The 60,948-nt window shown below is 35.5% G+C and overlaps 2 protein-coding genes across 3 annotated transcripts; one reads left to right on the top strand and one right to left on the bottom strand.

Annotated features, from left to right (window-relative positions):
- The first annotated feature begins 738 nt into the window (after positions 1-738).
- On the top strand, positions 739-16,398 carry LOC135154158 (angiopoietin-1 receptor-like). Its single transcript, XM_064099444.1, has 12 exons — positions 739-1,078; positions 1,998-2,285; positions 3,214-3,357; positions 3,817-3,936; positions 4,581-4,718; positions 12,377-12,412; positions 13,015-13,218; positions 13,363-13,677; positions 14,009-14,082; positions 14,587-14,827; positions 15,123-15,228; positions 16,101-16,398. Exons 1-12 carry the CDS (start codon positions 739-741, stop codon positions 16,396-16,398), a joined length of 2,304 nt encoding a protein of 767 aa, XP_063955514.1.
- Positions 15,396-37,803, bottom strand: LOC129260414 (degenerin deg-1-like). Of its 2 annotated transcripts, XM_064099967.1 has the most exons (12): positions 37,401-37,803; positions 36,874-37,074; positions 36,051-36,261; positions 34,256-34,368; positions 32,520-32,683; positions 28,701-28,899; positions 27,240-27,312; positions 26,411-26,468; positions 25,305-25,378; positions 18,904-18,979; positions 18,188-18,334; positions 15,396-16,595 (listed from the first exon to the last, which is right to left on the bottom strand). In XM_064099967.1, the coding sequence occupies exons 1-12, from the start codon at positions 37,777-37,779 to the stop codon at positions 16,584-16,586; spliced, it is 1,707 nt and encodes a 568-aa protein (XP_063956037.1). In that variant the 5' UTR covers positions 37,780-37,803; the 3' UTR covers positions 15,396-16,583. The 2 variants fall into 2 exon arrangements, with proteins under 2 accessions (XP_063956037.1, XP_054754371.2); XM_054898396.2 differs by lacking the exon at positions 15,396-16,595 and having other exon boundaries at positions 18,086-18,334.
- Positions 37,804-60,948: the final 23,145 nt, after the last annotated feature.

Here is a 60,948-nt window from a genome sequence, read left to right as displayed (position 1 = left end):
TAATAGAATGTTGTGTATGTGGTAAATCACTACTGATCAAAAAGAAAAAAAGAACTGTCGATCTACTGGTGCTCAATGATGTATGGGGAAACAGAGATGCCACAAAGAATAAAAGATGGGACTTGCACCTTATCTTTTTATATTACTTTTCAAGAACACAACCGAGAAAAAAAGCCATTAGTGATTAAACAAGCTGTGGAGGTGAGGGCTATATCAATTCCCGTTCCAATTCTTTTTTCAAAGCGATAGGAGGGGAGGGGTGGGCCCAAAATCTTATTCCAATAAAATTGATTGTGTTATTCCACTCTTACCCTGTGGTGTGTTCAAGTTGAATTTTATTATTCTAGAACAAAATACTTCACCATGCATGTTCACGTTTTTTTTTACCCTATACTTAATTGATCTATTGAGTTTATTTTACCCACCTCGTTATTCTATTGAGGACACACTGAGAAAATCGAAACATTAGAGTATATAGATAGGAAAAGAGCAGAAAAAAAAGAAAGAGCAGAGAAAGAAAGTGTAGAGAGAGGACTGGAAAATTTGACAAGCAAATAAAAAGGTTATCACCAAAAACGTAAGGTCACCTCGTCCAAATACATGTTTCATTTCGACTTTGAATGATGTATTTCTTTCCATCATAAAAGAACAAAAATAGTAGGGGGGCATTTGATATTGTGCCCCCTACTATTTTGGGTAGGGGGACACGTCCCCACTGTCCCCCTGGGATTTCTACCCATGCCATCTTGCAATCCTGTCCTCCCTGCAGCAGCAACGGCATCATGTCCAGTGACTACCCTGGCCCTTGGCTACACCAGCACAGAGAATCGGCCTGTCTTCGACTGCATCACCCCTTGTGAGGACGCCACCGTGACGTTTGGGCGTAACGTCACCACCGACAACAGTAGCATCTATCCTGCAATTGACACTCCTCTCAGTTTCCGTCACCATGGCAACGGATACTATTCTGCATCTTTGAATACATCTTCACATCAATCTTACGGTGTATTCTACTGCGCAGTGACATCACAAGATGACCAACGCTCAGTGGTACCTACAATCTTTGTCAGATCTGATGGTGAATATTTTTCTTCTCCCCTTCTTTGACCCCCTATGACCGAACATATGCGTTTATTAACAAAAGTAAAAAAAAAAAAAAATGTGAATGGGTGCGTCGGGGTCTAGTGGTTAAGACTATCATTTTCACTCAGAGGGACGTGGGTTCGAATCACAGCCGTGGCGTGTTTTCCTTCAGCAAAAATGTTTTACCCACATTGTTCTGCACTCGAGGTGAGGCGAATGGGTATCCGATAGGATTTATTCCTTGACGCGTTTAGCGCCGATATGGCGGCTCAGCTATATACGGCCGGGGTAATATATCCTACCATGTATCAAAGCGCCGTTGAGCGTAATGGGCATATTATTGTTATTATCATTATAATTGATATTGTTATTGATAATATGCGGGCACAATGGCTAACCATGTTGAATTTGATTCAGAATGTATAATTAATGTTGAGAATCGATTAGGTAAGTTTGTTCAGTTTTACACTCCTATATCTACAAGATAGGCCTATCACAACAACACACCGACCTATATTGCGATAGGGAATAAACATTGCTGGGTAAAGGTGGATTAGACCTATATTCAGATGTTTTTTTTCTTAAAAAAGATTCTTGCATCCAATGGCATTTCGATTAAGAATTCTATTTTATTCCTCAGGTACTCTTTGTTGGCCAGCATATTAATTCAATGTTTAGTCACTTAAATTGAGGTTATTTTCGAAGTAAAACTGACATTAAAATATTGACAGTAAAAATTGATATGCATGATACATATCATGAATATTGTATATATGACATATCTTTTTCTTTTATTCAAGCAATAAAGATTAAAAAAGAAAAACATGTATATATTTACAGTAATTGATTCATAGCCGTACTAACTGAAATTAATATATATATATTAATATATAACTTCGATTAAATACCTCCAGCAAGGTTTATTCCAACAAACGGTAGATTTACCAAAACCGTCAACAAGGGCGATGTGAACGTGACCATAGATTTCAGGGAGATTACCCCGACTGAAGCAGTCAAGATCTGGAGGTTCCACCCATCATCGGATTCCTCACAGTCATCTATCACCTCACCTTCCAATGAATCTTCGACAGTGTACACCATCACAGGAGAGGTAGACATCTGCCATGCTGGAGTCTATGAGCTTCACCTGGATGGCGAGAGGGACCTGTCTCGTGCAGGATTGATGAGACTCCTTGTCAGAGGTAAACCCTACTCATCAGACATTTTGGTAGTCTTAACCAACTCTTATGGATAAGTAAATAATTAAATTACTGTTTTTTTTTAAATCTCTTAAATCTTGTATTTTTATAGACTTTTACCTGATGATGATGATGATGCAAATTAAACCCAATTAACATACTCGGTTCCCTTTTATTAATCACCGGATCGACCCTCCTTTCACACTTTAAATAAACATTGCTAAAATACTGGATCGAGCTCCAAAATATTGCAACTTTTATGATATCGTCTGTCTTAATGGGCATAAAGCGCGAAACACATCTTGGTCTAAATTAGCATAATCATCTTATTAGATTATTTTGGTCACCTAATTTCAACTGCAAAGCAAAATAAGAAAAATGTTGGGGATTTCCCTATCGAAAGAACACAGAATCCTACAGTGTGTACCACAGCATGTTCACAGTGTGGACACAATGTGAAATCACCTTCACACTGTTAAATTTGAGCATCAATAGTGTGCTTCACATATTCACAGTCGACCATGATTGTGAACAGTCACTATGTCGTGGTGTCCACAGTGTAAAAACGTCCTCACACTGTTTAATTTGAGCATTTTGACAGTGCGAATATTATTTTCATATCTTCCACACTGTGAACACACTTTGATCAGACTGTGTGACACTGTCTTCTTTTCAACAGGTTTTTTTTTTCAATGTTGTGAAACGTTTTTGTTTTCGTTTTTATTTGATTTCATTTCACAGTTTCAATCATTGTTATATCACTCGTTAAAAATGGGGATGTCCTAAATGTTTGTATGCATAGAAAATGGTTATACACAAGTATGATGTTTTCGAAAAATAAACAAGAACAGAATAGAAGAATATGCTAGGAATGATTTACTACATTATCTTCAAGTTTGAAATAAAATATTTGCAATCCTTTGGTTTCTAGCTTGTCCTGCGGGTCGTTATAACGTTTCGAGTGGGTGTGTTCATACGTGTTCATCGTGCTATAATGGAGGAATATGTCATGACCTAACAGGAAAATGTATTTGTGCCTTAGGATTTCGTGGAGATAACTGTCAAATTATTGCTGGTAAGTTGTGATCTATTATCTATAAATCGATTTATGTATTGGTGTATTTTAGATTGTACGTTTGTAGATTTCTTATGCACACATTTTTCTTGTCAGAACTTATAAGTTGCATTCAATGATTTATGCATTCAATGTTAAGCTTATTGTTTGGCCAATGGTTGGTTAAATTTTTATCATTGTAATACCATGTCCTGGAGGTACGAATGTTCTAAAAGGGTTCTCTTTTATCAAGCCCATCTGTCTTCTTTTTAAATTTCAACCTTAAATGCCAATTTAGTTTCTGTTTAATTCTATTTACCCCGGAATATTGTTAATCTTCTTTCCAAAACTTACTTTTTATACCACATATTTTACTACATACTTGTTTGTTGTATTTTCCTTTCTTCAAAACGGATAAACAATAAAAATTATTGAAGTTAATTAAAAAGTTATCATGGTTACTGCTGTTTTTTTAATTAGCTTGCAATGAAAAGGTTCATGGTAGTTGCGAATGGTTTCATCATGGATTTCAATTCTGTACTCTCGATCCCTATGGATGTTCATGTTTACCAGGCTACAAAGGATTGGAATGTTCAACAGGTAATAGAAAAAAAAAATAGATGGGGGAGGGGTGGATCTATTTCAATAATTCACATTTCCTTAATCGTGGAGGTGCTGATGCCGAGTGGTCTAAGAAGCCTGACGACACACCTAAAAGTTAATCAAAATATATCAAATAAATGAAAATGTTCTGTGCATTACTAAAAACAAAATGTGTGCATGTGTATTAAAAAAAAGTCAGTTGTTCTCAAACTTTTATCCGGCTTGCTCTGAAATTCATGAAGTGCTGATTATTAATCATTCTTGCCATAATCAATTACATTGAAGTACAGTACAATATAAACATTGAAATGGTGTGTGAAGGTTTACAAACATTTGCATTTTTAAACTATAATAATCATGCTAATGAAGGATTTGAATCAATCGTTTCAAATGTATACAATGCAAGATTGAATGTTGATTGATTTCTTGTTTGCTGTCACCGTAGTCATGGTTTCTGCTCGTAAAAGGAAAAATATATATATATATATATTGTATATATATATATATATATATAGCTTTGTGGAACCTCGATTAAAGCTATGCCTACCATTGTTCTCTTGATTCATATATCTATCTAATCTAATCTAATCTAATCTATCTATCTATCTAATCTAAATAATTTTTTTTTCTTCATTTATCAGAATGTGACCAAGGAGAGTTTGGTGCAAGTTGTGGACAGAAATGTCACTGTATGTCAAGGGAGTGTGATCCATTTAGTGGGATTTGTACCGGAGTTTCGGACGAATGTGAACAGGGTTGGGCAGGTCTGAATTGCCAAGGTAAGCCCCATTTTTTAACATGAATCATCAATCTTTATAGCTGTTCAGCAAAGTGCCATCTGGATAAATTACAAAAGCTTCAAAACCGCTATGCTCGTCTGATACTAAATGCACATTATTCAACTCCTCGAATTACATTATTGTCCTCTTTAGGATGGCAATCCGTCGCAGATAAAGTTCAGTACCAATTCAATATATGGATGTACAAAATATTGAACAATAAAACCCCCAAATGTATTCAGGATATTGTGCGCCATCGAACAATAAATTTCCAAACTCTAAAAATAAATCATTTGGCTATCAATGCTCTGTCGTTTGGAATGCATTTTCCACTTATCTCCTATTAGTAAACACACCTGATTCATTTAAAAAACACTGCAAAGCGATTTCCCTGACACAGATATGTTTTAAAGATTTCTATGAATACTTTAGATTGTTATAAGTCTATTAGTGATTTTGATTTATTTTTTATTTGTTTCTTTCTTTAAATTTCTTTCTCATTGATTATTATGTTCATTTTGTTGACTATTTTATGTACATGTATTATTGTTTTGTAATGTTTTTAAATTTCCGTTCATACAGGGCCCCTTGGTCGAGTAGTTTTTTTAGGGAAAGGGCTACCCTGTTAAAATAAAACGAAAAATAGATACCATATAGGCCTATCCCATATTTATGCATAATGAAATGTGTATCTGTGATATTAAACAATCTACACGGTCTAGGTCTTATGTGTATCTGAAGTTAGTAAGGTTTAAAAAGCCTTAAAATCAAGTTCATATGATTTTTTTTCTTTAAAACAATCTGAATGTTTAATCGAGAAATAAGGAGAGGGAAACAAAAAAATAATAATCAAAGGGGGTAGAAATACAATAAATGGTAACTACCAAAATGATTTTTCAGGTCTCACTGCACATACATTCTTATCTTAGCATCGAAAATTCGTGGAAAACCAACTGGATAGGAATGGTTCTACCAATTACATGATTAAATTTCGGTCATCAAAATAGTTTACTTTACTTTGATTTTTTTACTGCTTTGTACGGATTTCTAGTATATTGCGATTTCGTGCTAATCAGTGGCGTAATAGGTAAAAAAAATTAGGGGGGGGGGAGCAGATATGGTGTTTTGGGCAAATTCATTTTAAAAAAGTTGAGCACAAGCAAAAATTAGAACATTTTAATGCAATAATCTAATTTTCTGATACATTTCGACATGATATTCAGAAAATAATACCGTATATTACCTTTTCACCTTCCCTCTCTTTCACTTTCCTTTCCTTTTCTCTTTTTGGGGTTTGTGAAAATTGTGGGGGTCCATAGGCCCCAAAGCCCCCCCCCCCCTATCTGTACTCCACTGGTGCGAATTAATGTCTGTAAGGTATGTGATTGTCATGGTTACCGACATAGCACCAACAGGTGTCCGCATGATTGAATTTACTGTGTAGCGTTAGCGAAGTCGCATTGCGCATTAAACACACTTGAACTGGCAGAGCTTGTGTCATGACGTGTTCTTCTGAGTATGTTACAAATTGGCGACGAGGATGCTCAGAAAAGAGTCTACGAAAGCCTTAAAGTCTTTATTTTGCTGGTTAAGGGACTGCTAATCTGTGAGACGAAAGTTTGATCCTAATTTTGAGGTCATAAAGGGACATTTTCTGGTTAAAGTTACCGTCGTATTGTTGATGGAACTAGGAAGGAAGTCTTCGTGTATTCGCACATGGTATTCGCACGTGTACTCAGTCAATGCGTGATACAACATGGCGACGCCCAGTGGCTATATCGGACGGTTAGGGAGCTTTGAGAAGGCTCGCGAACCTTTTACTTCATATGTCGAACGTATGGAACTGTTTTTCATGGCCAATAACATCGTTGAAACTTCCCAGAATGCTGAATTCGTGAAGGAACGGAAAAAGGCAATTTTACTAACTGAAATTGGAACAGAAATCTACGTAACTCTCGCAAATTTGTTAGCGCCCAGCAAGCCGAAAGATGCAACATTTGACGACATCATCGATAAGTTGAAGAATCATTTCGATCCTAAGCCTCTAGAGATAGCTGAAAGTTACAAGTTTGGAACAAGAAATCAGAAACAAGGTGAAACAGTTGGTGAGTTCATCATTGCCTTAAAGAATTTATCCTTACATTGTAACTATGGATCTTTCTTGAATAGAGCTTTGCGAGACAGATTTGTTTGCGGGTTGGCTGATGAACGAATTCAGAACAAACTGTTGAATACTCAAGATCTAGATTTTGATAAAGCCTGCCAAATTGCTTTGTCGATGGAGATGGCATCAAGAAATGCTCGTGAACTTCGTTCTGTTCATAATGCTGGAAGTGTGAATAGTCAGAAAAGTTACACCCGTAAAGCTAAACCAACTAGTCGTGGAGGTAAACCCTCTAATGCTGAAAGTAAAAAGCATGGAAGCTGTTATCGCTGTAATTCCAGAAATCATCCACCTCAAGAATGTCCATTTAAAGGTTCACAATGTTTCAAGTGCGAGATGAAGGGACATATAGCTAAAGCTTGTAAGTCAAATAGAGGAAAGTCTAGTGTACCGAGTAAAGGTAAATTGCGTCGATCTGGCGGCAATGCTGAAGTTCATGCGTTGGATGAAACTGATGATCTAGAGAATTCTATGCAGCATAATTTGAATTTGTATTGTGTTTATGCTACAGATTCGATCAATAAGTTTGAAACAGAAGTTGTAATCAACAAGAAATCCTTGACTATGAGGATTGACACCCAGGCAGATTGTTCTATTATGAGTAAGGACACATATGAGAGAAACTTCAGTGATGTACCTTTGAGACCAAATTCATTAGAACTCAGAACATATTCTGGTCAGCAGTTGGACTTGTGTGGTGAATTTGAATGTGAAGTCACATATGAAGGGAATACATTGTTGTTGCCCATGATGGTAACAAGCTACACGAATCGTCCTACACTGATGGGTAAGAACTGGCTGACTAAGTTGAAGTTGGATTGGAATAACGTGTTCCATGTTGAGTCTTCAAAATTGCAGAGTCTACTCCGACAGTATAGCGGAATGTTTGAAGACAGCTATGAAGGGATTTCTGGTGTGGAAGCGCACGTAAGAATCAAGGAGAATTCAACTCCAGTCTACTGTAGACCGCGACCAGTACCGTACGCACTGAAAGAAAAAGTTGAGAAAGAGTTAAGAAACCTTGAGAAAAACAAAGTCATCGTAAAGACAGACTACAGCGACTGGGCAACTCCGATCGTAGTGGTGCCGAAAGCCGATGGAGGTGTTCGTCTTTGCGGAGATTATAAGACCACAGTCAATCGAGCAGTTGATGACGAGTGTTATCCTCTTCCCACATCGCAGGATTTGTATGCAGAGTTGGGAGGTACCAAAGTTTTCTCGAAGTTGGATCTTTCTCACGCGTATGCACAACTCAACTTGGATCAGCAAAGTCAGCAGTATCTTACTATCAACACGCATATGGGATTGTATTCCTACACAAAACTACCATATGGAATTAAGTCCTCACCGAAGATCTTCCAAGCGACAATGGATAAGATTCTTCAAGGTATCCCCCATTGCTTGTGTAATCAAGATGATGTATTGATAGCTACAACCACAGTGGATGAAAATCTTGATGTGCTCGCGCAAGTATTGAAGCGTTTGAATGATCATAATGTGAAGCTAAAAAGGAGCAAATGTGCCTTTGTGGAAAGTGAAGTGGTGTACCTAGGGTTGAAAGTAAGCTCACAGGGGCTTCAACCAGTCAAAGAGAAAATTGAGCCAATCATCAATGCTCCTAAGCCAAAGAATGTGACCGAGCTAAGATCATTTTTGGGGATGGTTCAGTTCTATTCGCGATTTCTACCGGATCTTGCGTCAGTGTTAGCACCGCTCCATAAGTTACTACAGAAGGAACAGAAATGGGAATGGTCGAAAGCCCAACAGGAAGCATATGAGAAATGCAAGCGAATGTTAACCAGTGATGCACTTCTCGTTCACTATGATAACAGGCGTGAATTGAAGATGTCTTGTGATGCATCTAGCTACGGTGTCGGAGCAGTGATAAGTCATGTAATGGATAATGGAGAAACAAAGCCAATCGCATTTGCATCACGCACCTTGACGAAGAGTGAGCGTAATTACGCTCAGATTGAGAAAGAAGCGTTAGGTATCATTTTCGGTATCAAGAAGTTTCATCAGTATCTGCTAGGTAGAAACTTTACGCTCATCACTGATCACAAGCCGCTACTTCATTTGTTGGGTCCTAAGTCATCGATTCCGACAATGGCAGCATCAAGAATGCAGCGGTGGGCAATACTTCTTTCGCAGTATGACTACAACATAGAGTATCTCAGTTCTAAGGAGAACGCTGTCGCAGATGCGTTATCTCGTTTGCCTCACGAAGATTCTGAAGATGGTACAGAAGGTAGTATCTATGTTACTGATGTTGTAGACAGTAACTTTCCAGTAACAGCAACAGAGATTGCTGCAGAAACTCAGAAAGACTCTGTTTTGAAACAAGTGTATGAACAAACTTTATATGGTTGGTCAGAAACAGAACCAATGAATGATGAGTTGAAACCATATCACAGTAGAAGGTTTGAGTTGTCATGTGATCAGGGTTGTGTCAAATGGGGACATAGAGTGATAATACCCAAGTCATTGAGACATAAGTTACTTGATGAACTTCATTCTCAGCACTCAGGTGTTGTAGCGATGAAAGCTGTTGCTAGAGGATTTATGTTTTGGCCTGGTATTGACAAAGAAATTGAGCAAATTTCTAGTAGATGTTCTGTTTGTCAAAATGTCAGAAGCAAACCACCAAGAGTACCGTTAGAAACATGGCGTTGGCCAGCTAGACCATTTCAGAGAGTCCATGTAGATTTTTGTGAGTTTGATAGTGAGCATTTTCTTGTTCTCATAGATAGTCACTCTAAGTGGATAGAAGTAATTCATATGGGTACTAATACAACAACTGAGAAAACAATGAATGAACTCAGGTCCATTTTTGCTTGTCATGGTTTACCCGAACAGTTAGTTTCAGACAATGGGCCTCAATTTCGTTCTGCAGCATTTCAAACTTTCATGAAACAAAATGGAATTAGGCATATTTTAGTTCCCACTTACCATCCAGCATCTAACGGAGCTGCAGAAAGAACAGTAAGAGTAGTGAAAGAAGCTTTGAAAAAGCAAGTGTTTGATGGTAGTTCTAAGTTTAGTATGAAGCGAAGACTAGCCAATTTTCTGTTGAAGTATCGTACTACTCCTCAATCAACTACTGGTTTTACACCAGCTGAGCTTTTGATGAAGAGAAGGCTTAGAACAAGACTAAGTTTGATTTTACCAGATCTATCTCAAAAAGTAGAAAACAAACAATCAAGTCAAAAGAGATATTTCAAGGGTAGTCGTAGGTATCGTTCATTTGATGTTGGTGAGAACGTTCGTATCCTTGCTCCCCCACACAAAGAAGGTAAATGGGAGTCGGGAGAAGTTGTTACTGTTTGTGGAAGTAGAAGGTATCTAGTTGATATAAGTGGTAGAGTTCGAAGTGTTCATGTAGATCACATGTTAAAAGCAAGTGATAACCAAGAGTGTTTGCCAGAGTCTAGTGATCATGCAGATTTGGATGATAGTTTTGATTTAATTTCATTGCCAGACTCCGCACAGTCTCGGCAGTTAAATTCTGAAGTGGGAATAGAGAAATCCCCAGTCAAAAGTACAAGCGGCCCAAGTACAGATGTACAGCCAGGGGCTACACCTGGGGCTACTCAAAAGCTTTCACCACATCCACCTCGAAGATCACATAGACTCCGTAAACCAATTGACAGGTTAATTTATTCAAAATAAAGCATAAGTTAACAAGTGTTAACACGTGTAATTTATAACACGACATGCAAGCAAGGTGAGATAATTACATGTGGAATATTTAATTTCAAGCACATACAACAGTATGATTATTTTCTAATACATACACAGACTTATATCTCTGTTAAAATGTATTGATCTATTAGAAGGGAGGATAGAGAGGTTGAAAAGTTAAAAAGTTTTATTCAGTATATTATTACTATAAAGAATTAACCGTGAAGTACATTGCATTTATACATGAAATTATGATTTATTTGATACTCATGAGCATTAATAAAGAAATATCAGATTGCGGATATTATAGACTTTAAAATAATAGAGAAATTGAAAAACCCTTTTGATCTGCAAAACTACTTTATCAGACGAATCATATTTGCTACTTTTGAGTCATATTACCCTCAATAACCAAAAGAAACTATTGCTCTTTATGTTAAACATTTTTTAAAACAAATAGCTATAAGATGCATAGCCTACTTAAAAAAAAAAAGGAAACATGATATTGAATTGTGAAATTTACTGTTGAGATTACTTGCTGGTATATTATGTTATTTTCAAAACATTGCGAATTTATACAGTGTCAGGAAATCCACTTGTTAAAAGGGGAAGCAGTGTAAGGTATGTGATTGTCATGGTTACCGACATAGCACCAACAGGTGTCCGCATGATTGAATTTACTGTGTAGCGTTAGCGAAGTCGCATTGCGCATTAAACACACTTGAACTGGCAGAGCTTGTGTCATGACGTGTTCTTCTGAGTATGTTACAATGTCTACTCACCTTTATCTCAAGGACATTAAAACATTTTATGCAATGCTTACACATTTCTTTCATTCCCAAGTGATATTTTTGTTAAGGAATAGTTGGCTCTTTTTAAGTAATGTAAACTGGTAGTTGTGTCATAAATCAACGAGGGCATAAAATGCTTTGCACTTTAACGAAGATCCCTATCCATCATGACCTGGAAACTCTACACCGTACAGAATGTTGCCTTATTCCTCTATATTCAATTCCTACTATTCTTGGCAATGCATGTTCATGTAATGTGGAATCTGTAAACTTGAAATTGAAACAAAATGAATTTTAATCAAGAGGACAAGGAAGCTTGTTTTATTCGATGTTGCATCATCTCAAAAAAGGGGAAGTTGGTCATCCAGTATTTAAGCCATCATTTTCATTTTGTCTTCCATTATCTTTCAACCAGTGACTCGACTGATTGACAGACAGTTACCATGATTACAGGAAAACACAAAAGAATACTGTACCAAGTTTACTAGAGTTTGCGGTCACCACGGTCAATAAGTGGATTTCAAAATGCAAAGAACTTACTTTGGGATACACTTCCGTATGCAATTTCTATTCTTCAATGAAGCCTTGCTTTTATTTTCTCTTTCGCAATTATGAAACTAGTTAATATAAATTGTGTGTATAGCGTGTGGTAATTCAAAACGCGACGGATAATAAAATGCTGCATTTAAATATTTTGAGTAGGAATGAATAAATCACGTCGTGACTGTTATCAGCATATAAATCATGAGTACTGTGTTATACATAACGCTTTGTGTAAAAAAAAAAATATGTTCAGGATAAGATGGTAGTCGATTTTCCTCTTATTCAAATCCTATTTAAAGTGTTTTCATTTAAAGATTAACAACTTTTTGATATTGTTTTTTGTCTTATATTAATAGGTATAAGGATGACAAAGGTATCATCCCCATAGAAATCAAAATTCAGAAATTTGCATAATTTATAAAATAATTAAAGCATGCATGACTGTTTACAATTCTTCATATGTTAAATTTCTTTTCCAGAATGCCAAATCGGACGTTATGGACCAAATTGCAACTGTGAGTATCATGACTATTATTACTCTTAAGAAAAAAAAAACACCATTACAAATTCAAGGTATTCAATTGTATATGCATAGACAATTTTAATAATAGTTAATAACTGGATATCGAAAATAGCCAAAATACTCTCCCCCAGAAAAAATATTGATAATGGGTATTTTAAAATGCACATTCGATCTTGTCACCATTGATTCCACCGCTTTAAAATTTCAAACCATAGTACTTTAAATATTTGGTTATTGCTCAAAACTAATGTAGGCCTAATCATTTGTTTTATTTTGTAAAAGGTTATTGTTGGCGTCTTCATGAAGCTGTTTAATAAAATCTTGTTAAATCCTTTCATCTTTATCGGATAGCACTGACCTTTGAGTCATTGCAATATTTATATTGTCAAATAATTTCACCACTCATCTGATCACCCGAACACGATCCATTCTAACACACCGCACGTACAACCCACACATGAAAAAAAAAACCCCGAATTTATGTAACTTCTTTCATTTCTAAAGCATTTACCTTGGCGTACGAAAAAACCAACAGGGGAGAGTCCTCCCGGTTCTCTTGTACACTCGAAAGGACTGCAAATCTAATCTCTACAGCACAACCAGTCTTCGAGCTCTACAGAAAACTCGGCAATCAAACATTCAACAAGATAAACATCACTCCAGATGAAAAAGGTGCAAAGAATCGCGTTCAAGAAGCTAGATTTTTGGTTGATGTGGTCGGACAGGAACTGTTTTACTGCACTCTCTTCGATGTCAGCCGCTACAGGACTGAGGATTTATTGGCTGATGATCCTTTCAGTAAGTACCATTTGAAGCCTTAATTGTTGATTGTTTTAATACTTTACTCTCGAGCGATGTTAAGGTTCACTTGTTACGGATACAACATTTGTCGAAAGGTGTGTCTTTAATAATCAAAATGTGTGTAATTCATTTTGACCAAAGTTCCACCCGAGATTCCGAGTCCACCTGTTGTGAGCAGATCGACCAATGACTCCGTTTACCTGGTATGGCACCCATGGAATGCTACAACGGATGTAGGTGATCCTCCTCTCGTGAGGTATAGAGTCTTCTACAGGATGACCAGTTCCCTGTCACATGACTTTCAAGAACTGGTCAAGACTGAGCTCCTAGAACCATCCGCAACAGTGGCTGGTCTAAATCCTGATACGGACTATGTCTTTGGTGTGGCAGCGGTGAGGCCTGGACCAGGTGGCCAAGGAACCAGACTGGATGTTCGAAATAGAACGAAGTGTTTATGTAAGTTTTATAGTCTTCCTAGGCTGCCTAGTCTATGTACCAGACTTTGCTGGTATTTACTTACTGATTTGCAATGAAAAGCAAGTATGATTATTGAGGTAACTTTTAAATTCTTGTTTTACTTCCAAGATCACATTATAGTTACATTAGTTGTCCTTCTTTTAAAATAAATTTATCCTAAGCACCGAAGCAACAATTACAATTATGCATGTTCCCAACCCAGCACTTACTTTTGATGTTTTAACTTCTGTTCTTAAAACATTTTGTCAATGGATTCATTTTTGAGACTTTAAATTCCTGTTTTGATTTTATTTTTCATTTAATAACATAGCTCCTTCTGGAATACCAATGTCGTTATCTATTTCTCCATCCAAACTTCCAGGAACCATTCTACTCACGTGGCAGGTAGGTAGTATATAAAAAGTTTGACTAAAACAAGAAAATAAATTGAATCACCCCGAGCCAGAGAGAATTTGGTCAATCTGGTTTCACTGGTTACCAACATGGCGCATAATACTTGTTAGGAAAGGCTAATTTAAAAGAAATTGTGCCATGTTGGTAACCCATTTTAACCGGGTAGGCCGAACTATCTCTATTCATGGCTCTGGAATAACCAAGCGCCAATCACTCAGCAGTCATTTTTGAGACGGGTGCTTTGTGGATTGGCGCTGGGTTAAGGAATTTGTAAATATCCTATGTTGGCTTAAAAAAAGGAGCTTCCCTCCAACAACGGCCAAAATTTACTACGTCGGGTAATGACGAGGGCTTATCATTTTAATCATTTCATATCCTTTGAATTATAGAACTGTAGTTGTTACATAGGCAATGTTCTCCCAATAAAACAATAACGTAGTTTTTCAGCAGCGTTTATTCTTCCTTTGTTCTTTCTCTGTAAAATATTATTTCAAGAATCCGCCATCTGCCAACGCCAATTGTCGAAGTGGGTACACAGGTGTAAGAATCTACTGGGAAGCCGTTAGATCTGCGTCAACTCAGGCTGGATACACTGACGCTCATATTAGCGCGTCTGACGGTTACACCTTGACTGTACTGGATCTTAATACGAGGTATGTGCTCTCTGCTTCTATGATGAATCGAGATGGGGAAGGTCCAAGGAGTCAACAATTAGAGTCTTTAGTTGCTGGAAAGGGTAAGCACTCTTTGTTTTAATTGATAATAAATGTAATAAAATTGTGGTTATGATACATCCCAAGTGAAATTGTGAAATATGGTAACATGAGCATGCTATGAATCCTATGATGGTTCTATAAAAGTATTAAAAAAAAAGTTTATTTACATTTTCACTCAACGTGTAACGATTATGCTTCTCATTTGTACGATATATCAAACCGCTAATGGCGTGTCTAATAGTTGTCAAATAAAGGTAAGAGAAACATCCCAATAGTTGTACATACTCTTATTGGAAACATTTTAAAACCCTCCAGAAAATCCTTGGAAGTACTCCTTACCAACTGTTCTCTTAACCAGTATCGTCCCTGTAGCCATTGTTCTATTCTGTGTCGTCTTGATCCCGCTCCTCTCTCTCAGAAGGTAAACAAATATTTGTTTTTTCTTTAATGAATTATATTCGGTTTGAAAATAAAATCAAAATAAACTTAGTAAATCGAAAGTATAACGTAACATAAAAGCATATAGACATAGACCATGAAATAAAATGTTAGATATACATAAAAGTAAAATCGAAAGTAAAAATGATATTGAATTGAATTAAATTTATTTCCGATAAAATCAAATAACAATACACATAGTTTACAATAATACATGTGGATTTACAAATAAAAACGGGGGATGGCCCTACTCAGTCGCATCAGTCATGGTGCTGCTGGTCTACCGAGGGGGGTCCTCATGAATTAAAGAAGCAAAACATAAATTCATGAACATTTAAATCACACAAAAAACATGAAACTATACAGAAAAGATAGGTGAATATAAAATTATAGGAAAAAAATAAAGTACAGCTAGATATGGACGAAGACAATATGGAGTCTTAAAGACAAAAACAGCATATCAATTAAAAAACAAACACTTGAGTTATCTAAAATATAAAAAGTAACAAAAAAGACATTAAGAAAAATTATACATAATTGGATTAAGAAATAAATTAAGAAGGAAAACGCATAATTATAACTCTCGACCTCAAATCTGAAAGATTCAATTGATATTAATAAAACGCAATTAATAAAAAAGGCAAGACTGTGGTAATTAACCATTGATTGCTAAACCACAATCCAAGTAAAACAAAAGGATACACTTTATTTATTTACCATGTTTACTTCGTTGACGCCGAGTTATGGTTAGGCCTATTAATACCATTTATCTATTTATTTATTTATTTATTTATTTATTTATTTATTTATTTATTTATTTATTTATGTATTTATGTATCTATCTATTTCTTACAGACGTTTATGTAACATCGGATCACCAACGCAAGAAAATTATGCTATGACCAACCCACAAACCCCAACACAAACCATTATCCCGGAAACGGATACTTACACTGACCTTGCAATCTATGAACGAGTATCCGACAATGAATCCGGTTACCAAGAACTTCGTGTAAAGGCATGCCAACCGGAGAACCGTAACAAGGATTCGAAGGATTATGTGAATGTTCCAAAAGGTCCTGTTGGTAGAAAATATTTCTTGGAGCAAAATAAGTCCTCTACTGCTCAGTCGTCAGAGCCCAACGAGTGGTAAATGTAAGGAAAACGTCACAGGTTAGTGCCCTTCGGTTAACTGCATGGTGGACGGTTCCTCGAAGCCTGTCTTGCTCTAAGTTCATGGACTAGGATTTTTTCCCGGAACGATGACTTCTACTTTTGAAATGTTTAAATTTGATGCACGTGAAGCCACGCGTAGATTTTTTTTTAAAATAGAAACAATCACCTATTTCCCTGAAAACACAAAGTAAATCATATCATTACCGACGCGAAACGGAATAGCCTACTGCTTTTGCTTCTATAATACAATAATCTTACTCTCGAGTGTTCCACTTTGAAATGCCAGTTTGTACATTCCATTAAATAATATTAACTAGATATTATAATAAAATGTATTACAGAACGATGTAGACGTAAATGGCCAGAAAAGGAGAGCACAAAAATAATATTCCAATATCCTTGCATAACAGATAACTAAAAATTGTAATTATAGTTAAGAGAACTTAGACATCTTGTTACGTAATATGGAAGGCATCTACAGTAGATGTGAATCTCAGACACGCTAGTTTTCATGAAATTTCACCCCCCCCCAAAAAAAAATGAATGAGGGTCTACATGTGATGACATGAGAAAGAATTTATCTAAATTCGTCACATAAAGATATTTGCTTTTGATCTAGTCAATGACGAATAAAGGTTGTTATTAAAAGGTAAATGTAAAAAAAACACTCACCACCATTATAGAAAATACAGTTATCTGCACAAAATATTTGGTACAGGCCATAACACTGAAAACTGCTCTCATCACTTCATATATAACAATGATATTAAGATGTGATTAATCTTGTGAAAATGATTATGCACCCAATGACCATCTACATGCATTGGAATAGTATATTTAATCTCTTTACACTTTTTGCGGATTTACGGATGGTTGAATGATGATGGTTGATGGTCTCTCTAAAGTTGAATCCATTTAAATCGATTTTTAAGCAACGATGTACATAATAAATTAAATCGTCCCAGACTGAAGCTGACAGAACCAGGCAAGCTACGGACCATGTTTTATGATAGCGTATCCCCCAGATTTCAAAAGTCAGAATAGTCAAGAATTTATACCAAGAAACCTCGGCACCCGATTGACTGACACGGGCCCGTTGCAGATGCTCTTAAAGGCAACTCAAATAATCAAGAGCCAGTCCCTAATACATGGTTTTCATTCGTTAAAGGTATTGTTTAACTTTGTGAGCTGCCGATTTAAAAAATTCTCAAACCAAGATGAAACATGTGTACAAGTGCATGTATTTGAACTAATAAACCCTGAAAACAACCATTATTGAGAATGAAAAGCTAAAACTACAAGGCAAACCCCGATTTTGTAAATAGGCGTCTAATAGACACCTAAATAGAACACATAAGTGTATGGGATGAAATTAAGATGGTGTTTTCGGTCACTTTATATTTCAAATTTTGAAGCACTAAATAATGATTTCCGAACGCAATTTTTTCTGGGCTTCATTTTTGTAACATATCACAGATACAGGTGACAAGTGTGACCTTCTAGCTAAAATTTTTTAAAAGTCAAACCAATGTTAACCAATCACTTTAAAATCAAAATTCGTTTGATTATTGGAGTTGCGTTTGATGTGTGACCAAACAAAATGCAGAAGTTTATTCTCGGACGCAATTAAAATTATTAACATACAAAACTGACGGACGCCATTCACCGTGGTAGATAGGCATTGGATCAAGTTCATAGCATGTAATGCTTGCCGAATAAACCCGAAATGTCTTAAGCCATCAAAGACAGATCTAGCGAACAGTCACCTTGGTCTTGTTTGAGGAATAACCCTTCGGGCAGCAGAAAGAGCGAATCAGTTCGGAAATGAAGACCAATATCTCGATTATTGATATAAAAGACATGCCAACGTAGAGACCCAATAATCCACCTACACCTCCAAAAAGTGATTCAACCTGTTGACAGACAACAGAGACAATATTGATCAATAACAATTTAACCTAATATTTTTCAAGCCCGCCCTCCAAATACATGTAGAAAAGGACATTGTAATGGTAGAGTTGTAATAATGCGAACGAACTTTCTTCTTTTTCTTCGAGCCATCACTGAATGTATCTGAGAGTGATGAAATTCATGGCTTACAAAATTAATATTGCACATAATTTTATAGATTGGCTTGTCGTCTCATGGTTTAACTTTGTATAGGCATATTTAGCTAATTTTGATAAAGAATTCATGTCTTAATAATTGCAAAGCTCGATAGAAAGATATAAAGAACATGAACCCATATTACTTTTTGCATATTTTGTTTAACTGGGCAACGTCATTAAATGCATTAATAATCTTTCAGATATTAAACACTGCAAATATGGCGTGCCTCTCGCTCCATCAGAGGTAGTTTATTTGAAATTTCGAAAATGTAACATCCCTTTGATTTTCACTTATATATTTGTATGAATGTGGCGATTAGTGTAGCAGAAAACGTTTTAATTGGGGTATTGAGCATAATAAAACGTATACCTACCGTTATCAAAGGGGATTCCGTGACCTGTTCAAAGTTGAGCTCTTCAAAAAACACTGACAGGCGGACAAGATTATTTCTGAAAAAGTGAGAAAAAAAATGAGCAGGATAAACAAGTTAACCCAATCACTTATATTAACATGATATAATATTCCCGGAAAACAGGCGAAAATAAACCTATGTAAAAGTTGTTGATTTATAATTCAGTGATAGTAGATAGTGGTTCTTCGTAACGCCCCTTTGCCCGCATCAAATATTCTTACTAGTCTATATTCTTCTCGTCCTCTGATCATTTTACTAGTTTTCCTTCCTCTACCACCTATTTGTCTGAAGTGCCTAGGTAAGTAGGTAACCCGAAGAATATACTCTGGTCTCATCTATTGAAATTAATCCACGAATGTAGAGTGAAAATGACAATACATTCATTTCAGATACACAAGTTTCATTAAGAAACGAACTTATGTTTAATACCGTAACGGCGAGATATTTGGTCTTGGCCAGATAAATGGTAGCTGAAATTATAACCAAAATTTTTTTTAAAGGTTTATCTAGTACATAATCATCATGCCCCTTACAAGTACGTTTGCCCGTCTATCGCTCTATACATGCTATATGTATTTGAAGAAAGTAGCAGATACAATAACCAGTAGCGTACTGTGGGTCACGGCATTGGGGGGACACCAGCAAAATTTTTGAGTCACTTAGTGAGCGCGCGAAGCGCGCTCAGTTGCTAAGTATACTGACCTTATAGAGACATCTTAAAGACAGTGCCATTAAACGGATACGAATGTCACTGATCAAATAATGCGAGCGCGAAGCGCGAGCTGATAATTTTTGATATTCAGACCTAAAAAGGGACATTATAAGCAAAATTCTCTAATCATGATACGTAATTGTCTCGCTAAACAAACAATGTGAGCTGAAATGTTTGTATATATTAACTAAAAAGAGAGACATTTTAAGGACTATATTTTAGGAATCTATTAAGAGCATACATATCTCACCAAAGTCATCTAATGCGAGTGCCAAGTGCTTGCTGATTTTGTTAGAATTACATCTAAACACATGAAACACTTGCAGTAATAGTAATATACAAATAATGCATGCAGCCGAGTGCGTTAGTGGAAATGCAGAGCACGCGAGGTTTCTTTAGATAGGTGCCGCACTGTGCACGAGCCACTGGCGGCGAGTGCCCAGTGTGCACCATCTGAATAATTTATTTATTTATTAAAATATCTTTATACAGGATAACAGGCTCAGATTAACTGTTTTTCAGCCTGGTCCTGTTAACATAAAAAAACAATATATACATAATAGATAAAAGAGTAACTTGGGTAATGTACAGTAATGAGTGAATTCAATAACATTTAAAATCAGAATTATCATTAATACAAAATTGTTTAGAGATAAAATACACTACCAGTCACAACTCCCAGACTCAGCACTACCTGCCTCAGCCAGAGAACAATAGAATCAGCATGATCAGTGGACCAAATCCATTGCTCTCCGGCCGAAACAGGCAATAGTGATTCAAAGAATGGTGACTAGTACTGTATTCATTTTTTTTTAATTGACGAAATGTGAAAACTATCCTGTAAACAAAACAATAGCTGTGAAATATAAATTAAGATGTATGATATCATTGACATGGTAAATACAAAATTCAACAAAATTTAATGAAGGAAATTAAGGATATAATTATCATTGAGCATATCATACTAGACTTAAGTATAAAATTTTACAAAATAAATATCGCCAAGTTAAGTAATGAAAGCTTATTTACTAAGAGTACGAATTATATTACATAAACAATTATTCGTTCCAACATATTTGATATCCCAAATCATTAACACAATTCAAAACGAGAAAAATAAAGTAAAATGGAACAAAAAGCATATAATATTAATTATTGAAATAAAACTTCTTATAAATCAATTTAAATGTTTCGATAGTTTGTGCATTTTGAATATTATGGGGTATGTCGTTCCATCGTTTGGCACCGGAAAATCTGAAAGCTTGTTTGACAATTGAAAGGTGAACAACGGGTGCAACTACGTTAAGGCTATCATTATTTCTTGTATGGTAATTATGTCGGTCACATACCATTTCAATGTCATTACAAAGTTGGGGAGGGGCTAATCCATGTATACATTTAAACATTTGTGTGGCAAGAAAGTATTCTTTTCGTTCATCCATATCAGTCCAGGATAGGTTTTTTACAAGTGTTTTAAGAGAAATATTTTGATAAAAGTTTCCAGTTATGTAACGTGCAGCTCTTTTTTGCAATCTATAAATTTTGCTTTTGTTTTTATCAGTAGTATTTCCCCAAATAGGTAGTCCATAATCGATGCAAGGTTGTATTGTAAATTTATAAAGGGTGTTTAGTAATGAAGGACTTAAAAATTTTCTTAATTTTCCAAGGGAACGGATCTTGAATCCAATGGATTTGCATAAGTTATTGACGTGAATGTCCCATTTAAGATTTTCATGTATTAAAACACCTAAATTACGAATTGACTTAACTTGCCCATTTTCAGTCCCATCAATAAATATTTTCATTACTTCATGGGAGCGTGTTTTTAAAAACATACATTTTGTTTTGTCGACATTTATCTTTAAATGGTTAAGTTTATACCAGTCATTAAGAGAATCCATATTTGATTGCAATTTTGAAATTATTGTCTCAACATCTTTACCAGTCTCAAATATAATAACATCATCAGCATAAATTGCTATAACACCAGACTTAGTTGATTGTGATATATCATTTATAAACAGCAAGAAAAGCGTGGGAGCAAGAACTCCCCCTTGAGGTACCCCTACAGAAAGTTCTTTCCTGGCAGAAAGCTTTCCTTGTGAAAAAACAACCTGATTTCTATTTTTAAGGTAACATGTGAACCACTTAAGCATATTTCCTACTATACCATATTGTTGCATCTTAAATAGTAGAATCTCATGGTCTACACAATCGAAACATTTCGATATATCTAAAAAACATGCTCCTATTTTTTCTTTTTCATTAAATGCATCAAGGAATTCATCAATGACTCTGTGGAGACACGTAGTCGTTGAGAGGTGTGGTAGGAACGCATGCTGTTCAGTATTGATGAGATTGTGTTTAAGGAGATATCGGAGCAATTGCTCTTGAATTTCCTTTTCTATTATTTTAGAGATATGACTAAGTACAGATATTGGGCGATAATTTGCTTCTTCATTCCTTGGGCCTTTCCCTTTATAGATTGGAGTTGTTCTTGCCAATTTCCAATCTTCTGGTACATCGCCACATTTTATACTTAGATTAAAAATTTGGGTTAAGGATTGATGAATATATGGTGCTGCTATTTGAAGTAATCTTGAATCAAATCCTAGTACATCAATATTACTTGTTTTATCTAAATGAATTAAATGTTTAAGGACTTTCTCCTCTTTTAAATATTCTATTTCAAATTTGTAAATACAGGAGGGATTTTTCCAATTTACACACACATTTTGAGGAAAAGATTGGGATATACTTTTACCAACATTGACAAAATAATCATTCATTTTGTCACTATCTATACAGCAGGATGATGAATTATCATTTTTAGACTTGCCTGTAACTTGTTGCATTTCTTTCCATAATTTCTTACCATTATAACTATATTTCCTGGAGATATCATTGAAATAAGCACATTTTCTTTCGTTTTGAATTCTGTTTAAGTAATTCTTGCATTTAACAAATTCATAATGATCATCTTGAGATTTAGTTAAATCGGCTTTACTCTTTAAATGGTCACGCTTATACATGAGCTGGATGATATCCGAAGTAATCCAAGGGCAGTAACGATCTTTTACCCTTACTTCTTTGAAAGGTGCATATTTATCGCTTATTTTCAAGAATGTTTCTTTCCAAGAGTTCCATAACAATGACAAAGCCTGTGAGCTTTCATTAGGTAAGTTGAAAATATTACTTGTTTTTATCTCTTCTAAAAATTGATCTTCATCAAAATGTTTGAAATCTCGAAAGCGTTTCGATTTATGAATTTCTTTTGTATTTTTTAAGTCAATCACAGTATAAATAAGATAATGATCACTCAGTGATATATTCAGTACATCAGTTTGAACATGTTTTTCTGGGATTGAGCTCAAGATGTGATCAATACAGGTTGCTGATTTGGTAGTAACTCTCGTTGGCTTAGTGACCAATTGCGTTAACAAGAATAGATTCTCTAGACAATGAACAGGATTATCATGAAGGGATTCATCAAGTTTATAATCTACATTCAAGTCACCAAGAATAAGTAATTCCATATTCATGTTATTTGCTTTTTCAAAGTTTTCTGTGATTTTCTCAAAATAAGCTGCATTTGTGTCTGGAGGTCTATATATACAACAAATTAGTAATTTGGCAAATTTCAGGCCTTGAATTTCTAGCCAGATGGCTTCTAAAGAACTGTCAGTAAGATCATCTCTTTCGATGCATGTCAGGGTACTCTTTACATAGATACAAACACCGCCGCCTCGACGGCCATCATCTCTATCACGACGGTAGAGGGAGTATCCTTGAATTTTCACAATTTCACTAGTAATTTTTTTGTTCAACCATGTCTCTGATAGACATAATATATCGATTTCCATAGTTTTCAAATGATAATTGATTTCATCTAGTTTATCAAACAAACTTCGAACATTGAGATGCGCTACTTTCAATTTTTTAGAGTTTCGAGTGTTAATTGTTTTTCTTTGTTTAATTTGAAAGTGTTTCTTCTGCGCATCTTTATCGGCACAGCCTTCCTGGCCAGATTTTTAGTTGTAGTTTTTATTCTTGCAGAATTTGCGTTTGTGACCAACCGAAACCGAGCTCTCTCTGCATTTACTTTTACGCACGACAGAGCAAGTGCATTATTAGTTTTATAAAATAGCAACACAGAAACAAATTCTTAAAAAGTTACAGTAAATTTTGTTGGACTTCTTCCGGGACTTCTACCGCATTGGTTTGCTTGAGCGTGCAATGTCAATTTTCTTTGCGCACCTTTTCCACTGCCGTGCAGTGCACCAAATAAGTTGGATGTCATGTGACGCGTATTGGCCAATCGCGATGCTTGAAATAATACACCTATTTCATAATCATGATTAACATACGCATCTTACCTACGCATCTCACTAATCAAATATTGCGAGCGCGAAGCCCGAGCTGAAAATTTAGGAAATTCAGACCTGAAGAAGAGCATTCTAAAGGCCACCGCACACCTTACGACTGTTCGCGATCCGATTTTTGAACAAATCGCATTTTGCTCATTTTCTGAAAATGGGAATGGAACATATCATTTTATTTGAGGTTAAAATCAATCGAAAGAATACTAATATAACAATTTTGAAAGATTGCAAGCCTTTATTTTGGAGTAAAAGCCAAATTAGTTTCAAATCGTAGCCGATCGTACGACTGCTATGACGTCATTACGACTAGATATTAAATTCGCTTTTATTCTAAGGAGGATGATAGCATAGTCACAGATTTGAACATAGGTATTCGTACGATGATTTAGAACATTACAGTAAGCTATTCCAAGTCTCAATATTAGCATCAAATTCTACTACATTTTATTCTGAAATCGGGTCGCAGACCAATCGTAAGGTGTGCGGTCGCCTTAAGGCTTGTTTGTAGGAATTCACTAAGACCATACATATTTCACTAACCAAATGATCCGAGCGCTAAGCGCGAGCTGAAAATTTTTGATATTCAGATTAGAAAAAGGGATATTTTAAGGACTGCTTTTAGGAATTCATGAAGAACAGTCGTATATCCCAATTCACTAATGCGAACGTAAGCACGGACATGAAATGTTTTATATTAAGACCTTAAATTTGGGCAATCACTTTAAGTAGTCATGAAAAAGAAGCATATGTCACTACATAAAACAATAATAACTCGAAGTGCGAGGAAATATATTTGGTGTATATTGACTTGAAACCGGAGGTTTTAGTACAACAGGATTATATATCTCGTTAAACAGCGAGCACCAAGAACAATGAAGACATAGGCCCTGAGCAAATTATGTTTCATGAAGTTATGAAAAAAAAAAACGATTCTTATGTAACATAACATAACATAATTATAATTATAACTATAATGAACAATAATTTCTTCTTTCCCACTACGTTTCTCTTCTTTTCTCCCTCTTTTTCTCCTTTTCCCCGTTTTTTTTTTGGCCAGCCGATTGGGGGGGGGGGGGGGGGCACGTGTCCCCCGTAGGTACGCCACTGACAATAACTAAGCTTATTTACAAGATATGCTTCGTCTGATCACCCCACATTTATTTACGTTTTGCCAGTCAAGATACAATGTATTATAGAATATGTAATTTTCTTTGTTTCTGAAGAAAGATAGATAAATAAACACTGTACTACACTTTGTGGTGCCATACCTCGATTGTGCCCCGTTGGTGAGAATTCTCGCAGCTTTTCTGTTGATTACGGACAACCTGTCATACAGATGACCCTGTAACATGTATAAAAGAAAGACTTGTTTCAAAAATATATTTGGATTTTTCCAGACTAGGGGGGGGGGGCGGGGTCACAAAATTATTATTTTTGGATGAAAGGAGACCATTCTCATTCTGATACATGCTTATACTGGTTGTGGTACCATTAACTGATCATCAACGGTATAGGGACACAGTTGCTGCAATCACACGATGCTATGCCGTGTATGCTGTAGGCCTCTATGTGTATTACACATGGCGATATCTTTACATGGATCGGTGAGCGCGCGCGTGTGTGTGGGTGCGGGTGCAGGGGCGGATCCAGCTTTTTATAAAGGGGGGGTTGGGGTGGTATGCGAGGGAGCGTAGCGACCGAGTCCAAGCGAGCGAGGGGGGAGGGTGTGGGAGGGGGTGTCCCCCCTCCCACAGTAGGGAAAATTTTTGAAAAATAAATACATAGAAATAGAATAAAATAAAATTACAAGTTTAAAAAAAAAGATAAGATTTAAAAAAATGGTCCCCGGATTTTTTTTTTGGGGGGTTGCAACCCCCCCCAACCCCCCCTCTAGATCCGCTTCTGGGGTGTGTGCGTACACACTGTGTGTGGAGGTGCCGTGGACGAGTGGTCTAAGGCGCCTGGCTATACATGAAAAAGTCCGGGGTTCGATCCCCGGCCGCGGCAGCCATGCCCGTGTGCAAGTCATTTAATCTACAATGTTCTTTTATCCTGCTTTCAAATAAATGGAAATGCTATATGCATTAATGGTAACTAAAAAAAAAAAAATACACGCGTATGTGACTGTGGAGTGTGCATGTGAGGTGAGGGATGTGACCATTTAACGTTAGCGACTTGGTTACATATTATTCAACATTTTCTTTCTTTTCAACTGAAAGAAAGAAAATTATATCCATCAGTGTATCATAATAACGAAACATTAGGTGTAACCGACCTACAGCAATGTATGTGAAACAAAAAAGAAGTGCAAACATTATGTAACTCATCATACTCTACACGTCCATACGCATTATTTCATGCGATAATAACTAACCTCAAATCTTGCAGCAGGCCATCTTGATACTGATATCCTTGGTTTGAATACAATTTCTCTGAAAAAGACAATATTAGATATGAAACCTAATAAGTCAGGTGAGTGTCACAGTATGTATGACCAGTGTGGGTTATCAGCTGTCGTTTTTTTCATAGACTGAGTTGGATAGCGAAAAATGTGACGTATAATAAAAATGACTGCAAATGGAAACAAAATAATCAGAAAGTGAGTTTCAAAAGTTGTGATGAGGAGTAAATCAACTGTTTTGTGTGACTAAGGGTGGATTAAGCTCTAGATTTCCTACGTGATAAATGTGAACATCATGATAACATGAAATTGACGTTATAAAATGATGCTTAGAAGGGCTGAAAATTGGGAGACAGAACCAATATATTTCCAAAATTCATCTCAAAATAAGGGCGGATCTCGCTTTTTTTTTTACAAGGAGGGGGTTTAAGCGAGAGATTTTGACAACTTCCCCCCAAACAAAAAAATGTAATAAAATGATAAAATAAAATAAAGTTTCACTATCAAAAGAAGGTCATTTCGTACCGAGAACTTTTTGACAAGCAAATAATAAAAAAGTTTTACTTTTAAATGAAGGTCATTTTGGTCCGGAGAAAAGAAAAGCACAATAAAAGGGGTTGGCTCCACAATATTGGTCATTAATTTCTTTTGATGGGCAGCCCAAAGGGAAGGGGGGGGAGTGTTACCCCCCCCCCCCCCCGTAGATCCGCCATGTTGTTCCATGTGAAATGAATAACGAATCATGTGGAGGGTAGAAAGTCGATCCATAAAACGTTTGTTAATGGGCCTTAAGTACACTTACTTGCAAGGGTTTGTACAATCACATTTGAGTTTGTTTTTCAAGAAGGCTTTAAAGATTCGTTTCCTGCAATTTACTGGAAAGAAAACAAGATGAAAAAAAATTAGAAGATGAATATATAGGACATTATATTGATATTTTGATATAGGTTTGATGTTTTTGTAGTAAACACCAGACAGACACAAACAACGTTTGTGAATTCGATTACGTCTTTTTGATCACTGCAAAATAGAATATTTTCCTGTCATTTTTAATACTTCTTAGCAGTATCAGCAGCATTCACTGTAAAAGTCTGTAAAATACTGATTTGCTTACCTATTATGAACGTGAAGTTTGGTGCGAACGAGGATAAAACCTGAATCAATTTCGGAAATTATACTTTAGATTAGATTGTTTTTTACTAGCATTATTTTCATTGTCATCCTAAACATGCATAACGGCATGAATACTGTATTTATTCAAGCATACTACATAAAGAAAAACCAATCATTGTGATTTCGTGTATTCTGGTTATTGCTAGATGTTGCTTATCCTATATTGTAGATTTCAATTTACATCCTTTATTCGTTTTTAAAACGCTCTCACTTCATTGCTTCTTGTCTTGTCGGGAGCAAAAGACACCTTTATGTTTGGATGATCTTCATGATTGAATATCTTATTTTATAATTTGTAGATCGTCAGTAATAATAACCGACGGTCTCCTTTGAGTTTGCCACTTTTCCCAGGACAAAAAGAATAAAACTATTAGTCATTTATAAGAACTAATATTTGTTTCTTCCCTTTCCAACTATCCTTATGTATCCGTTCATCTTAAGTGCCTTTGTAATAAAAAGCGTAAATAAAGTCCAACAATACATGCAACCCATACTAGCTTCTGGTTTGATTTTATTATTTACATAAAACGTTATCTGTTATAAAAATTTTATGTTAAATGAATGGGAGCATCGTGGTCTATAGGGGTTATGACTCTCGTCTTTCAATCTGAGGGATTTCGATCCCAAGCCATGGCGTGTTTTCGTTCAACAAGACATCCACATTTTGCTGCACTCAACCCAGGTGAGGTGAATGGTCCCTGGTAGGATTTTTTTCCTTGAAACTCAGCGCGCGTAACAGCTGCTCTGCTAAAGCCAGGGTGAATATGCTGCATTACTGTAGAACGCTTATCGAAGAGACTTCTGATAAAAGTGTTAACCGCTATATAAGCGAGCATAATAATTGTTATTGTAAATTGCACATACGGATATAATATTATCAAAAGTATATTTCTCCTCCAGAAGTAGAGGTATCCCTTTACTGAATGCATAATAAAATAATAATATAAATTAGCGAATCATGACTAAGAAAAAAAAGAAGGAATGAGGCCCTTTCCTATGTAAAATTGAAAAAAATGTATAGATGTAAATGTCAGCATGGATATTGTACATTTCAAAAAATAGATAAAAAAAGAGGGGAAGGATCTAATACCTTGTTTGTCATTATTGAACTGACACAGAGTATCATTGACGAGAAGATCTGTGACGCATGAGCAGTCAGATTGCAGGATTTTCTGAAGACACATCTTCGCACAGGAACGCTGGGAAAAATCATATTTTTCTGGTTGGTAGAAGGACGCATGCTCAGAAATGCAGTCGCCGTAGGGATTTTCGAGGCGAGATATGGAGGTCTGTTGAGAACAAAATGGGAGATGGCATATAAGTTCGACTTCGAATACAGTAGTATTAGAGATTTTGATACTTAGTGCACGGTAGAAATGCTTTCTTAATAAGTAAATGTATTAGGATATATATTCATTTGGTGATTTCTAGCTAGGTGTTTACTTGTTGGTATAGTTTAATTGTCAGTCTGTTTTTTCACATCAGCACAGAAAGTCAATTTACAGTTAGACCGATGGTAAATCTCAAATGACCTTTTACTGCTCATGCGCAGTTACCACTGTGAAAAAAGAGTCGTATACCAAACTTAAAACCAAGTTGTTCCTGAGACGTGTCCCAATATACACACTGCAGTCGATGAGCTGTCAATGTGATTTGGACAAATATATTTGACCAAAAAAAACACTCTCTTATTAGGTTGGAGGTTGGTGATAGGAAATTAATAATTGAGCCTAAAAAACCATCACCTAATAACACCAATCTTGACATAAATAATTCCGAGTTCTTGTTAAGTTTGTTTTATCATTCACGATTTATATTGAATACGTTCCATGTTGAATAGTATCCAATCAAATTCATAAGAATGGACCAAACTTTATGTATATAAATTGTAAAATTGTAAACTCCTGAAGAAGACGGAGGACCGTCGAAAATTCGAGTGAATAATAAAAACTTGATTAGCAATCAAAGCATTATCATCAGCATTACTTAGTTATATATATATATAAAATATATCAGGGGCGGATCCATGATTTTCTAAGGGGGAGGCAAATTTCCCCGAGGAAAAATTTGACAAGCAAAAAAAAAAAGTCTTCACTTTTGGGGAGGGGGGCACACTTCGGTTTTAACGGCATTTTTACATTACTAATTTTAATTGTGGGGGCACGGGCCAGCTGTGCGCCTCCTGGATCCGCCAGTGATATATATATATATATATATATATATATATATATATATATATATATATATATATATATTATGGTTTCTTGTCAATTGGAGGTGCTGGTTCCGAATATGAATTTTGCCACTTTCGTAACCTTGAGCATTTTCCTAAATCGACAAAATCCAATATCCCCGCCAAAATATGCAATTACCCACAGTGACTATAAAATGACTGTAATTGTTTTTTAGGAGTGAAAATATGATATTGACAAAATATTTATTTTCTTGAGATTCAAAATGGCCGTCATAGACCCCCGAATACTGATGTAGAATATGATTGGGGGAAAGATAAATTTAAAAAGAGCAATAAAAGTGCAGGTGATAGTGATCTATGAGTGGAATACTGTCTGAAAACATTTTTATTAACAAAATATTTCATTTCTCATACTATGTATTTTGATATTCAAAATGGCTTCCATAGACCCCCTGAAATTATGTACAATATAAAAGGAGACAAAAATCTATATTTGGACTTGCTTGACTATAAAATGCCTATAATTGTGATATATTAGTGAAAAATATCTGACAACATGATCTCTAATGAGATATATCATTTCCTTTGGCATGTACTTAATTAATGCTATATTTTGGAATTCAAAATGGCCGCCATATAGGCCCTAAAAGTAGGCCTATTATGTACATTGTAAAGGGGGATAGATAATTTTGACAAAATTTGGCTTTACTTGACCTTTAATTGCATATAATTGTGTTTTATAAGCGTAACTTTGTCTCAAAACATTATTTCTGACAAAATCTATCATACCTTATGTCATTTAGGTGATAAATGCTGCATTTTGAAATTGAAAAATGGCCGCCATATGCCCTTATCGTATTTTGCACAATCTGGATGGGGACAAATGATTTTTACAAAAGGGCATATGGCGGCCATTCTGAATTTTAAAATGCAGCATTTACCACCTAAATTGCATCAGATATATTTCGGTAGAAATCACGTTTTCAGACAAATTTTTTCACCCCATTCAACAAGTTCAAGTTCTGTTAAAATTATTCTTCCGCATTCGCATTGTACATAATCCTGTGAGGGCCCTAAGCGGCCATTTTGAATTATAAAATACCGTATTTATCACCTACCTGGTAGAAGTAATTATATATCGTGTTAGAAATCATGTTGTCAGACAATAATAAGCCAGTTCACGGTTAGCTCATGATCAACTTTTCTCAAATGACCTTTGTTATTTTTTATTAGGATAAGCACTATCATTTTCAAATGTAGATATTGCGTAAGCTTTACCGGTAGAGTATTCAAATTCTAAGAACAAAAGGCATTGTATAGACCAGGTGACTAGAATAGTACTTCAGGGATAAAGTTTGGAAATCTGTTTTATTGTCTGCCATTGGCACATTTGACTATTGTTTAGGCTACTGTCAAATACCAGTGATTATGAAGGCTCTATTTATTACTCTTCAGCTTGGATGTGATAAATATTTTGAAAGGAATACATGAATAATCATCAAATCACAAATGCCTATGTCAGTGAATTTGAAAACCACCTTCATGGTTGTCTCCAATGACCTTTTTCTGCTCGTGCGCAGTTTACAACCGTGAACAGGCTTATTTACTCATTTATCACAATTACATGCATTTATGTGGTGCTAGCCCTGTGAAAAATTTGTTTCCTGGTGGCATTGTAAATAATAGTATAATACTATGGCGGCCATTTTGAAATTAAAAATACAGTATTTAACACAAATATGACACCAGAATGATATATTTCGTTACCAATTATGTTTTTGAGACAGTATTCTACTTATTGATCACAAATACACGAATTTTATTGCTCACTCCTGTGAATTTCTTGTCCTCATTTGGCTCCATAATACTGTTAGGGGCTTTGGCGGCCATTTTGAATATAAAAAACACACTATTATCACATTATATGAAATAATATATTTCGTTAACAATCATGTTTTCGTCAGTATGTAATTCGTTTATTACAATGACATGCATTTTAGTGTTCACTCTCGTGATTTTTTGTTTGTCCCCATTCCCATTGCAGAATATTGTTAGGCCCAATGACCATGATGACGGCTATTTTGAATATCAAAAGACATAAGAAATTATGTATTTCGTAAGTAATTATGTTTTCAGACGTTACTTCGTTCATAGTTCACAACTAGGCCTATTTCCAGTTTAGAGCTCACTTTCACAGGAAAATTTTCCCCATTCATATTGTACATACTGGAGTATACAGGGGTTTATGGTGGCCATTTTGAATATCAGGGAAAAAAATGTACAAAATAATGTTTTCTGTCAGCATTTTACTCCTGCGTCAAAATTACATACGTTTTATATCAATTTGTGTGCATTGTGTTTGTGTTTCTTTATTCTCCACAGGTAATTTGCATATTTTGAGGAATCTTATTTGCGGAAAATGCTCAAGCCTCAAGGTTACACGAGTGGCATCATTTACATTTGGAATCAGCACCCTCGAATACGACAATGTCAGGCATCCATTCGTTTATATGTATATCATTCATTTCAAATAATGTAAAGATTGAAATTTTACAGAAAATTTTACAATGCTTATATCACCATTATCAGTTCTAATGGAGCTATGTGTCAACAATTTATATTGATATGGAATGTAGAATGAAGAGAAAATACAACTAATCTAACAAAAGTTTGGCACATTTTCTGAACTATACTTTGTAAACATAATATCAATACCTTTGTGATTCCGATTGAGGTCGCGAATCCAGGCGCTGCTGCGATCCCGTCATCCTCGGGGAAGGCATAGATGCGCGCGTCATTGATGGCAACCTTCACTCCGGAATTAGGGCTTATGACACCAACGTATTCCGGTTGTTCTACCATCAATGTCAGATGAAGTCCTGGGGACATTTAAGAACAAAACGCATGACCTTTTGAATGACTTTACAAACGAAGAAAATACATATATGAAGGGCCAAAATGGATGCTGTTATTACAAATAGTTTGAGAAAAACGTTATTATTTGTTTGATAATCTTTGATCAATGTCACTCAATTCTATTTTTCATAATAATGATAACAGGAAATACGTGTTGAATTATAATATTGGCAAACCTATTTGACTAGCCATATTCTAGTTAATCATGCGTAAGCATAACGCTTGTGAAAAAAAAACACTCGTTGGTTCAGAGGTTATAACGGAGTAAGAAATATCGAGACAAGGGGATGGATCATATTATACTGCATAGTGTAAGATCTATCTTTATTACTATATTCAGTATTTTAATTTCATTTATCTTTTTTCATATTATGTTGTAATTATCATAATTACTATCGTTTTTATTAGTAGTATATTATTATCATTATTGTTGGATGTAAATTATTGGTTGGATGTAGATGACATCAGTAATTATAGACCGGTCTCAAACTTAACATTTCTAGGTAAACTCATCGAGAAGGCGGCATGTACTCAACTAGCTGATCATATTGAATCTAATAATATTTATGATCCTCTCCAATCTGCCTATAGTCCAGGTCACAGCACCGAGTCAGCTCTGATCAAATTAAAAAATGACATCATGTTTTCTCTCGACTCAAATAATGTAGTTTTTATGGTGCTGTTAGATTTATCTGCCGCGTTTGATACAATAGATCATAACATTTTCATATCTCGGTTATTCAATAGAATAGGCATTAGGTCTACAGTCTTATCCTGGTTCCAATCATACCTGTCTGGATGGACTTCGCAAGTTGATATTGATGGCACATTGTCAAATCCCATAACTCTAGAATTTGGACTCCCTCAGGGGTCAATAGTCAGACTTATAGGTTACTCAATATATACTCTTCCAGTTGGTGATATCATCCGAAATCACTGTATCAATTATCATTTTTATGCTGACGACATACAATTATATGTTTCTTTTGATCCGAAGACTCCTGGAGCTCTCAATAATGCACTGGTTAAACTCCAGAATTGTATATCAGATATAAGACAGTGGATGATAGTGAACAAGCTAAAAGTAAATGACAAGAAAACTGATTTTTTTTTTGTTGCGGCCTCTACTTAGGCACTTAGAGCACTTAGGTCGGCCAGTGATCACCTTCGCCTCACATATTCATTAACTCGTACATTAGCTGGTGACAGAACTGTTACGGTGTCGGCTTCAAAATCCTGGAACGACCTGCCACTAATAATTAGACAGTCTCCAACATTAGCAATTTTTAAAAAGTCATTAAAAACTCATCTCTTTCATACTTTGTAGTTTTTAAAATATTACATTTAATTAATTCATTGTAAGCGCTTTGGGCCTAATGGGAAAAGCGCAGTACAAATAATAAGCAATAATAATAATAATTGTTATTATTACTATAATATTCATTATTGTTATTATCATTATAATCATCATATCCATCATATCCATCTTAAGACATAATATTTCTATTCATTGTTTCCTATAAAATCAGGTTTACCATATTGAGATCCTGTTCTTGATGTGGTTTTACGCCTTCTTCTCCTAAGTTTATGAGCATTATTGAACACGAAACAGTTTCCGTACTCAGCGTTCTGAATGACACTGAAATTTCTGAAAAAGACAAGAGATCGAGAAAAGAAATCATTCAAAACAATGTTCCATCATTACTTGCAAGTGGCCACATTTCTTTTAGTTCATCTTGATTACGTTCTCATCTCGTTGATTTAGCTCTGCATATTATTTGTGACTTTCATGTTAACAGCTTAATCCAAACATCTCTAAATCAGTTTAATTATCGTCTTTTCTTTTAATCATATTGCTTGTCACGAAATCATCCATCAAAAACATATACATTGAGATGAAATAGAATAAAGCATCTTGAAAACGTTTTGGGGGGTATGCACACCATCAACATCCGCTTACTTTTATTACCAACCTTTTGTCAGAAAACCGTCGAAATGTCTTCACAATCGCGAATTTAAAATTATGAAAAATATGCGTAATTATGACAGACTATGATTATGACAGAATAACATGACCATCGTCATTGCATTATAAGTAATTTAGAATTTTAAGAAGACATCCATATAAAGTAAATTTGATTTATTTTATCTTTGGGGCCCGTTTCATAAAGACTATATGTGACCTGCCACCCCAAAACCAACCATATATGTCGACCAAAATGAATATTGAAATTTTTTATTGAGCTTGAAAATTCATTTCCTAATCTTTAAAATGATATATATGATATGTTAAAATTGACCAACAATAACCATTACAAGTACTTGATTGAATGCAGAGGAAATTCAGCAAGAGCTTAAAAAATAAGGAGACAACAGGGTTTGAGATTTAGGGTTCACTCAAGCATGAGGTGTGCATACTGTGTAATCTCCGTGAAACTTCCAAGCAGCCCGAAAAAGTAAGAAACTCTTTGTCTTGTATCTTTTCTTTAATTCAACTTCACGACTTCAAATTTTAACAGTATGAAGAAGAAGAATTGCAATTTCAGATAAATATTTTTGTAATTTTTGGTTTTTGGAGACTTAAGTACTATTCTGGCTATTTACAGAGAACCTTACCTGGCGACTTTTTTGGTGACTTTGGGGTAGTAGGTCACATATTCAACTATTGTAACTTTGTCATTATTGTAACTACCATGAAAAACTTGATTATGACTGGCTGCTGAGACCTGTTACGGTGGTAGTTGCCATAATGTCAATTTATTATATTTGTAATTCCTTATGAAACATGTCCAAGAACTGGTTTAGCGGACAAAAAGCAATTGTGAATTTACGTACTCCAAACATGAACCATGTATAGTTATATCAAATGGGTATCCAACATGCGAAAAGTAAAGCTAAGTAAATGTATTCAGAATACTGAAGCCATAAGCTTGTGGATGCATAGGGCAATCTAGCTGTTATTTGATCTCGTCTTGTATACCATGGTGTAAAAGTAAAGAACACGCATTTCAAAATTAAAAATTGTACCGGTATAAATTATTTAATTAAAGTCAGACCTGAATCAACTAATTTCGTATTCATCATCATCATCACCATCATCATCAGCATCACCATTATCATATCATCAGCATCATTCTCAGTATTATCAATAATTTTAGATGGGTTGCAAAAACTTGGCAGTTCGACAACAAAGCCCAAAATCTCTCACGATTATAATGATACCTATTTCCATAATCACATTTGTGTTTCAGTTGAACAAAGTCATTATCTTTCTGTAATGTTCTTTAATTCAATTTGGCATATTTGGTGTAAGTACGATTATATACTTACTTAAAGCTACATGGCTCTGTATCGAAGGCGCACTGGAGAATAAAATCATTTGCCCGATGTCCAAGTTCACGTATCTCCTGTGCAGTCGGATTGACAAGGTTCTTGAAGTTACTGAAGTCACTTGTTTTAGAAATATTGTATAAGGCGTCCCAGTCATCTGGGTCCTCGACTTGTCTGAATTCGTCGAAATTATATTCATCGTCCATGGAGTCTAGGAAAACATCCAAGAAAGGGGATAGGCTATCATTTTATCTTTATGCAAATTTACAAATCATCAGCAAATGTGATATTAAACAAAGCCAATGAGAAGTTTTTGAATCATGCTGATATATGTTCTTGTTTGAGTGGTGACCCTCCTGGTCGATCGTTAATACTAATACTGACATGACTGAGACACAAATGTGTTTTGTCATGTTTGTGGGAAGGGACTTACGCGAGGCCGGGGCAACAAATCGGGGCACCGCATATCAGGAACCAGGTGCCACTCTTTGGGAGAAAAAACTTTTATTTGACGAATAACCAGAAAAGCCATCGACGTCAAAATATTGTTGGCAGGGGCTTCCGCTGTGAAGTGTTGGAAGGGGGTAATATCAGCAGTTGCTCCGGAGTTGATTTTCCTAAAACCGCCAAGTTGAAGACGCAGTCACATAACCGCTATCTTAGTTATTATTGGCATGGACTGTCTATAACCTTGTGCCTCTTAATACTCCAGAACCATGAGAACGGACCGATAATGTATCACTTACTTAAACTCTGAATACAAAATGTAAAAATATTAAGAAAGAATAGTTTACACAGTATGCAACGGCAGGAGATTACTTACCATGGGAGTAATCGGCGCTGAGTGCTCGACGACGCCGACCAGCAGGCGAAGAAAGTTCTGCATCTGTTGTTGCTGTTTCTCCTCCTGGTGATGGAGAAACTTCAGAACTTTCAAAGAACCAATCATAGTCAGAATCATCAAATCCAATTCCGTCAACATTGTGATCTCTATCTAGAGCTGCCAGTTTCTCGAAGCGGGTACCTAATAGTAAACGATTATTACATCAGTACATCGTGATCTTGTTTGGTACTTAATCCACACTAACCGAATATTACGATTATTTTATCCCAACTGTTGTCAAGGAGTCTTGCACTTTTAGTCTTCCGAATGATATTAGGACCGATTAAAAATCACATATGAACATTCTAACAAATTCTCTATCAGTAATGATATAACTAAATTGCCATCGATACATTACTAAAGCATAAATGAACGTTGTCTCAGGCGACGTTTTTACAGCCCAATTTAATGAACTTTATTCTAGCTTCCGACACATAACATCTTCAGGCAAACTAAAGCTAAATTACCCTTTAGTTTTGACCGCCGCAGCATGTTCAGATTACAAATAGTGACTGCAGGGAATTCGAGCCTTGGTTCGGTGACAAGAGAGATTTTTGTAGTAGTTGGTCGACCGATGAAGGAGATGATGAGCATCGTACCCTGGTAGAGAAAAGCCCCTATGAAGATCAAGGTGACGGCGCACCAGAACAAACGGGAGTGCGATGGCCGGGACGAGTTTAGAACTCGAGGAATCCCATGCGTGGTCGCGTTATCGACGAACTCGTCGACGATTCTCCGACTTCCTACCTTCTTATACTCGTCGTTGTCTGATATTGCATATGCTCTCTCCGAATAATTGGCCATATCCTCCGGGGTCGCGCTTTGGTCTTTGGGTAGGTTATGCATGGCGATGTCTTGTTTCTCGTATGTAAACCTGAAATACAAAAAATATCATTACCAAAAAAGTGAATGGTCTAATTTATATGATTACGTTGGCTTTTCTTTGAAATAATAATATCGATATCTAGGTGGTAGTGAATAAATTATTTCTCCCTGGAAATGTACTGCATAACAACCCCCTTGCTTTGATCATCAACTAGCAGATGAGTGCTTTTTTTTTTACTGAGAGAGAGTTGTGGATAGAGAGTAGGCCTAACGTGTGTAGAAGGGAGATTTCATGGAGATGAACGCATCATCCGTAAATCACACGAGCACATGATTTGATCATATAACAGAGATAGATAATAGACAAACCGAAAGACATTCTGATAATTAACTAATGCCCGATCTAATAACTCAAATTGTCTAATATTTGTCATCCCATTCCATCAATCATAATGCTCAGCTTTAATTAGTGATCATCCCAGATAATATAAGGCACTTACACATGAAATAATTCATAACTGTTGTATACCAATTCTGGGTTTGGGGCAGATGAAGGATTTCATTGAAAAGGGGCAACATTTGAAAGTGTGCTTATAGTCCAGTCAATCTAGCCATAATAGGGGGGCAACACGAGATATTCCACTGAAATGCTTTCCAGGAAGGTCCCCTAAACAACATACTAAAAGTCCCAAGAAATCCAAGCAGTGGAAATTTATGAAATTTGCATATTATGCAAATTAGCCATGAAAAATTAGGAAAAGAAGGGAAATAATCCAAAGATTACAAATTAAATGTCCAAAATAATTTGATTTGAATGGAAATTCATGGTAAATAACTGAATTCAATGTTTTCAATCAAAAGTGCACAAATTTCTACCTCATTTGCATATTATGCAAATAAGCATCCTTATATGGAAAAAATGTCAAGATATTGTGATTTTTCTCATATAGACTGCTTGAAAACATTTCATTAATGTTGACATTAATATGCTACTATATCACTAAGCATGAGAATTCATCCCAATGCCTGAAAATTAAGTTGCATATTATGCAAATTAGCCCTTTAAAAAAATAGAAAATGAGGAAATTAATCCAAAGATTACAAATTAAATGTCCACAGCAAGTAATTTTGAACATGATGAATAAATAAGTTTAATGTCTTTATTTAAAAAAGCTAGCAAATCTGCCTCATTTGCATATTATGCAAATAAGTATCCTTATATGGAAAATGTCAAGAAATTTAGATTTTTATCACATTGACTGCAGTGAAAACATTTAAGTTTTTCAAATTAATATGCTACTATCACTAAGCATTCAAATCTATCCTAATATGATTTATATTCAAGGAAAAATACTGGAAATATGTTCTTCGCTTCCTAAGCGTTAGTCTGACAAGATGATGGGATTGGTGTTGGGATTGGTGTGTAGTTTGTTAGAGTTGACAACCCTTTCTTATATGGATGGGAACGACTTAGACTTTCTTGAAATTTCACCGCATAAACATGATAAAGGGAGGCAAGGAAAAGCAAACTTATGGCAGGTAAGATCTGATGAGTAGTCTCATTAAGAAGTGCAGCAGAGATTCCGTCTGGCCTAGTTGCTTCATGCAGGTTGGTTTTCTTTAACAATTTCTTCAGTAGTCTGGCTACACCTGCTTGACTAAACAATATGTTATCTGGCCATATCTGGGTCAGGACTGGGTCCTAGGACTTCAGCGTCATCATCATCATGATCAGTGGTGAATACTAAAACTAAAAATCTTTGCCTTCCTTTTAATAATGATATTCCAATGTAGTCATAGCTATTGATATTAAGGGCTCCCAACATGCTAATTGTTACAGCCTGGATCATTGTCAATCCGGTCAACAAATTATGTATTATAGGCTTGTCTACAAACCCTCTTATGGTCCTCTTTAATGCATTGTAGCAATTCTGAGCTTTACCTTACCGATGCTTTTGGAGCTCTAAAATGTGCAAGCCTTCCTAGACTTTCTCTAAAACTCTTTTGACATCTTCCGACACAACTTATGTCCATTCTCTCATTGAGGCAACTTGTGTCGGAAGAAGACATGGTTAACGGTGTGTTCTTGTTAAAGTCCTCTTGATTGGCATTCAGTCTCCTATGCTCGACTTGTCGGATTTCAGTACAGAGAGTTGTATGATTGTCCAAAGTACATCTGCATGACACTATTAAAGTCAGCATTCCTCCAGAAGAACATCCTTAGTCGTACCATAAAATGTTTATTCCTCTGGAGAACGTCACAGTATACCCGTGAGTAGCACATTGTGGCAAATAAATTTTGGAAGTGGTACACACTGTCTAATCAATGTTGGATGGTATTTGATGGTGATGTTAAGGGTGTTCCATTATGTTGTGTCCTCTTGTTGGAAAGGCATTAATCTGGCTTAGTTCTCCATCTGGTTTGTTCATTGTCTCACTGAGGAATTTCTGTTTACCATAAATATCAGGAAATTAATATTATTATTTGCATACGACATACTTAGAAACTATAGCTTTAATATTTGGAGATGGTTGCCATAGGAGATTTATCCAAAGAGGAGAGAACAGAAAATGGATGCTTCATCATGAAGCAGCAACTGGATTCAGCAAGAACGTCTAATTACGATTCCTGTATCTGAGAAAGATGCCTATAATGCACTTTAAGCCTTCATCATGAATTTATGAATGGCTTTCATGTCGCTCGTATAGGCAAATGCCCATTTTTACTCTTATTAAGCATGCCCAGAGATATTGTGATCCAAGCAAGTACTCATATTCACCACCAAGACAAGTGAAGATGATGATGGGTTCTTGTAAAGCGTCGGTATCCGCCTCAGCTGGGCGCTCATGGCGCTTGCTCAAAAATAGGAAATATCTCACAAATTTCAATGTCTTCAAACAGTGCTTAGGATCATCATTCAGTTCAAGTACTGTCCTACAGTCCTAGTAATGCTACAATTGAGTTATTCTTGGGATAATGTTGGAGTGGGGGAACAGAAAGGTCTTCAGGTAAGACTCAAAAGTTGATTGGGTCTCTGCTCTCCTGATAAATTGGGGAAGGCTATTCCACAGCTTTGGTCCAGAGATGTAGAAGGCTCTGTCACCCCAGGTTGTGTGGCTGAGAGATTCCCTCAGCAATACTTGAGCTGCTGATCTGAGACTGTCTGTTGGTCTATGCTGAGATAGGAGCTCTGAGATGTAGGGTGGAGATTTATCGTTAAGCGCTTTAAATACAAGGACCCCAAGTTTATAAGCTAATTGGTGTGCTACAAGGACCAAATATTCGAAGCTAATGGGCTTTTATTTGTACGGGTGTGACATCTTGTGCTGATCACTTGGCAATCCAGGAGTTGCCAGCGTGGACTATACTCGCAAGAAACGCAAAGTCTCTATACAAAGTCAAGAAGAGAGCAAGACTTGGATGGAAATAATGAAAAATTCAAGCAGTGGGATCCATGTAGAATTGACTCATCATTGTACAATATGAGTGGGGTAACTGCTCGTGACAAAACTCAATATCAACCAAGCAAGAACTGTAGGGAAGGTCATCATGGTTAATACACATAATCTACATGGAATTTTAGAGGAAAGTATCACTTATGTGTTTCCTTGAATATTTATAACATGTCGGATGCTTATTTGCATAATATGTAAATTACACTTCAGATATTAAGCTGATTGTTAATGTATTTGCCATTCTTAGTGATCAAATCATATTGATCTAGACTGAAATGTTTTCATAACTGTTTTTGTGAGAAAAATCAAAATTTCTGGATTTTTTCCATATAAAGATGCTCATATATATGCAAATGAGGTAGATTTATTTACGATTTTTTATCTAAAACATAAATAAATTTGTAAAACTTGTCATGGGCTTCAGTTCAATTCGTATTGATTGCACTTGATTTCCAATATTTGGATTATTTTCCTTATTTGTAATTTATTATGGCTAATTTGCATAAAATGCAAATTTTGTGATTTTCCCATATGCTTGTATATTTAAGGACTTTTAATATGGTGTTTAGGAAACCTTCCTGTAAGGTATTGCCATATTCCAATGTCAATAGATAATCTACTTGCAATTTTTGAGGGATGTATCACCAGTGTGTTTTGTTGAATATTTATAACATGTTAGATACTTTTATTTGCATAATATGCAAATTACACTACAGACACTAAGCTGAATACAAATGTATTCAACGTCCTTAGTGATAGCAGCATGTAAATTCCAACATTAATGAAATTTTCAAGCAGATAATGAGAGAAAAATTACAATACCTACACATTTTTCCATATAAGGATGCTTATTTGCATATTATGCAAATGAGGTAGATTTTTTTGCACTTTTGACAAAAAACATTGAATACAGTTATTTATCATGAATTTTCGCTCAAATTAAATTGTTTTGGACACTCAATTTGTAATCTTTGGGCTATTTTCCTTATTTTTCTTACTTTTTATGGCTAATTTGCATAATATGCAAATTATATAAATGTCCACTGCTTGGATTTATTGGGACTTTTCGTATGTTGTTTAGGGGACCTTCCTTGAAAGCATTGCAGTGGAATATCTCGTGTTGCAATTAGTGGTGGGTCAAACCCTATATTGACTGGACTATTAGTTGCTCCTCAAAAAGAATCTGGCCATTTCATAAGCAGAGAATATCTATTATTGAAGGACAAGTCCACCCAAAAAAAGAGTTGATTTGAATAAAAAGAGAAAAATCCAACAACCATGACACTGAAAATTTCATAAAAAAATAGGATGTAAAATGAGAAAGTTATGAGACATTTTAAAATTTCGCTTAATTTAAAAAACAGTTATATACACATCCTGGTCGGTATGCAAATGAGGTAACTGATGAGGTCACCCACTCACTTTTTTCTTTTGTATTCTATTATAGGAAATATGAACTATTCTTTTCCTCCCCTTGTCATGTGAAATCGTGTTATATTCCTCCCTGAACATGTTGAATTAACAATGTTTAACATTATGTGGTTCAGACAAGTTTCACATTACTGTCAATAAAAAATGAAATATTGTATAATTCAAACAATAAAAAACAAAATAAATAGTGAGTGATGAACATCATCGACTCTCTCATTTGCTTATGAATGATATGTGCCTATTGTTTTGAGAAAAATAAGAGAAACAATAAAATGTCATAACTTTCTCATTTTACATCAGATTTTGCTGAAAATGTTAGTGTTATGCTTGTTAGATTTTTCTATATTGATTCAAATCAACATTTTCTGGGGTGGACTTGACTTTTAAGTAATAACGTTATTAAGGTTATCGACAGGATGGAAGCGTCGTGATATTGCATTTCAGACTCTCGCCTTTCAATCAGAGGGTCGTGTGTTTAAATCCCACCGCGGCCTCGCGTATACTTTGGCAAGGCGTCAATACACGCTTTGCTACTCTCATCCATGGTGTTGAACTGTTGAATGGCTACTCTAAAGAATGCAAAAGACTTTGAAGCATGCAGTTCTGTTTGGAAACAAAATGATTTTGGAAAAATGCAAAAAAAATGTGCGTGTGAAAGCAACGATCCTTTGCAAAAGCACTGAGAGATGTCCGTATAAAAGCGGATTATCACTAATGTTAACATGCATGTACTGCAAACTTTAAGGCAGGTTTTGATGAAAAAAAATTGCAATAACATTTTGTTAATAAAGAAAAAGGGGGCGTGACCCTATACCCTCTAAGGATCAACTGCGTAGCCAGGATTTAATTTTGGAGGGGGCGGTAAGTGCACGCGAAGCTTGCCAACACTAGGGTGCAGGGGGATCGAATTCAAATCAAGAGAAGGCGTCTCTTGCGTCTATAGTACCCTTATCAACTCGAATATTGACTTGCTATGATTAAAACAAAATTGTTTTCCAAATAAAGTATGAGTGCCCCAAAAATGGGAAAATATTGAAGAATTTGAAATAATTCCTCTTACCGCGCGAAGCGTGGAAGCTTATAAAGTTTTATGAAAATAAAGAACAGAAATGATTATTCCTACCTTGGTCACATCGGATTTGATTGTAAAAAGTGTATCCACATTAAGTTTCTTTAACTTAAGTCGCAAAACAGAGTAGAGGACGGGTTTATACAGGAAAGAAATAGGCGCTATATTCCTTCCCACGAATATAAAAAAAATTCTCAGAAACTTTAACCTGTTCTAACTTTGATATTTGTTAGTTTATATATAACTCGCTTAAGAAGAAAAACGAGCTCAAAATGTGAAAGGGATGATGCAAACTAAAAGAGCGACTTTTCCTTTCCCATGCTCGCGAAGGGCGGAAACCTCTGTGATTTATTTTGGGGAAAAATGTATAATTTCGCTCATATTAAGCGCTTTCTTTTGTTTAAGTAACTTAATCTTCAAAATCAAAATGATTAAGATATTCAAAATTTCAAATCAATGGCGCAAAACAAGACATGGATGTGCAGCGATATAGAATAAAGTATAATATCGTACATACTTTTGCACATAGCACGGCACGAATTTAATGCCTCCCCCTTTGAGCAGATACTTTGCCAAAAATTACTTGCTGAAAAGCGGAAGAAATAGCATTTTGGGGACTCGGGGAGTGACGGTAATGTTTACCCGCTCCGAACAGAAGAGCCAAACTTTTGTGTCAATGCAATATTTGAAAAAAAAATACTTGTCATACTCTTTACACCCATGTATACTTTATAATTTCTGGCAAGAATATACGATTCCCACAGGCAGGAAGGGGAAAAACGGAGTGGAAAAAATGTGTGGGAAACAAAAGGGAATGGCAATTTTGATATTTTTTCAAAATTTTGTATGAAGAGAGAAGAAATTCTCGTTTAGGGCTTTTATTCTTTTAACCAAAAAAGAAGGGGAAAGACAACAAAGCTATACCTTTCTTCCCTTTTCTCCTTTCGCTTTTTCTTTTTCTCCTTTTCTCCTTCTTTTTTTCTCTTTGGGAGGGTTTTTTTTTTTTTTTTTTTTTGGGGGGGGGCGACCGCCCCCACCGCCCCCACTGGCTACGCGCCTGCTAAGGATTCTCGCCTATGTATACAGAAAACAAATGGATGAGAAAATGAAAGCCGTGCTATTAGGAATATTCCTTGACATACTTGGGTCTTGCTATCTTAGTTGGAAAATTCTCAAATTAAACAGCCATTTTCGGATTGCATTTTCCCCTTTTTATTTGAATTGAGTACATTGATGGCGAGTATGACACTCTGATCAATAAAATAAACATTGGCAATGACATGAATTTTCTCTGCTCGTCTGTGTTTCTTTACAGTATCCGCTATGTTACTTCTCTCAGTTCATAAATGTAATCATGGTAATAATGATGTTCTCTTGACTATGTTGACAGAAGAACTCAACCAAATTTATCAGTTTTTATGTGGGATTCATTAAGATGCAACCTCGCACATCGATTCATATGGTATGCAATTGACGACCCCTTCGCAAGCTAGAATCAATATTCTTTACATTTTAATCATTGTTTCTTAGAAAGCTATCGTTCCTTATGAACCTTTTTCATGAAACTCATCAGGAGACGAGATTCATCGATCAAATGTGTTTATTCAAACTGATCTTCCCAATTATTAGTAATAATTCATAAAATACCTACAACGTAATGGAAAACCAAATAGCTCGATTCGCAACCGCGCTGATGCTTTAAACATCTTAGAATGTCTGCCATGTCTACTGAAGGGCAAACCTGTCAGCTCCCTTTCATTGTATACATTTATAATTTCGCCCTGTTCTTGTAATCCATTTCGGAAACCAAGCACAGAATCCATTAACTCTGAGGAAATTAATTCGAGATAATATTTAAAGTAATAGTAGCATTTTGTAGCAGTATACGTAGGCTACATTTTGCAGTTGGTCAATATAAGTTTCACCGTATATAGAAGAAGAAAGCTGAACGCATTTTATCACAAAAAAATCATCATCATATCCTTCGGTCAATCATGATAAGCGGGTCTGATTATGATCATTATTATATCATTAAACTATTGTTATTGTAAAGTGCAGCTAATCAGCAATTTTCAATATTATATGCAAAGAGTAAACTTAAGGAAATTCAAGTCATGGAGAGAAAGATTCCTATAAATGTGCATGGTGTAACATGTCCACACCATCGTAGATAAAGAGGCTCTTTTGGACGGTGATGTCAAAGCCAGAACGTACTCATGCAAAAGCAAACGTGTCTCAAAATCTAGCCAATCCCGTCTCAATTTACCTACATTATTTTAAGCAAGCATTAATATTTGGCTTTGCCATAATTAAGCGATGTGTGATAGGCCACTAAAGGGTAATTCATCCGTACTTGATTGGGAAATGCCGGGTGAAAAGGTGTCGTGATCACACCCTCCTCTCAGATAGAGTTATTGGATCACGGTTTCAGCATTGTCCAGCTTTCGTCAACTTTTAAGGCCACCGCCCACCTTACGACTGTTCGCGATCCGATTTTGGAACAAATCGCATTTTGCTAATTTTCTGAAAATGTGAATGGAACATATCACTTTTATTTGAGGTTAAAATTAATTGCAAGAATACTAATACAACCATTTTGAAAGATTGCAAGCCTTCATTTTGGAGTAAAGGCCAAATTAGTTTCAAATCGAAGCTAATCGTACGACTGCTATGACGTCATTACGACGCCCACGGAAAATTGCCCAGAAAATAATCGGTCTTGAATTACCCCCAATTGAAACTCTGTACAACAAGAGATTACTGGCTAAAGTTGAGGCTATCTTAAAAGATCCATCTCACCCTCTACACTGCTATTATAACTTCAATAGGTCTGGTGTTCGCCTCTGTGTCTCCCGTACTAACAGAGTACGTTTTAGACAGTCATTCGTCCCCAATTTTCAACATGTGTTTAATAGTACAGTTGTCAGATAGAATGGGAAATTGCACTTAGCTTACTGTGAACCCCGCCCCTTTTAATACCCACCTTTAATTTACCGTCTCACAATACTCGCAATTCCACCCCCCCCCCCCCCCCGTATTCGGGCTGGAGATGGAATCACAAACCAATTAATATTTGAATAATTAATCAATTTATATATCTGCAATTGTACTTTTTCTATTATTATTATTACTATTATATTTGAAATAACGTATTCGGCATTTTGTTTGTGTATGTAATCCCACGGTATTGTAAGTCTATTTCATTCTGTCTATGTGCATATGTATTTGTAATTTTGTAAACCCGATGTAAAATGAATTTCCTACACAGGACAATAAATACATTCAATTCAATTCAATTCAAAAGATATTAAATTTGCTTTTATTTTTAGAAGGATGATAGCATAGTCACAGATTTAAACATAGGTGTTCGTACGATAATTTCGAACATTACACAGTAAAGCCCCTTTCACAATTGACGTACGACCTGTTTACGACCACCTGCAACAGTTTTTTCTTGTTGTTGCACGATCGATCCCTTGGTGTCTTGCGAGCACTCGCAGTCGTTGTAGACGATCGCACAAACTCGAGGTGGTCGGAGGTGATCGTGACTGGTCGCATCTGAACTTTGAACATGTTCAAAATCCAAACGCGATCAAATACGATTGATTCACTCGCAACAGGTCGTACCATCGGTCGGGCGATCATCGTGTGAGTGTTGTTCAACGTTGTACGACTTGGTGCGAGAGGTGGCACAACTAAGTATAGTCGCATTTAGTCGACTGGAGGTCGTACAACACTTGCACATGTGCTGGAGACCTACAGAGACCAGTCTTGCGACTGGGTGCGATAATATGAGACTGTTGCAAGACCGATCGAAATTACGGCTTACTACATTCCACTACCGTTGCATTCGCATGTATACGACCGTTCAGCCCCTTTCACAATTGACGTCCGACCAGTTTACGACTGCCTGCAACAGTTTTTTCTTGTTGTTGCACGATCGATCTCTTGGTGTCTTGCGAGCACTCGCAGTCGTTGTAGACGGTCGCACGAACTCGAGGTGGTCGTGACTGGTCACATCTGAACTTTGAACATGTTCAAAATCCGAACGCGATCAAATACGATCAATTCACTCGCATCAGGCCGTACCCGGGGTCGTACCATCGGTCGGGCGATCATCGTGCGAGTGTTGTTCAACGTTGTACGACTTGGTGCGAGAGGTGGCACAACTAAGTAGTCGCATTAACTTGACTGGAGGTCGTGCAACACTTGCACATGTGCAAGCGACGTACATGTACAGAGACCTGTCTTGCGACTGGTTGCGATAATAATATGGGCCATAAGACTGTTGCAAGACCGATCGCAACGGCTTACAACATTGCACTACCGTTTCATTCGCATGTATGCGACCGTTCCACTCGCAATCCCTCGTGCAACACTCGCATGTGATCGCACGAGCACAATAAGAGCATATGCGACTTACTCGTGCAACGGGGTTTACTGGTTGTTTTTGTTGTACGACGGCTGTTGCAACTGTGAAAGCCTCTGTGCGATCTTATGAGATGACTAGCGATTGATGCCTGTTGCAGCCTGTCGCACGACCAAAAGGTCGCAAATGGTCGTACGTCAATTGTGAAAGGGGCTTAAGATATTCCAAGTCTTGATATTTGCTTCAAATTCTACTAAGTGTTATTCCAAAATCGGATCGCAGAATGATCGTAAGGTGTGCGGTCGCCTTTAAGTATTAAAATGAAAAAAGTTGGCGTATCAGCATATTCGCTATACAGCCTAGCAATTGTCTTGAAATTACATGTACAAGCCCAATTGAAACAGATGATAGTGATGAAGCTCCCAATTAACTCACAATAGCAATAGCTTCGTTCAATAATGAGTTTATCTGTCCTATAAGGAGTCAAAACATTAGTGAGGAAAGAATAATTCTGAGATTTCATGTTATTTATAATGACGTTACTGAAATATCACTGATTAGTTCATTTTGTTCAAATAAATACAGCCCTTGTTAATTGTGTATACAGGGAGAGTAAAACATGAAGATATTCCATCCAGGTTTGATGACATTGTCAATAGTGTGATTTTTGGGGTTCTATTTGTTAAAATTAACTTATTATGGTTGTTTTGTGGGTCAGAGATCTGCAGATTTTGTCATAACATTTTGAATACATACAGCTACAAGGACATTCATTTCTAGAACTTAATAATACGCCATTCCTGAAAGGGGTTTGTCCAGCCTGAAAATGCTATGATTTGAACAGATGAAATTAAGTCAAACAAACTAAACACTGAAAACCGAACAAGGAATATCAAACTTTTTAAAGATTTTTATTACCTCCATGAAATATATGCATGTCATGATGAATATGCATTCAGCAAACTGATGATATCATATCCCAAATTATTCTAATAATTTTTCTTATTATTTGGGGGTATTTTATGATAATTATATTCATTCAAATTTTGTCCTCCAGTAATGATAAAAATATAGATTGACTACTGATTCAATGCGTAAGATAATCACTGCTGCAACTTGCTGCACACAAATTATAGTATTGTACTTCAATATCTTCATTATTCATTTTATATGGCATGCTTGTTATCAGATAATGATGAAATATCCAGCGTTTTACACCGGGAAATCTTGATCTACTTATTTAGCATGTTTAGATGTAGTGATTTTCAGTCCAGAATACCCCTTCAAACCTACCAATAACATGCGACAAACATGGTTCTTCTACATCATGACAGGCCAATAATGGCTTTTAACCTGCGATCGGATCTTATAGTGTTTTTTTGCAAAGTTCCAATTAGCTTCGATCATATTTTCGGATGTATGACAGTAATCATACGCTATTCCCACATGAAGTCTATTAAGTAGTGAAGAAAATTGGTTTGTCTTTATTTTCAAATCGCTGTTGTGATAATTGGTAAAGCGTATGGATCATCATTCTGTACTATATGTTTCTCTCGAAGATGTGATATAAAATTGTAGACAAGAGATCGTGCTGAAACACAGTCGAATCAACTTACTGGTCCGGTTTTACGTGTGCAGATGATAGAGCTTGGTTCAGTGTGTAGATTTAACTGCATGATTGTGGGGTATATGAACGTGGGTGTGGGTTGCTGCGTGCACAAACACGTGTGCGACTTGAGAAGGTGTGTGAGCGCGCTGTGTTTGAGCCAATGTAATGGTGATTGTGAGTGATAGTGTGGGGTGTTTGAAGATACGAAAATAATTATGTTGAAGTTGTGTGTTATCATTGTGTGTTAGGTAATAAAATTATGTATCTATTAATCATATGTTTATTGTAAATATATTCTAAAGGGTAGACGAAATCGGGGAACATGCTGGTTTTCTTTTGGGGACCCTCGCAACATTATGACAGAAATCTGAATTTTGAAATCAGAAATTTAATTTCAAGTTTGATTTGATTTGATTTGATTTATTTTATTTCCACATTTCAAAACAAAAACAAAGAATATACAAGTATAATATTTATTTTCAATATTACATAATAGACAAATATTTTTTTAAACATAATGAATAATGCACATAAATCATTATAAAATATCAACTGTACTGTGAAAATTATATCTATATATACATTTTCTTTAATTACTGAACATATATATATAGAAATGTGGGAGACCTCTATCTTAAGCTTGGAACTTGAAAGTGATGGAGGCCTCGTTAATTCATTTATTTCATTTTCATCCCCCAAAATATATAAATATACAGTCGAATTGATACAAATCAAATTCAATTCAATATAATAATGATAGTCGTGCAATCAGCACAGTTTGAAAAAAAATCTAAATACGAATACGAATGTATATCTCATAACCCCAAAATATTACGTCAATACCTTGCGATTTAAATTTTGAGAAAATGGACCGGTCCATTTAAAAAAAAGCTGATATTTCAAGTATTTCCTGGGATACTCTCTGTAATGATAGAAATAAATATTCGTGATGCGGATGATTGGGCGGAGTGTTAGTGCTTGTGTGTAGGTGTGTGGGTGTAAGGCATGGTGTAAGAATGAGTGTGTGGGAGGAGGGTCTGGTGTATGTGGGTAAAGACGAGGGAAGTTGGTGTGCGATCAAAATGCATGAAAATGAAATGACTTATTCAACATGATTTCATCTCGAATCATTTTAGAGGCCGCACGAGTATGGTGAACAGCTGTCTCATTACCTCCAGGTCATGAAGCAATACCAATCTATTCTAGATGAAGTATTTAAACCACATTCATTGCCTCATAGGCATACTAAACCCGAAGAAGACAAGCATAATAATGACTTTCAAGTAGTGTTGACATGTGAAATCATCTTGCCTGTGATACTTGTGCATGTAAAACAGCATTATCATAGTATTTCATCAGTGTCGCATCAATGTTTTAAATTTTGATACACACATGACATACTGGCTGGCATTAAAGTGATTGGTTAACATTGTTTTAACTTTTAAAAAATCTGAGCTAGAAGGTCACACTTGTCACCTGTGTCTGTGATATGTTACAAAAATGAAGCCCAGAAAAAATTGCATTCGAAAATAATTATTTAGTGCTTCAAAAATTGAAATATAAAGTGACCGAAAACACCATCTTAATTTCATCCCATACACTTATGTGTACTATTTAGGCGTCTATTAGACACCCATTTACAAAATCGGGGTTTGCCTTGTAGTTTTAGCTTTCCATTCTCAATAATGGTTGTTTTCAGGGTTTATTAGTTCTAATACATGCACTTGTACACATGTTTCATCTTGGTTTGAGAATTTTTTAAATCGGCTGCTCACACAGTTAAACAATACCTTTAATTTCTGTCATGAGCAATCCCTACTAGTTCCTTCAATGGAACAGTATCCTAAATATCTTATGAAGATATTCGTCTACAGACACTCTTAGAGAACATTCAAGACCTTTCTAATATATGGAATTTGCATGGACACATTACATGTCTTACGCGGGCCTATTGGAAATACATTGTTCTCTCAGTCAAACAATTTGCAATGTGTGTATATTTGTCATATATTTTTCAACAAGTTATGTTACATATTGTCCCAAGCTTCAATAATTGTCTTGCTGTATCCAAGCTCATTTTGTAGCCAGTAAAAAAATGAAAATGTGAAATAAAAGGCGATGTTTTATCGAAAACCATTACGTCACAGTCACATCGGGAAAATCATACGGTGGGTCGATTAGGACTTCGTTTCTTTGCTGTGACTGTCACATTACTGTGTGCATACTTGGGTTTGGGTATAAGGTAACCTAGTCCAGGATAGGCCCCATAGAGAATTGACCAAACCTTGTTTTTTTATATATACAATATTTTTTGATGGTTTCTTGTCAATTCGAGGGTGCTGATTACGTATCTGGATGATGCCACTCGTGTAACCTTGAGCATTTTCCGCAAATTGGCAAAATCCAATATGGCTGCCAAAATATGCAAATTACCCATGAAAATTATTGTCCGCCCATTGGCTATGAAATGCATGAAATTGTGTGGCAGGAGTGAAATACTCTCTGAAAAAATAATTTTTGACAAAATATTTATTTTCCTGATATTCAAAATGGCCGCTATATGCCATTCTATACTCTATTATGTACAATATGAATAGGGAAAACTAATTTTCACACAAATGAGCACTAAACTGCAAAAATCGCGATGTATGAACGAAGTAATATATGCAAATCATCATTACTAACGAGATATATCATTTATCATGTCATATATGAGAACATTGCTGTATTTTGATGTCTAAAATAGCCGCCACTGGCCCAAAGAGTATTATGTACAATGGCAATCATAATATGGCCGGGGCCAAAAAAATGACAAGAGTGAGCACTAAAATGCATATTATTAAGATAAACGAGTGGAATACTGACTAAAAACATAATTGTTAAAATGCCATTTATGTGATAAATGCTGTAATTTAAAATTCAAAATGGCTGCCATAGGCCCTATATTTCTCATGTACATTGCGAATGGAGAAACTAATTTTCACACGAGTAAGAAAAATAAAATGCATGTAATTGTGATCTACGAGTAAAATATTGTCTGACAACATGTTTTATTGCAAGACATATAATTTCTTTTGTCATGCATGAGATAAATGCTGTATTATGAAATTCAAAATGGCCCCTGTAGGCCCTAACAGTATTATCTACAATGTGAACGGGGACATATAATTTTGTAAGAATTTGGATTTGCTTGACTATGACATCTATATAATCCTGTTGTATGAGTAAAATGTTATTTGAAAACATATTTTTTATATAAATTATAGCATTTCTTCTGCCATATAGTTGATAAATACTGTATTTTGACATTCAAAATAAGTAACCATGTCTACAAGCCGTAACTAAATTATGTAACATGCGAACAGGGAAACTAATTTTCACAAGAGTGAGAATCATAAAATGCATTAACTGTGATGTACGAGTAAAAATATTGTCTTAAACATGATTTCCAACTAAATACATCATATATTGGTCGTGGAGGTAATAAATGCTGTACTTTGAAATTCAAAATGGCTGCCATAAGTCCTAAAAGTATTGTGTACATTGTAACATGGGACATATGATTTTGACAGAATTTGGCTTTGTTAGACTCTAAATATTGCACATAATTGTGAATTGTGATCTAAGGGTGAATTATTGTCTAAAACCATGGTTTCTAACGAGATATATCATAATGCTGTGTAATTTTTGTGATAAGTGCTGCATTTCTTAAATTGAAAATGGCCAACAAAGGCCCTTATCGTATAATATACAATTTGAGTGGAGACAAATAATGTTCACAAAATGGGCATATATGGGCAGCCATTTTGAATATTGAAATACAGTATTTATCAACTAAATTATATAAGATATGATATATTTTGTTATAAATCATGTTTTCAGACAATATTTCACTCATACATCACCATTTGGCCAAACAAAGCCAAATTCTGTTGAAATTTTTTGTTTCCATTCACATTGTGCATAATACCGCAAGGGCCTGTAGCGGCCATATTTTGACTTTAAAATAACAGTATTTATCAAACTGGCAGAATAAATGATATATCTTAATATAAATTATGCTTTCAGACAATGTTTTACTCATAGATCACTATTACGTGCATTTATGGTGCTCACTCCAGTGAATATTGGTTTCCCACTTTGCATTGTACATAATACAGTCAATGTCTATGGCGGCCATTTTGAAAGTCAAAATACAGTATTTAACACAAACCTGAAACCTGAATGATATATTTCGTTAGAAAATACGTTTTTAGACAGCATCTCATTAATTTATCACATATATACACTTGCGTAAATCCTTGCGTCACACCTACTGTTCAGGGGGAGATGATTTATTGTTCCATCCCCCCCCCCCACTTGAATAGCATGACGTCATGGATTTACGCCCGTGTATATATGCATTTCAGTGCTCACTCTTGTGATTTCTTTGCTCCTCTTTCTCATTGTTCATAATACTTTTAGGGCCTTTGGCAGCCATTTTGAATATCAAAATACAACATTCATCACATACATGGCTTACTGATAATATATTTCGTTAACAATTAAGTTTTTAGTCAGTATATTCCACTCGTTTAATCTTCATAATAAGCATTTTAGTGATCACTCTTGTGAATTTTTTGGCCCCCATTGCCATTGTACGCAATACTGTTTGGGCCAGTGGCGGCTATTTTAGATATCAAAATACATCAATGTTCCCATATATGACATAATAAATGATATATCTCGTTATTAATGATGATTTGCATATATTACTTCGTTCATACATCGCGATTTTTTTGCAGTTTAGTGCCCATTTTTGTGAAAATTAGTTTTCCCTATTCATATTGTACATAATAGAGTATACAAGGGCCTATGGCGGCCATTTTGAATATCAGGAAAATAAATATTTTGTCAAAAATTTTTTTTTCAGAGAGTATTTCACTCCTGCCACATAATTTCATGCATTTCATAGCCAATGTGCATACAATTTTATGATTTTCATGGGCAATTTGCATATTTTGGCGGCCATATTGGATTTTGCCAATTTGCGGAAAATGCTCAAGGTTACACGAGTGGCATCATTCAGATTCGTAATCAGCACCCTCGAATTGACAAGAAACAATAAAAAAATATTGTATATATGAAAAAACAAGGTTATGCCTCTTCTATCCTGGACTAACCTGGGGCCCGTTGCAGAAAGAGTTACGTTTAAACGCAAGCCAAAAAATCAATCGCAAGTCCAAAATGCGCGCTGTTGATTGGTTGAAAATCAAGTCGCGAATTATTTTTTTGAGTCGCGATTGATTGCAACCCTTTCTGCAATGGGCCCCTGAACGAAAACAAGGACGTATGGGTGGTTAACATTAGAGGTGGTGCAATCATGCCAGTATAGTAATACAAACATGAATATCTCATGTGAATTTTCATCAGTGCTCATGATCGAATGAATTTTCTCCCCATTCTCGATGACATTCTATTCAGGGCTCGCAGTGAAATACACTACGAGTTTCCCTTTTTTCAATTAAATTAGACATAGAAAATTCCTATTGTGAAAAGTGCAAGCTGTGTATCTCATGAAAAATTAATTGATTGATTGATTGCATTTATTCTTTTTCATTCCAAAATTTAACAAAAGTTACAATGTATAGCAAAACACAAAATATAATACACAGAAATGAAAAAAAGGGACCCCACTGGAAAGCCAAGCTTGTTAGTATGGGTTCCCTGCAATAAATAGGTAATTAAAGTATATCTTTCATCAATGAAATTCAAATCGTAAATTAAAAAGGTTTGTACAATGAAAAAGAATACTAGTGGGGTCAAGCTTTTTATGCCTACTATGTTACAATTAACAAAAAAATATCATACCCCTGCTGTATATAAAAAAAAACATGAGTTCAGGAGTGTGTGAACAGACAATCACTTGGACAAGACAGGACGAATACTAAAAGCAAAACAAAGACAAAAACAAAAAAGGCACACAAACAAAAACAAAACAGGACAGAACAGGACAAGACAGCAAAAAAAAAGGAAAAGAAACAAAACAAAACACACTACAAAACATAGACAAACAGGAAAATAAGAAAAGCAATATAACTAGACATTAAGGTGATAGGAAGAGAGAGAAAAAAAGAAATGTAAGAGGGAGGGGGAAAGAGAAGAAGGAAGAAAATAAGAAGGGAAGAAGAACAAGAGGTGGTAGCTGCTTATACAGAAATGTTTGAGTTCTGGGGTTTATACCCAAGGATAATAATTTTCTTTAACTCTCGACTGAAACTTAAATGTGTTGGTTTGTTACGTAAAGATTCTATAAGGGAGTTCCAAAGTTTGATACCTGTAAAAATAAATGTTTTATTTAAAAGGATAGTTCTAGCTCTTGGTGGATGAAAGAGCCCGGCGGACCTAGTAGGATAATGATGAATATCGACATTTTTAGTAAACATGGAATAAAAAATATTTGGAAGTTCATTTCTATCTAAACTATACATTAGTTTTCCGAGATTGTATCGATACAAGTCACCAATCTTCAAAATGTTATATTTATAGAAAAGTTCGTTAGTGTGTGAACGAAAATCTGCATGACAAATAATACGAATAGCCTTTTTCTGCAAAAGTAAAATTCTGTTCAGGAGGCAGTCAGCACAATCCCCCATGCTGTTATACCGTAGTTTAAATGAGGCAGGATCAAAGTTGAGTACAAATTAAATAGTATATGAGTGGGAAAGAAAAATTTCACTTTGTTTATGATACCAATATTTCTCGAAATAATTTTACAAATGTGATCAACGTGTTCTTTCCAGGAAAGATTATTATCAATGGTTACCCCAAGAAATTTAGTACTGCTGACTCTTTGTAAATTAGTATTTTCGAAAATTATATTACCTGGAAGTTCATCTATGATATTACTTAAGAGCATATAATTTGTTTTTTGGAGATTAAGGGATAGTTTATTAGCTTTGATCCATTCAGATAAGTGTACTAGTTAGAAAAAAAATATTAGAATCGTCAGCAAACAGAATAAAGGATAAATTATTGAAGGACTTACAAAAATCATTTATGTATATAAGAAAAAGTAGGGGGCCCAAAATAGAGCCTTGCGGAACCCCACAAGTAACAAGTTTTGTTTCGGAGTTAAAGTTTTCGAAAGAGACAAATTGTTTTCTATTGTCTAGGTAGTTCCTGAACCAATCCAAGGCTATTCCCCTGACTCCATAGTAATTAAGTTTGTGTCATAAAATTTCATGATTAATGGTATCAAAAGCCTTGGAGAAGTCCAGGAACACCCTAACAGTATGTTGAAACTTGTCGATTCCGCTGGCAATCTTATCAACTATTGTTAATAATGCATGTGTAGTATTATGATTTTCACGAAAACCAAATTGCAAGGGATAAAATAAATCATGCAAATTAAAGAATTTCGTCGTACGAACAAATATCAATTTTTCAAGTACTTTAGACAAACAGGTCTGCAGTGATATGGGTCGATAATTACCTAACGCAGTACTGTCACCTTTTTTAAATACAGGTGTAACTCGAGCTAGTTTCAGCGATGAAGGAACAATCCCAGTAGACATACATAAATTATAGATATATGCCAAGGGTTTAACAATGGTATTACAATTCTTTTTTAACAAAATGTTATTGATGCCATCATGCCCCGAGCTTTGCTTATTTTTTAATCCATGAATTATATCCGAAATTTCTGCCTCATCTGTAGGAGAAAAATATATTGAATTTGGGTTGGGGTCATGAAGAAAATCAGTAAAGCGTTTTGTAGAGTCTGGAATGAGTCTGGCAAGATTTGGGCCTATACTGGAAAAATAATTATTGAAAGTGTTGGCCAAAGTAAGTGGATTTTCTATAATTTCGCCATCAACATTTATTTTTGAAACAATAGATTTTTTTAAATTACCATGCAAAACATTTTTAATTATTTTCCAGGTATTTTGTATATCATTTTTGAATAATTGAAACTGATTACAAAAATACTTTTTTTTACTTTTCCTAAGTATACCAGTAAGAATGTTCTTGTAATCTTTGTACTTTTTCTTGTTCTTATCACATGGTTTAACAATTGATTTCAAATAAAGATTATTCTTCCTGTTAATGGATCGTAAAATACCCTTGGAGACCCATGGGGACCTTGGAATCTTTTTGTAGTTAGATCTTTTTTTTCGGATTAAAGGAAAACAATGATCCATCTTAGAAGATGTTATGCTCATGAATGATTCAAAGGCATCATTTGCATTTTCTATAGTGTAGATTCCAGACCAGTCTGTGTTTTCTAGCTCTTGCATAAAGTGTTCTATATTGTTTTCAGAAAAATCACGTTGTAGGTGAAAAGAAGCCGAGTTCGCCGAGAAATCATTATTGAGTTGGAAATGGAGGAATATTGGAAAATGGTCAGATAGATCGGAAAGAATTATGCCAGATGACAGCGCAAGTCGTACATTCGTAAAGACATTATCAATAAGACTGGCCGAGTTGGTAGAAATTCTGGTAGGTTTAGAAATTGCTGGTAAAAAACCCGCAGTAAGAAATTAATCCATGAATTTTTGTATGAATGCATCTGAATCATATTATAAGAGGTCTTCATTAAAATCCCCTAGTAAAAAGCAGTTTTTATGAAGCATGATGGGGTGATTTAATAGTTCATTGAAATTGTTCAAAAACTCATCACGAAGATAGTTTGGAGGTCTGTAAATAACCCCAATTACAATGTCTTTATCATTTGGAATAACTACTTCAATAAATAAACTTTCATGCGGTTCAATTCTGGCCTCAGCCTATACTCGTACCGTTCAGAAATATACAAACATATACCGCCACCTGCTTTTTCTGTCCTATTATTCGTAATCAAATTATAACCAGGAAGTGAAAAAAAATGTTAAATCAATTTCAGAAGTAAACCAGGTTTCTGACAAACCTATAACTGAACAGTTGAGTTTCGAATTAAGTAAAAGGGAATGCAAAGCATCAAAATTTTTATTGGCACTGCGAATATTGCAATGTAACATTAAAAAATCATCTTTACTGTTGTTTAAATGTTTACTTGCAACTTGACTTTCTGAAAAATAATAGGAAGGATCATGCTGATAGGTACTATCATTTGGATCGGAGACAGAATCAAGATTATTGTTTTGGGAGTTCATGGACTGGGCAACGAAATTGTGAAAAGCTTTATTTGAATTTTCATTGAAATTGGTATCGAGATCAGACTGAAAAGCGTCGTATAATTCATCATTATCCAAGTAGTGAAATGGAGCATTGGTGTTAGCAGCCATAGTTAAGGAAAGAAAAGTGGAATAGAACGTGAAGAACAGTTACACAAAAAACAAGACAAAACAGGACACACAGTAACACATGAACAATCACACAAAATGGAAAAAAAAACGAGAAAAAACGGCAAATATGCTTGATTGGCGGCAATAAAACATTAAAATCAGGCATTAGCCAGCTACCCCTAATTAACGAATAAAAAGAAACCAAAAACAGATCCGAATGGTATCCTAAACAAACCGATGACATATCATGACCTTTTGGAATGATGGTCACCATGGTTCAGAAACCAAAAAGAAATATACATCCCGGTTGAGAAAGTCCTCACAGTTGAATTACAACCTAACTCAATTCTATCTCAAGAATCAAGATGTTTAACATTCATTCAAATAATGAAAGATGAACTTAATAGAATTTGAGCATACATGCTTAGCATAAAGTCTGCAAAGACCTACAGATTATAATTAAGTGCGTCATTCTAACCCTACAATTTAGGCAACAATCAAATGTAAAAAAAACCCGCATTGCTCGTGATTGTGAAGAATTCAAATCATAATAAGATAGTGATTTCGTTGCCATGTCGTGCAGAGCAATTAATAGCGAAATAACGGGTGCCGTACATATAAACTTGTCATTGCTATGACCGTCCGATGCAACATAAATACGGCAAGGAACCGAACCACACAAGAGCATGTGCAAACCAGCACCCCTTATATTATGAGCAAGAAAAAAAAATTATTTATAGGGATAGAAAATGCTTGGATGTTCCAGGTATGATTTACGCACTGAGTGGGCCTACACAGTAAAAAAAATATATATACAACGCTGTTCACCATATGAACCACACAGCAATCGCTCAACAAGTGTTTAAATCTTAAGCAACAAAGTTAATTTTCAATATCTGATCTTCATTAGATTAAACATGATTGTTTAAAAGGTTAAACAAACACTGCAAGGCTCACATAGGAAACAGCGCCGTACGAAATTTTAAACAGCGTTTTTACTGTGTAATACATCATGCATTAAAATCATTTTTTTTAAAACACAGGAAAAATCAAATGATCCCTCAGACGATCATTAAAATATAATGAAATATAATGAAATGACAATAAATGAAATAATGAAATGACGATAGCAGCTCTCTGTGGTAAATGCAGATAGGAGATTATAAATACCAAATGCACCATTTTTATGATACTAAAAATTATATGAAATACGACTCGGTATGTTATGCCTAAAGAAGGTAAGGCTCGTTTGCAGTGTAAAATGAAAACTTTGATTCAATCTCTAAGTCGTTTTTCAATCAACATGATATAACATGGTAAAACTAGGTTTCATAGTGGATTTTCAGTGTCATTTTGATGATATATCATGTGACAGAACTTCCAGAAGGGGGAAGAAAACTCCATATCATCAATTAATCTTTTGTACCACCTCATTTTATAGTTAATCATAACATCTGGGAAAAGCTATTTGCTAGGCAATGTGGCCGGTATAGTACACAGTAAAAAAAAATATACAACGCTGTCCACCATACGAACCCTACAGCAATTGTTCAAACAGTTTAAAAAAGTGTTTAAAGTTAAATTTTCAATAAATTAAACATGATTGTTCAAACGGTTAAACAAACACTGCAAGGTCCATACAGTAAACAGCGCCGTATAAAATCTTAAACAGCGTTTTTACTGTGTATTATTCAATACAAGGTAAGGGAAACTAAGAGAATATAAATTCTGAAAGAACTTTGAATAACATCTGCTAAAAATACTGGCTTTAAGACCAATAAACAACCATCAATAAGAAGACCATTGATGTTGGAAAATGCTGAAAAAGTTGCGGTTCACGGGTAATTGAAGAGGGGCGCAAGTGATCTAAAAGTGGCTCCTTTTCGTTAAATGTTTGATACCTCTAGTTTGTCCAAAATCCAATATGGCCGCCAAAATTAAAGGAGAATGAAACCCTTGAAACCAGCTGAATCCATATCAAAGAGAAAAA

Source organism: Lytechinus pictus, chromosome 5 (genome assembly GCF_037042905.1).
Source record: "Lytechinus pictus isolate F3 Inbred chromosome 5, Lp3.0, whole genome shotgun sequence".
NCBI lineage: Eukaryota > Metazoa > Echinodermata > Echinoidea > Temnopleuroida > Toxopneustidae > Lytechinus > Lytechinus pictus.
Note: the sequence above shows the minus strand (reverse complement) of the source record. Positions and strands in the feature narration are given on the sequence as shown.

Excerpts from the sequence above, each read along its gene's own strand:
- LOC135154158 (XM_064099444.1), top strand. The coding sequence starts at position 739 with ATGCCATCTTGCAATCCTGTCCTCCCTGCAGCAGCAACGGCATCATGT. Across the intron at positions 14,828-15,122 it reads GTCTTTAGTTGCTGGAAAGG|AAAATCCTTGGAAGTACTCC; the intron begins GTAAGCACTCTT and ends AAAACCCTCCAG. Across the intron at positions 15,229-16,100 it reads CCGCTCCTCTCTCTCAGAAG|ACGTTTATGTAACATCGGAT; the intron begins GTAAACAAATAT and ends TATTTCTTACAG.
- LOC129260414 (XM_054898396.2), bottom strand. The coding sequence starts at position 37,779 with ATGCATAACCTACCCAAAGACCAAAGCGCGACCCCGGAGGATATGGCC. Across the intron at positions 34,369-36,050 it reads ACAGAGCCATGTAGCTTTAA|AAATTTCAGTGTCATTCAGA; the intron begins GTAAGTATATAA and ends TGTCTTTTTCAG. Across the intron at positions 18,980-25,304 it reads ACCAACGGGGCACAATCGAG|AAATAATCTTGTCCGCCTGT; the intron begins GTATGGCACCAC and ends TCACTTTTTCAG.